The sequence below is a fragment of the Dendrobates tinctorius genome, unplaced genomic scaffold (genome assembly GCF_039654945.1).
Source record: "Dendrobates tinctorius isolate UK_male_01 unplaced genomic scaffold, ASM3965494v1 ptg000165l, whole genome shotgun sequence".
NCBI lineage: Eukaryota > Metazoa > Chordata > Amphibia > Anura > Dendrobatidae > Dendrobates > Dendrobates tinctorius.
Genome location: NW_027361832.1, coordinates 3,907,039 through 3,979,127, shown reverse-complemented (window position 1 = coordinate 3,979,127; position 72,089 = coordinate 3,907,039).

Sequence of the window (72,089 nt, the reverse complement as noted above, 5' to 3'; positions counted from 1 at the left end):
GTGGTTTGAAATGCTGCCCAGGCTGCCCCTTTAAGAGAGACTTGCCTGCTGCACCTGCAAGACTTTCAACTCAGGATCCGTTTTAACTGTGGGTGCCTCTCAGGGGCCACTTTGGCCTCAGGGTCCGATTTTGTGGGTGGGGCCCTCAGGGCCCGATTTTGTGGGTGGGGCACCTCAGGGTCAGATTTGGTGGGTGGGGCCCCCAGGGTCCGATTTGGTGGCCGGGTCTCCTCAGGGGCTGATTTGGTGGGTGGAGCCCCTAAGGGTCCGATTTTGTGGCTGCGGCCACTCAGGGTCTGATTTGGTGGTTGGGGCCCCTCAGGGTCCAATCTTGTGGCCGGGGCCCCTCAGGGTCCAATTTTGTGGGTGGGGCCCCTCAGGGTCCTTTTTTGTGGCCGGGGCCCCTCAGGGTCCGATTTGGTGGGTGGGGCCCCTCAGGGTCCGATTTGGTGAGCGGGGCCCCTCAGGGTCTGATTTGGTGGGTGGGATCTATCAGAGTCCGATTTGGTGGGCGGGGCCCCTCAGGGTCCAATTTGGTGGGCAGGGACCCTCGGGGTCCGATTTGGTGGGCGTGATCCCTCGGGGTCCGATTTGGTGGGCGGAGCCCCTCGGGGTCCGATTTTGTGAGCGGGGACCCTCGGGTCCGATTTGGTGGGTGGGGCCCCTCGGGGTCCGATTTGGTGAGCAGGGCCACTCTAGGTCTGATTTGGTAGGCGGGCCACTCTGGGTCTGATTTGGTGGGCGGGGCCCATCAGAGTTCAATTTGGTCAGCGGGGCCCCTCAGGGTCCGATTTTGTGGTTGGGGCCTTTCAGAATCCGATTTAGTGGGCGGGGCCCCTCAGAGTTCAATTTGGTCAGCGGGGCCCCTCAGGGTCCGATTTTGTGGTTGGGGCCTTTCAGAATCCGATTTAGTGGGCGGGGCCCCTCAGGGTCCGATTTGGTGGGCAGGGCCCCTCAGGGTCCGATTTTGTGGCCGTGTCCCCTCAGGGTCTGGATTTGTGGGTGGGGCCCCTCAGGGTCCGATTTTGTGGGTGGGGCCCCTCAGGGTCTGATTTTGTGGCTGGGGCCCCTCAGGGTCCGATTTTGAGGGTGGGGCCCCTCAGGGTCTAATTTGGTGGGCGGGGCCCCTCAGGGTCTGATTTTGTGGGTTGGGCCCCTCAGGGTCTGATTTTGTGGCCGGGGCCCCTCAGGGTACGATTTTGTGTCTGGGGCCCCTCAGGGTCCGATTTTGTGGCCGGTGCCTCTCAGGGTCCGATTTTGTGGTTGGGGCCCCTCAGGGTCCGATTTTGCGGCCGGAGCCTCTCAGGGTCCGATTTTGTGGTTGGGGCACCTCAGGATCTGATTTTGTGGCCGGGGTCCCTCAGGGTCCGATTTTGTGGCCGGGGCCCCTCAGGGTTCAATTTTGTAGGTGGGGTCCCTCAGGGTCCGATTTTGTGGCCGGGGCCCCTCAGGGTCCGATTTTGTGGCCGGGGCCCGTCAGGGTCCGATTTTGTGGTTGGGGCCCCTCAGGGTCCGATTTTGTGGGAAAGGCCCCTCAGGGTCCGATTTTGTGAGTGGGGCCACTCAGGGTCCGATGTTGTGGCCGGATCCCCTCAGGGTCCGATTTTGTGGGTGGGGCCCCTCAGGGTCCAATTTTGTGGCCGGGGCCCCTCAGGGTCCAATTTTGTGGGTGGGGCCCCTTAGGGTCCGATTTTGTGGGTGGGGCCCCTCAGGGTACAATTTGGTGGGCGGGGCCACTCTTGGTCTGATTTGGTGGGCAGGGCGACTCTGGGTCCGATTTGGTGGGCGGGGCCACTCTGGGTCCGATTTGGTGAGCTGGGCCCCTCAGGGTCTGATTTGGTGGGCGGGATCTATCAGAGTCCGATTTGGTGGGCGGGGCCCATCAGGGTCCAGTTTGGTTGGCGGGGCCCCTCGGGCTCCGATTTGGTGGGCGGGATCCCTCGGGGTCCGATTTGGTGGGCGGGGCCCCTCGGGGTCCGATTTGGTGGGCGGGGCCCCTCGGGGTCCGATTTGGTGGGTGGGGCCCCTCGGGGTCTGATTTGGTGGGCGGGCCACTCTGGGTCCGATTTGGTGGGCGGGGCCCCTCAGAGTTCAATTTGGTCAGCGGGGACCCTCAGGGTCCGATTTTGTGGGTGGGGTCCCTCAGGGTCTGATTTTGTGGTTGGGGCCTTTCAGAATCCGATTTAGTGGGTGGGGCCCCTCAGGGTCAGATTTGGTGGGCGGGGCCCCTCAGGGTCAGATTTGGTGGGCGGGGCCCCTCAGGGTCCAATTTGGTGGGCGTGGACCCTCAGGGTCCAATTTGGTGGGCGGGGCCCTTCAGGGTCCCATTTGGTGGGCGGGGACCCTCAGGGTCCGATTTGGTGGGCGGGGCCACTCTGGGTCTGATTTGGTGGGCGGGGCCACTTTGGGTCCGATTTGGTGGACGGGGCCCTTCAGGGTCCAATTTGGTGGGCGGGGACACTGAGTCTGATTTTGTGGGTTGGGCCCCTCAGGGTCCGATTTTGTGGGTTGGGCCCCTCAGGGTCTGATTTTGTGGCTGGGGCCCCTCAGGGTCTGATTTTGTGGCTGGGGTCCCTCAGGGTTTGATTTTGTGGGTGGGGCCCCTCAGGGTCCGATTTTGTGATCGGGGCCCCTCAGGGTCTGATTTTGTGGTTGAGGCCCCTCAGGGTCCGATTTTGTGGCCGGGGTCTCTCAGGGTCCGATTTTGTGGCTGGGACCCCTCAGGGTCTGGATTTGTGGGTGGGGCCCATCAGGGTTCGATTTTGTGGGTGGGGTCCCTCAGGGTCCGATTTTGTGGCTGGGGCCCCTCAAGGTCTGATTTTGTGGCTGTGTCCCCTCAGGGTCTGATTTTGAGGGTGGGGCCCCTCAGGGTCTAATTTGGTGGGCGGGGCCCCTCAGTGTCCGATTTTGTGGGTGGGGCCCCTCAGGGTCCGATTTTGTGGGTGGTGCCCCTCTGGGTCCGATTTTGTGGCTGGGGCCCCTCAGGGTCAGATTTTGTGGGTGGGGCCCATCAGGGTCCGATTCTGTTGGTGGGGCCCCTCAGGGTCCGATTTTGTGACCGGGGACCCTCAGGGTCTGATTTTGTGGGTGGGGCCCCTCAGGGTCCGATTTTGTAGCTGGGGTCCCTCAGGGTCTGATTTTGTGGGTGGGGCCCCTCAGGGTCTGATTTTGTGGCCGGGGCCCCTTAGGGTCTGATTTTGTGACTGAGGCCCCTCTGGGTTCGATTTTGTGGCCGGGGTCTCTCAGGGTCCGATTTGTGGGTGGGGCCCCTCAGCGACCGATTTTGTGGGTGGGGCCCCTCAGGGTCTAATTTGGTGGGCGGGGCCCCTCAGGGTCCGATTTTGTGGGTGGGGTCCCTCATGGTCTGATTTTGTGGGTGGGGCCCCTCAGGTTCTGATTTTGTGGTTGGGGCCCCTCAGGTTCTGATTTTGTGGCTGGGGTCCCTCAGGGTCTGATTTTGTGGGTGGGGCCCCTCAGGGTCCGATTTTGTGACTGGGGCCCATCAGGGTCTGATTTTGTGGTTGGGGCCCATCAGGGTCCGATTTTGTGGCCGGGTCTCTCAGGGTCCGATTTTGTGGCCGGGTCCCTTCAGGGTCTGGATTTGTGGGTGGGGCCCCTCAGGGTCCGATTTTGTGGGTGGGGCCCCTCAGAGTCCGATTTTGTGGCTGGGGCCCCTCAGGGTCTGATTTTGTGGCTGGGGCCCCTCAGGGTCTGATTTTGAGGGTGGGGCCCCTCAGGGTCTGATTTTGTGGGTGGGGCCCCTCAGGGTCCGATTTCGTGACCTGGGCCCCTTAGGGTCTGATTTTGTGACTGGGGCCCCTTAGGGTCTGATTTTGCGGCTGGGTCCCCTCAGGGTCTGGTTTTGTGGGTGGGGCCCCTCAGGGTCTGATTTTGTGGGTGGGGCCCCTCAGGGTCCTATTTTGTGACCGGGGCACCTCATGGTCTGATTTTGTGGTTGGGGCCCCTCAGGGTCTGATTTTGTGGCCGGGCCCACTCAGGGTCCGATTTTGTGGGTGGGGCCCCTTAGGGTCTGATTTTGTGGGTGGAGCCCCCTGGGTCCATTTTGGTGGGCGGGGCCACTCTGGGTCCGATTTAGTGGGCGGTGCCCCTCATGGTCTGATTTGGTGGGCGGGGCCCTCATGGTCCAATTTGGTGGGCGGGGCCCCCTGGGTCCGATTTGGTGGGCAGGGCCCCTCTGGGTCCGATTTGGTAGGCGGGGCCCTTCAGGGTCCGATTTGGTGGGCGGGGCACCTCTGGGTCCGATTTGGTGGCGGGGCCCTTCAGGGTCCGATTTGGTGGGTGGGGTCAATTTGGGTCCGATTTGGTGGGCGGGCTCCTCGGGGTCCGATTTGGTGGGCGGGGTCAATCTGGGTCCGATTTGGTGGGCGGGGCTCCTCAGGTTCCGATTTGGTGGGCGGGGCCCCTCAGGGTCCGATTTGATGGGCGGGGCCCCTCTGGGTCTGATTTGGTGGGCGGGGCCACTTTGGGTCCGATTTGGTGGGTGGGGCCCTTCAGGGTCCGATTTGGTGGGCGGGGTCACTCTGGGTCCAATTTGGTGGGCGGGGCTTCTCAGGGTCTGATTTGGTGGGCGGGGCTCCTCAGGGTCCGATTTGGTGGACGGGGCCCTTCAGGGTCCGATTTGGTGGGCGGGGCCACTCAGAGTCTGATTTGGTGGGCGGGGCCCCTCAGGATCCGATTTGGTGGGCTGTGCTACTCTGGGTCTGATTTTTTGAGCGGGGCCACACTGGGTCCGATTTGGAGGCCAGGGTGGCTCAGCCTCCGATTTGGAGGCCGGGGTGGTTCAGCCTACGATTTGGAGGCCGGGGTGGTTCAACCTCCGATTTGGACGCCGGGGTCACTCAGCTTTCGATTTGGCGCGCCGGCCCTTTAAGAGTCATTTCGGTGCGCTGGCCCTTTAAGAATCACTGTGGCACGTCGGCCCTTTAAGAGCCAGGGTGGCTCACTGGGCTTCTAAATCCACTTTGTCGCACATTCTATCTCAGGGGCATGTGTTATGTGATGAAGCTAGATTTGCATTTGTGCTGTGGGTTTCACTTTAAGAGCTGATATTATGTGGCAGAAGCTCTGTCCTTGGGATGTCATGTGACGTTCGTAGGCGTTGGCATAGCAACTGGGTCTGCCTGCGCATATCAATGAGCTCAACTGCCATTTCAATCGCCTCAGGGCACGTTTTGCCATTACCCATGGAAAAGCATTGGAGACAGTGTATTCCAATGACGGGAAAAAACAATTTCAAACGCAAATTGCGCAAAAACTACAAATCCGATCGACACGAAAAATACTTAGCACACCTCTCATGGACGCTGGCTTCGAAACGACACCTCAACGGCGCCTGTGCGTGTAGCGGTTCGGGCCGCATTAATTGCGGAAATCAACTGGAAAATAATAATAAGAAGAAGAATAAGTTAGCAGCGTTCGGATTACAATATAGTGGTTTTTCAAATCACTATAACTAGATGTGTATTTCCTGAAGGAAGTACAGATAGTGGTTTGAAATGGTGCCCAGGCTGCCCCTTTAAGAGAGACTTGCCTGATGCCCCTGCAAGACTTTCAACTCAGGATCCGTTTTAACTGTGGGTGCCTCTCAGGGGCCACTTTGGCCCCAGGGTCCGATTTTGTGGGTGGGGCCCCTCAAGGCCCGATTTTGTGGGTGGGGCCACTCAGGGTCCGATTTTGTGTCCGGGGCCCCTCAGGGTCCGATTTGGTGGGTGGGGCCCCTCAGGGTCCGACTTGGAGGCCGGGGCCCCTCAGGGTCCGATTTGGTGGGTGGGGCCCCTCAGGGTCCGATTTTGTGGCCGGGGCCCCTCAGGGTCCGATTTGGTGGGTGGGGCCCCTCAAGGTCCGATTTTGTGGCCTGGGCCCCTCAGGGTCCGATTTTGTGGCCGGAACCCCTCAGAGTCTGATTTTGTGGGTGGGCCCCTCAGGGTCCAATTTTGTGGCCAGGGCCCCTCAGGGTCCGATTTGGTGGGTGGGGCCCCTTAGGGTCTGATTTTGTGGATGGGGCCCCTCAGGGTCTGATTTTGTGGCCGTGGCCCCTCAGGGTCTGATTTGGTGGGTGGGGTCTCTTAGGATCCGATGTGGTGGGCGGGGCCCCTCAGGGTCCGATTTTGTGGCCGGGGCCCCTCAGGGTCCAATTTTGTGGTCGGGGCCCCTCAGGGTCCGATTTTGTGGCCGGAACCACTCAGGGTCCGATTTGGTGGGTGGGGCCCCTCAGGGTCCGATTTGGTGGGTGGAGCTCCTCAGGGTCCGATTTGGTGGGCGGGGCCACTCTTAGTCCGATTTAGTGGGTGGGGCCCCTCAGGGTCCGATTTTGTGACTGGTGCCCCTCTGGGTTCTATTTTGTGGCCGGGGTCTCTCAGGGTCCGATTTTGTGGATGGGGCCCCTCAGGGTCCGATTTTGAGGTTGGGGCCCCTCAGGGTCCGATTTTGTGGTTGGGGCCCCTCAGGGTCCGGTTTTGTGGTTGGGGGCCCTCAGGGTCCGATTTTGTGGCCGGGGCCCTTGAGGGTCTGATTTTGTGGTTGGGGCCCCTCAGGGTCTGATTTTGTGGCCGTCGCCCCTCTGGGTTCAATTTTGTGGCCGGGGTCTCTCAGGGTCCAATTTTGTGGTTGGAGCCCCTCAAGGTCCGATTTTGTGGCCGGGGCCCCTCAGGGTCCGGTTTGGTGGGCGGGGCCCTTCAGGGTCCGATTTTGTGGGTGGGGCCCCTCAGAGTCTGATTTTGTGGGCGAGGCCCCTCCGGGTCCGATTTCGTGGGCGGGGCCCCTCAGGGTCGGATTTCGTGGGCTGGGCCCCTCATGTTTCGATTTTGTGGCCGGGGCCCCTCAGGGTCCGATTTTGTGGGTTGGGGCTCAGGGTCCGATTTTGTGACTGGGGTCCCTCTGGGTTCGATTTTGTGGCCGGGGTCTCTCAGGGTCCGATTTTGTGGTCGGGGCCCCTCAGGGTCCGAGTTAGTGTTTGGGGCCCCTCAGGGTCCGATTTTGTGGTTGGGGCCCCTCAGGGTCCGATTTTGTGGCCGGGGCCCCTCAGGGTCTGATTTAGTGGTTGGGGCCCCTCAGGGTCCGATTTGGTGGGTGGGGCCCCACATGGTCCGATTTGGTGGGCGGGACCCCTCAGGGTCCGATTTCTTGGGGCGGGGCCCCTCAGGGTCCGATTTGGTGAGCGGGGCCCCTCAGGGTCCGATTTGGTGGGCGGGGCCCCTCAGGGTCTGATTTGGTGAGCACAGCCCCTCAAAGGTCGATTTGGTGGGTGGGGCCCCTCAGTGTCCAATTTGGTGGGTGGGGCCCCTCAGGGTCCAATTTGGTGGGCGGGGCCCCTCAGAAACCGATTTGCTGGGCGGGGCCCCTCAGAACCCGATTTGGTGAGTGGGGCCTCTCAGGGTCTGATTTGGTGAGCGGGGCCCCTCAGGATCCGATTTGGTGGGTGGGGCCCCTCAGAGTCCGATTTTGTGGCTGGGGCCCCTCAGGGTCTCATTTTGTGGGTGGGGACCCTCAGGGTCCGATTTTGTGTCCGGGGCCCCTCAGGGTCCGATTTTGTGGTTGAGGCCCTTCAGAATCCGATTTGGTGGGCGGGGCCCCTCAGCGTCCGATTTGGTGAGCGGGGCCCCTCTGAGTTCGATTTTGTGAGCACGGCCCCGCAGGGTCCGATTTGGTGGGCTGGGCCCCTCAGGGTCCGATTTGGTGGGCGGGGCCCCTCAGGGTCCGATTTGGTGGGCGGGGCCCCTCATGGTTTGATTTGGTGGGCGGGGGCCACTCTGGGTCTGATTTGGCGAGCGGGGCCCCTCAGCTTCCGATTTGGTGAGCGGGGCCCCTCTGAGTTCGATTTTGTGAGCACGGCCCCTCAGGGTCCGATTTGGTGGGCTGGGCCCCTCAGGGTCCTATTTGGTGGGCGGGGCCCCTCATGGTTTGATTTGGTGGGCGGGGGCCACTCTGGGTCTGATTTGGTGAGCGGGGCCCCTCAGCGTCCGATTTGGTGAGCGGGGCCCCTCTGAGTTCGATTTTGTGAGCACAGCCCCTCAGGGTCCAATTTGGTGGGCTGGGCCCCTCAGGGTCCGATTTGGTGGGCGGGGCCCCTCATGGTTTGATTTGGTGGGCGGGGGCCACTCTGGGTCTGATTTGGTGAGCGGGGCCCCTCAGGGTCCGATTTTGTGGTTGGGGTCCCTCAGAGTCTGATTTTGTGGGTCGGGACCATCAGGGTCTGATTTTGTGTCCGGGGCCCCTTAGGGTCCGATTTTGTTGTTGGGGCCCCCTCAGAATCCCATTTGGTGGGCGGGGCCCCTCAGGGTCCGATTTGGTGAGCGGAGTCCCTCAGAGTTCGATTTGGTGAGCGGGGCCTCTCAGGGTCCAATTTGGTGGGTGGAGCCCCTCAGGGTCCGATTTGGTGGGCGGGGCCCCTCAGGGTCCGATTTTGTGGGTGGGGGCCCTCCGATTTTGTGGCCGGGTCTACTCAGGGTCCGATTTTGAGGGCGGGGCCCCTTAGGGTCCTATTTTGTGGTTGGGGGCCCTCAGGGTCCGATTTTGTGGGTGGGGCCCCTCAGAGTCCGATTTGGTTGGCAGGGCCCCTCAGGGTCCGATTTGGTGGGCGGGGCCTCTCAGGGTCCGATTTTGAGGGCGGGGCCCCTCAGGGTCCGATTTTGTGGGCGGGGCCCCTCAGAGTCCGATTTGGTGGGCGGGGCCCCTCTGGGTTCGATTTTGTGGCCGTGGTCTCTCAGGGTCTGATTTTGTGGCCGGGGCCCCTTAGGGTCCGATTTTGTGGTTGGGGGCCCTCAGGGTCCGATTTTGTGGGTGGGGCCCCTCAGGGTCCGATTTGGTGGGCGGGGCCTCTCAGGGTCCGATTTTGTGGGTGGGGCCCCTCAGGGTCCGATTTTGTGGGCGGGGCCCCTCAGGGTCCAATTTTGTGGGTGGGGCCCCTCTGGGTTCGATTTTGTGCCCGGGGTCTCTCAGGGTCCGATTTTGTGGCCGGGGCCCCTCAGGGTCCGATATTGTGGTTGGGGCCCCTCAGGGTTCGATTTTGTGGTTGAGGCCCTTCAGAATCCGATTTGGTGGGCGGGGCCCCTCAGCGTCCGATTTTGTGGTCGGGGCCCCTCAGGGTCCGATTTTGTGGCCGGAACCACTCAGGGTCCGATTTGGTGGGTGGGGCCCCTCAGGGTCCAATTTGGTGGGTGGAGCTCCTCAGGGGTCCGATTTGGTGGGCGGGGCCACTCTTAGTCCGATTTAGTGGGTGGGGCCCCTCAGGGTCCGATTTTGTGACTGGTGCCCCTCTGGGTTCAATTTTGTGGCCGGGGTCTCTCAGGGTCCGATTTTGTGGCCGGGGCCCTTCAGGGTCCGATTTTGTGGTTGGGGCCCCTCAGGGTCCGATTTTGTGGTTGGGGCCCCTCAGGGTCCGGTTTTGTGGTTGGGGGCCCTCAGGGTCCGATTTTGTGGCCGGGGCCCTTGAGGGTCTGATTTTGTGGTTGGGGCCCCTCAGGGTCTGGTTTTGTGGCCGTCGCCCCTCTGGGTTCAATTTTGTGGCCGGGGTCTCTCAGGGTCCAATTTTGTGGTTGGAGCCCCTCAGGGTCCGATTTTGTGGCCGGGACCCCTCAGGGTCCGGTTTGGTGGGCGGGGCCCTTCAGGGTCCGATTTTGTAGGTGGGGCCCCTCAGAGTCTGATTTTGTGGGCGAGGCCCCTCAGGGTCCGATTTCGTGGGCGGGGCCCCTCAGGGTCCGATTTCGTGGGTGGGGCCCCTCATGGTTCGATTTTGTGGCCGGGGCCCCTCAGGGTCCGATTTTGTGGGTGGAGCCCCTCAGGGTCCGATTTTGTGGGTTGGGGCTCAGGGTCCGATTTTGTGACTGGGGTCCCTCTGGGTTCGATTTTGTGGCCGGGGTCTCTCAGGGTCCGATTTTGTGGTCGGGGCCCCTCAGGGTCCGAGTTAGTGTTTGGGGCCCCTCCCACCAAATCGGACCATGTGGGGCCCCGCCCACCAAATCAGAATCCGATTTGGTGGGTGGGGCCCCTCAGGGTCCGATTTGGTGAGCGGAGTCCCTCAGAGTTCGATTTGGTGAGCGGGGCCTCTCAGGGTCCAATTTGGTGGGTGGAGCCCCTCAGGGTCCGATTTGGTGGGTGGGGCCCCTCATGGTCCGATTTTGTGGGTGGGGGCCCTCAGGGTCCAATTTTGTGGCCGGGGCCCCTCACGGTCTGATTTAGTGGTTGGGGCCCCCCAGGGTCCGATTTGGTGGGCGGGGCCCCACATTGTCCGATTTGGTGGGAGGGGCCCCTCAGGGTCCGATTTCTTGGGGCGGGGCCCCTCAGGGTCCGATTTGGTGAGCGGGGCCCCTCAGGGTCCGATTTGGTGGGCGGGGCCCCTCAGGGTCTGATTTGGTGAGCACAGCTCCTCACAGGTCGATTTGGTGGGCGGGGCCCCTCAGGGTCCAATTTGGTGGGTGGGGCCCCTCAGGGTCCAATTTGGTGGGCGGGGCCCCTCAGGGTCCAATTTGCTGGGCGGGGCCCCTCAGAACCCGATTTGGTGAGCGGGGCCCCTCAGGGTCTGATTTGGTGAGCGGGGCCCCTCAGGATCCGATTTGGTGGGTGGGGCCCCTCAGAGTCCGATTTTGTGGCTGGGGCCCCTCAGGGTCTCATTTTGTGGGTGGGGCCCCTCAGGGTCCAATTTTGTGGGTGGGGCCCCTCAGGGTTCGATTTTGTGGCCGGGGTCTCTCAGGGTCCGATTTTGTGGCCGGGGCCCCTCAGGGTCCGATGTTGTGGTTGGGGCCCCTCAGGGTCCGATTTTGTGGTTGGGGCCCCTCAGGGTCCGGTTTTGTGGCCGGCGCCCCTCAGTGTCCGATTTCGTGACCGGGGCCCCTCAGGGTCCAATTTTGTGGCTGGGGCCCCTCAGGGTCCGATTTTGTGGTTGGGCCGCTCAGGGTCCGATTTTGTGGCCGGGGCCCCTCAGGGTCCGATTTTGTGGGTGGGGCCCCTCAGGGTCCGATTTTGTGGCTGGGGCCCCTCAGGGTCCGATTTTGTTGGTTGGGCCCCTCAGGATCCGATTTTGAGTGTGGGGCCCCTCAGGGTCGGATTTGGTGGCCGGGGCCCCTCAGGGTCCGATTTTGTGGGTGGGGCCCCTCAGGGTCCGATTTTGTGGCTGGGGCCCCTCAGGGTCCGATTTTGTTGGTTGGGCCCCTCAGGATCCGATTTTGAGTGTGGGGCCCCTCAGGGTCGGATTTGGTGGCCGGGGCCCCTCAGGGTCCGATTTTGTAGTTGGGGCCCCTCAGGGTCTGATTTTGTGGCCGGGGCCCCTCAGGGTCCGATTTTGTAGTTGGGGCCCCTCAGGGTGCGATTTTGTGGGTGGAACCCCTCAGGGTCCGATTTTGTGGCCGGGGCCCCTCAGGGTCCGAATTTGGTGGGTGGGGCCCCTCAGGGTCCAATTTCGTGGGTGGGGCCACGCTGGGTCTGATTTGGTGGGCGGGGCCACTCTGGGTCTGATTTGATGGGCGTGGCCACTCTGGGTCCAATTTGGATGCCAGGGTTGCTCAGCCTCCTTTTTGTAGGCCAGGGTCTATCAGCCTCCGATTTGGAGCCTTGGGTCACTCAGCTTTCGATTTGGCACGTCGGCCCTTTAAGAGCCAGGGTGGCTCACTGGGCTTCTAAATCCACTTTGGCGCACAATCTCTCTCAGGGGCATACGTCATGTGATGAAGCTAGATTTGCATTTGTGCTGTGGGTTTTGCTTTAAGAGCTGATATTATGTGGCAGAAGCTCTGTCTTGGAGAGGTCATGTGACGTTCGTAGGCGTTGGCATAGTAACTGGGTCTGCCTGCGCATATCAATGAGCTCAACTGCCATTTCAATCGCCTCAGGGCATGTTTTGTCTATAGCAAAACTTTCCCATTCAAATGCATTGAGACAGTGCACTCCAATGACGGGAAAAAAAAATTTCAAACGCAAATTGCGCAAAAACTACAAATCCGATCATGGACGCTGGCTTCGAAACGACACCTCAACGGAGTCTGTGCTTGTAGCGGTTCGGGCCGCATTAATTGCGGAAATCAACTGGAAAATAATAATAAGAAGAATAAGTTAGCAGCGTTCGGATTACAATATAGTGTTTTTTTCAAACCACTATAACTAGATGTGTATTTCCAACTCAGGATCCGTTTTAACTGTGGGTGCCTCTCAGGGGCCACTTTGGCCTCAGGGTCCGATTTTGTGGGTGGGACCCCTCAGGGCCCGATTTTGTGGGTGGGGCCCCTCTGGGTCCGATTTTGTGGCCGGGGCACCTCAGGGTCCGATTTTGTGGGTGGGGCCCCTTAGGGTCCGATTTGGTGGACGGGGCCACTCAGGGTCCGATTCGGTGGGCGGGGGCACTCAGGGTCCGATTTGGTGAGTGGGGCCCCTCAAAGTTCAATTTGGTCAGCAGGGCCCCTCAGGGTCCGATTTTGTGGTTGGGGCCTTTCAGAATCCGATTTAGTGGGCGGGGCCCCTCAGGGTCCGAATTGGTGGGCGGGGCCCCTCAGGGTCCGATTTGGTGGGCGGGCCCCCTCAGGGTCCGATTTGGTGGGCGGGGCCACTCTGGGTCTGATTTGGTGGGCGGGGCCACTCTGGGTCCGATTTGGTGGGCGGGGCACTTCAGGGTCCAATTTGGTGGGCGGGGACACTGAGTGATTTTGTGGGTTGGGCCCCTCAGGGTCCAATTTTGTGGCCGGGGCCCCTCAGGGTCCGATTTTGTGGCCGGTGCCCCTCAGGGTCCAATTTTGTGGGTGGGGCCCCTCAGGGTCCAGTTTTTTGGCCGGGGCCCCTCAGGGTCCAATTTTGTGGGTGGGGCCCCTCAGGGTCCAATTTTGTGGGTGGGGCCCCTCAGGGTCCGATTTTGTGGTTGGGGCCCCTCATGGTTCAATTTTGTGGTTGGGGCCCCTCAGGATCCAATTTTGTGACCGGGGCCCTCTGATTTTGTGGGTGGGGCCCCTCAGGGTCCGATTGTGGTTGGGGCCCCTCAGGATCCGATTTTGTGGGTGGGGCCCCTCAGGATCAGATTTTGTGGTTGGGGCCCCTCAGGGTTCAATTTTGTAGGCGGGGCCCCTCAGGGTCCGATTTTGTGGCCGGGGCCCCTCAGGGTCCGATTTTGTGGCCGGGGCCCCTCAGGGTCCGATTTTGTGGTTGGGGCCCCTCAGGGTCCGATTTTGTGGGTGGGGCCCCTCAGGGTCCGATTTTGTGAGTGGGGCCCCTCAGGGTCCGATGTTGTGGCCGGGTCCCCTCAGGGTCTGATTTTGTGGCCGGATCCCCTCAGGGTCCGATTTTGTGGGTGGGGACCCTCAGGGTCCGATTTTGTGGCCGGGGCCCCTCAGGGTACGATTTTGTGGGTGGGGCCCCTTAGGGTCCGATTTTGTGGGTGGGGCCCCTCAGGGTCCAATTTGGTGGGTGGGGCCACTCTAGGTCTGATTTGGCGGGCGGGGCCACTCTAGGTCCAATTTGGATGCCAGGGTGGCTCAGCCTCCTTTTTGTAGGCCGGGTCTATCAGCCTCCGATTTGGAGCCTGGGGTCACTCAGCTTTCGATTTGGCACGCCGGCCCTTTAAGACTCATTTTGGTGCGCCAGCTCTTTAAGAATCACTTTGGCGCGTCGCCCCTTTAAGAGCCAGGGTGGCTCAATGGGCTTCTAAATCCACTTTGGCGCACATTCTCTCTCAGGGGCATACATCATGTGATGAAGCTAGATTTGCATTTGTGCTGTGGGTTTTGCTTTAAGAGCTGATATTATGTGGCAGAAGCTCTGTCTTGGAGAGGTCATGTGACGTTCGTAGGCGTTGGCATAGTAACTGGGTCTGCCTGCGCATATCCATTTCAATCGCCTCAGGGCATGTTTTGTCTATAGCAAAATTTCCCCATTCAAATGCATTGAGACAGTGCATTCCAATGACGGGAAAAAAAATTTTCAAACGCAAATTGTGCAAAAACTACAAATCCGATCGACACGAAAAATACTTAGCACACCTCTCATGGACGCTGGCTTCGAAACGACACCTCAACGGAGTCTGTGCGTGTAGCGGTTCGGGCCGCATTAATTGCGGAAATCAACTGGAAAATAAGAAGAAGAAGAAGAAGTTAGCAGCGTTCGGATTACAATATAGTGGTTTTTTCAAACCACTATAATAATAAATTTTATTTCTATAGCGCCGACATATTCCGCAGCACTTTACATTTCGGAGGGGATTTGTACAGACAATAGACATTACAGCATAACAATAATCACATAGATCATAACAAATACCAAGAGGAGTGAGGGCCCTGCTCACAAGCTTACAGTCTATGAGGAAAGAGGTAGACACAAAAGGTGGGAAAACACGAAAGTCAGTTGCCCTGACTGTATGGACCAGCCACAATGTTAAGTGTGTAACAGTACAGACACAGAGGGTGTCAGAGACACCGCACTGAACTTGCTCACTGAGCCAGTGCGCGTGTCCTGAGTAAAGCTTGGTGTTCCAAAGTATGCTTCTGCAGTGACTGAGTCAAGCTTTTCACCTGCTCAGATAAAGCACACATTGGGTCCATGCTGCAGAAGTGAGGAGAGAAAAAAAACATGGTAGGCCAGTTATAATGTCAGAGACACCGCACTGAACTTGCTCACTGAGCCAGTGCGCATGTCCTTAGTAAAGCGAACAGTGCTCAAAGCTACCTGTGGAGCGGGCAGCAACCGAATAGATGTGTACTTCAGAGCCGCAGGACCTGAAGCACGTGACTGCTAGAGGCGTGGCTTAAACTCCACAGAGCTAGGAGCTGCAAGACAATTGCTAGCAGAGTAACTGCGAGACAAAGTTACCAAGGGGCATAGACAGTGAGAATAGTCAGGACGTAGCCAATGAGTCACACACAGAGATAGCTGCAAGGTACCAGAGGGGCGAGCAGAGAGTAGTCAGGTCACAGGCAATGAGTCATACACAGATAGTTGCAAGGTACAAGAGGGGCGAGCAGAGAGTAGTCAGGTCACAGGCAATGAGTCATACACAGATAATAACGCAGTACAAAATCAACAGGCAAACTCACAACGGGAAACAGAGGCTTATCAGAACCATATAAACAAGCTATAGCAACAAACAGGCACACGGGGGTCAGCACACTAGGCCAAAGGCAAAAGTATAACTGGCAGGGATTGAAGCTACCCAGGGGTTTATGAAGCTCTCCCAGAACCAGAAAGAGGCCACAATCATTAACCCCAAGTGTGCAGGTCAAAACCTGCACAGAGCTCCAGACATTAACCCCCGGTGTGCAGCTCAAAAACCTGCACTGGGATCATGACAGTACCCCCCTCTCAACGGGGGCCTCTGGACCCCCAGGCTTCCCCGGGTACTTGGCATGGAAAGCCCGAACCAGGCGATCTGCATGTACCGAGCGAGCAGGGACCCATGAGCGCTCTTCTGGTCCATATCCCTTCCAGTGGACCAGGTACTGCAAAGAGCGGCGCACCCGCCGAGAGTCCACAATATGTCCGACCTCATACTCCAATTGACACTCCACCAGCACAGGAGGAACAACAGTCTCAGAGTTCTCTTTGACAGATCCTGCTGGATTCAACAGAGACTTATGGAACACATTAGATATTTTTAAGGAGGCGGGGAGACGCAACCTATATGCCACAGGGTTGACTATCTCCATAATCTCGTACAGACCAATGAACTTTGGTCCCAACTTAACTGATGGTACCTTTAAGTTGATGTTACGCGTGGAGAGCCAAACCTTCTCTCCCACCTGAAACATGTCTCCCGAGGCTCTCTTTGTGTCCGCAAAATATTTGTATCTCCCCTGGGCTCGAGAGATATTACGCCGGACTTCAGCCCAGAGGTTTTTTAACCGTTGAACGGACCCCTCTGCTCCTGGACAACCAGAATCCACCTGAGAAAACTCCCCAAAATGCGGATTAAAGCCATAGTTAATCAGGAATGGGGACATGTTGGTGGACTGACTCACCCGGTTGTTAAAAGCGAATTCAGCCAACGGTAACGCATCACACCAATCCTCCTGTCTGGCGGAGGTCAAACACCTGAGAATTTGTTCCAGGGATTGATTGGTGCGTTCTGTCTGACCATTACTCTCCGGGTGATATGCCGACGAGAAGGAGAGTGAGATGCCCAATTTCATACAGAACGCCCTCCAAAATTTGGCCACAAACTGCACACCTCTGTCAGACACCACATTCAGGGGTACCCCATGCAATCGGACCACATGCTGCACAAACAATCTTGACAACGTTTCTGCTGAAGGTAATGCTGCCAAGGGAATGAAATGGGCCTGTTTAGAAAATATATCCACCACCACCCAGATCACAGTATTGCCCCTGGAAGGTGGAAGGCCGGTAATAAAATCCATGGAAAGATGAGTCCATGGCCTATCAGGAACCGGTAAAGGTATGAGTTCCTAAGCCGGTCGGTTATGCGAGCTTTTGGAACGGGCACATATGTCACAAGCAGAAACAAATTCCTTGACATCGGACCTTAATGAAGGCCACCAAAAACCCCTGGCTACTGCCTCTCTAGTGGCCGTGATACCTGGATGAGCACTCAGCCTAGAATCATGAAACTCCTGCAGAAGTCTAGGCCGCAATGAATCTGGAACAAACAGTTTATCGCTTGGCCTGGTTGCCGGAGCTAGGGCCGGAGCCCTTAGGATTTCTTGTTCCAACTCAGTTGAGACCCCCGCCACTACCACCCCTGGGGGAAGAATGGAGGACAGCGGCTCAGGGGGAGACACTGGATAAAAACTTCTGGAAAGGGCATCCGCTTTAACATTTTTGGACCCCGGTCGAAAAGTAATTGAGAACTGAAATCGTGAAAAAAAAAGTGACCAACGGGCCTGTCTAGGAGTAAGCCTCTTAGCAGATTCAAGGTATGCCAAATTTTTGTGATCCGTGACAACCGTGCCTCCATTCCTCAAACGCCAGCTTGACCGCAAGAAGTTCTCTATTGCCTACATCATAGTTTTTCTCAGCTGAAGAGAACTTCTTGGAGAAGAAGGCACAGGGTTTGAGATTGGTAAGGGTGGCCGGACCCTGGGACAGCACAGCCCCCACCCCCACTTCAGAAGCATCCACCTCCACAATGAATGGTTTGGACGGGTCAGGTTGCACCAACACCGGGGCAGACATAAAACATTTCTTAATCACAGAGAAGGATTCCTTAGCGAGTACAGACCAATTTTTTACATCAGCTCCCTTCTGGGTAAGATCCGTGAGTGGTTTCACCACTTGTGAGAAACCTTTAATGAATCTCCGGTAATAGTTCGCAAATCCTAAGAAACGCTGGAGCCCCTTGAGATCTCAAGGCTGAACCCAGTCAGCGATCGCCAGCACCTTCTTAGGATCCATACGAAACCCCTCACAGGACACAATCAACCCCAAAAAAGACAGCTCCTGTACAAAAAACGAACATTTTTCCAATTTGGCGAACAATTGGTTCTCCCTGAGTCTCTGGAGAACAGTCTTTAGATGTTGGAAGTGAGATTGACTGTCCGGGGAATACACCAAAATATCATCCAAATAAATAATAACAAAACGGCCTATCAGATCAGAAAACACAACATTGATGAAATTTTGAAAAATAGCGGGTGCATTAGTTAACCCAAATGGCATTACCAGGTTCTCAAAGAGTCCTTCTGATGTGGGGAATGCCGTTTTCCACTCGTCCCCTTCCCGAACCCTTACCAGATTGTAGGCCCCCCACAGATCTAACTTGGAGAACCATTGGGCCCCAGCTAACTGGTTGCATAAGTCTGGGATGAGGGGAAGCGGGTAAGAGTTCCTAACCGTTATCTTGTTCAGTTCCCGAAAGTCGAGGCACGGCCGCAAACCACCATCTTTTTTCTTCACAAAGAAGAACCCTGCTGCCACAGGTGACACAGAAGGCCTGATATGCCCTTTGCGGAGACTCTCAGCTATGTACTCCTTCATGGCTTGGCGCTCAAGCCCAGACAAATTGAACAATCGAGCCTTAGGTAACTTGGCTCCGGGTACTAACTCAATGGCACAATCATAGGGTCTATGTGGTGGCAGCGCCTCAGCCTCACTTTCGGAAAAAACGTCTTCGAAATCTTTCAGGTACTCCGGAATACCTTCCAGATCGACAGACGACACAGACACGGATTTAACAGCGTTAACAAGATGTCCCTGGTTACCACATTTATTATTGCATCCCCATTGAGTGATTTCCCCTGTAACCCAATCAATAGTAGGATTATGGCGTTGAAGCCAAGGCATCCCCAGTACCAGTCCTGCAGGCAAGTTATCTAGCACCAGACAACTTAGTTTCTCCACATGAGTTGAACCCACTTTTAGAGAAAAAAGTTCAGACCTGCAACAGATACCATCTTGGGTAAGAGGAGATGAGTCAATTGCCACAAGTTTAACAGGATCATGAAGCCTGACTGTCCCTATCTTATTAAGAGTCATAACCTTGGTATCAATCAGGTTCACAGCCGAACCGCAGTCAATAAAAGCAGTAGTCTGAACAGGACCATAACCAAGTTCCACCTGCAGCACCATTTTTGCACATGAGGAAAATTGTACCTGAAGATCTGGGTAGCCTCCTCGATTACTACCCAGACCTAGTCGTTTCCCGCCATCTTGGAGGATGACGGACAGGAGGGGCAGTCCTTCTTCCAATGTCCAGATTTCCCACAATAGAAGCACAACTGCTTTTCCCGGCGGCGTCTTCTTTCCTTTCCCTCACAGGTGACAGCGTTCACCTCCATAGCCATAGGAAGAGTCTGGGTCTCATCTCCACTGAAGGATAAGGGCGATTCCCGTTGCATAATGCCTCTAGCCCGCAGCCTGCGATCCATGCGAACCGCTTGGAACATGGCATCCTCCAGGGAGTCAGGCGGAGGATGGAGTGCCAAAGCATCCTTCAGACGTTCACACAGGCCTCTGTGGAACAGCCCCCGAAGGGCGGCATCACTCCAGGAAATCTCCGCTGCCCAACATCTGAATTCAGTACAGAACCATTCGGCCGAGTGCTCCCCCTGACAGACACTCATTACTTTGTCCTCAGCCAACCGCACTCTATCAGGCTCATCATAAATAAGCCCTACGGCTTCAAAAAATGCATCCACAGACATTCTCTCAGGGGCAGAAGAGGAAAGCGAGAATGCCCAGGCTTGTGGGGACCCCCTAAGCAGGGACATCACCACCCCCACCCTCTGTTTCTCATCCCCAGAGGAGCGGGGTCTCAAAGAAAAAAAAAGCTTACAGCCCTCCTTAAATGCCCTGAACTCATCCTTGTTACCAGAAAATATATCTGGCAATTTAACCGGGGATTCAGGTGGGACTAAAATGACATCTCTATTCCCCACCTGCTGGAAGCCTGCGGAAAGTACCCCCTGAACTGAGTCCTCAACCCGCCATTGGGACTGGGCCAGAGCTTGGTGTTCCAAACAAAGCTTCTGCAGTGACTGAGTCAAGCTTTTCACCTGCTCAGATAAAGCACACATTGGGTCCATGCTGCAGAAGTGAGGAGAGAAAAAAAAAATGGTAGGCCAGTTATAATGTCAGAGACACCGCACTGAACTTGCTCACTGAGCCAGTGCGCGTGTCCTGAGTAAAGCGAACAGTGCTCAAAGCTACCTGTGGAGCGGGCAGCAACCGAATAGATGTGTACTTCAGAGCCGCAGGACCTGAAGCACGTGACTGCTAGAGGCGTGGCTTAAACTCCACAGAGCTAGGAGCTGCAAGACAATTGCTAGCAGAGTAACTGCGAGACAAAGTTACCAAGGGGCATAGACAGTGAGAATAGTCAGGACGTAGCCAATGAGTCACACACAGAGATAGCTGCAAGGTACCAGAGGGGCAAGCAGAGAGTAGTCAGGTCACAGGCAATGAGTCATACACAGATAATAACGCAGTACAAAATCAACAGGCAAACTCACAACGGGAAACAGAGGCTTATCAGAACCATATAAACAAGCTATAGCAACAAACAGGCACACGGGGGTCAGCACACTAGGCCAAAGGCAAAAGTATAACTGGCAGGGATTGAAGCTACCCAGGGGTTTATGAAGCTCTCCCAGAACCAGAAAGAGGCCACAATCATTAACCCCAAGTGTGCAGGTCAAAACCTGCACAGAGCTCCAGACATTAACCCCCGGTGTGCAGCTCAAAAACCTGCACTGGGATCATGACAGAGGGCTAATGGATGCATAAAGCATGTGGGAACATGATGCGGGGAACCTGGTTATGGTAAAACTTTTGGCTGTGCCACACAGGGATAGATTAGGTAAATCATAATGACAACCCAAAACATCCAAATGACCCTGACCAAAAGTTCACATACCCCATTTCTTAATACTATGTATTGCCCCCTATAAAATCAATGACAGCTTGAAGTCTTTTGTGGAGGTTGTGCATGAAATTCTCTATTTTCTCAAATGGTAAAGCTGACCACTCTTCTTGGCAAAAAGCCTCCAGTTCCTGTAAATTCTTGGGCTATCTAGCATGAACTGCGCACTTGAGATCTCCCCAGAGTGGCTCAATGATATTGAGGTCAGAAGACTGAGATGGCCACTCCAGAACCTTCATTTTGTTCTGCTGTAGCCAATGACAGGTTGACTTGGCCTTGTGTTTTGGATCATGGTCATGTTGGAATATCCAAGTACGTCTCATGTGCAGCTTCCAGGCTGATGAGTGCAAATTTGCCTCCAGTATTTGCTGATAACGAGCTGCATTCATCTTTCCTTCAACTTTGACCAAGTTTCCTGTGCCTTTGTAGCTCACACATCCCTAAAACATCAGCGATCCACCTCCGTGCTTTACAATAGGAATGGTGTTCCTTTCATCATAGGCCTTGTTGACCTCTCTCCAAATGTAACATTTATGGTTGTGACCAAAAAGTTCATCACTCCAAATTACCTTGTTCCAGAAGTTTTGAGGCTTGTCTCTGTGCTGTTTTGTGTATTATAGGTGAGATATTTTGTTGCTTTTGTGCAGTAATGGCTTTCTTCTGGCGACTCGACCATGCAGCCCATTTTTCTTCAAGTGCCTCTTTATTGTGCATCTTGAAACAGCCACACCGCTAGTTTTCAGAGAGTCCAGTATTTCAGCTGATGTTATTTGTGGATTTTCTTGGCATCCTAAACAATTTTCCTGGCAGTTGGGGACAACATTTTTGTTGGTCGCCCTGACCGTGGTTTTGTTTTTACAGAGCCCCTGATTTTCCATTTGCTAATCACAGTTTGAACGCTGTTGACTGGCATTATCAATTCCTTGGATATCTTTTTGTATACCTTTCCTGTTTTATGCAGTTCAACTATCTTTTCCTATAAACAATTCTTTTGCTTTCCCCATGACTCACAATCCAGAAACGTCAGTGGCTGGATGAAAGATGGAAGAGTCTGTCTGGATCCCAGAAACTCACTCAGCTTTTATGCACACAAACTGATTACAAGCAAACCGGTCACAAGTGAGGATGATACCTTTAGTAGCCATTTAAACCCATTTGTGTCAAGTTCTGTGCATGTTATGAGGCCAAAATCAAGCCTTTTTTCAGAGAATATGAATGATAACACCAAAACTTTTTTGCCACTCATGGTTAGTGGTAGGGTGAAGCCATTTATTGTCAAACTACTGTGTTTTCCCTTTTCAAATCACAATGACAATCCAAAACATCCAAATGACCCTGATCAAAAGTTTAAAAAATCCGAGAAAGCAAAAATTCTGCCTGGGTATGTAAATTTTGAGCACAACTGTACCAAATGGTGGTTAAGAAACCCCCAGAGCACTAAGTAGAGGGGGACATGACTTTGGGAGGAATGAACTTTTAGGTCCTGCAGCTTTGTTTGTATAGCGGTGTAGACTTTAAAGGGGTTGTCTGGTCAAAACCAATAAGTCTGCAGTCAACCTGAGTGACTTCAGACTTATGAATTCCCTCAGCACACGCATCGGATTCACCAGTTTCAGACCTGGGACCGGAGGGGATGTTTAAGTTATATATACTCCTGGCCAGTGGGCATGACCTCGCCCTGTCTAGTGACACGGCCGGCAGTGGGCATGTCTGACTAGAGGTCTTGGCTTTGGTGGCCAGCATGAAGTCTGTTGTAATGGTAATGTCAATCAAGGGCGGGCATGGTGGATAAGCACAGGAGTGAGGATAATGGGGTCATTGGTCCCCTGAAAGTTTATTAGCTCTGCTTGATTGACCCCCAGTGCGTGAATCCAAATGTACTAGCACTTCACCTGACTCCTACTGTGATTGTTTTAATCCTGTGATTTAAATAAAGATGTGACAATTTTGACAACCAAAATAATGTGTTTTGTGTATTTATTCCAGTGTCTAGGTTTACTTTAGTTATGGTTGTTTTAAAGTGGAGTGGGGGTGCATCACATAATCAAAAGCAATGTATTATTCCAGTGAATTGTATCTCTATGATCAGACACTACTGACTTTCAATAGATAAACCTCAATATTATAATGAAGTAGTTGCGTTGTTATCTTCTTAATACGATCAATTTTTCAATCCCTGGAAATAAGAATTGTATATAATGGGTAGAATGAAAATATAAGAAAAGGATTTACAGTAGATCTGAAATTAAATGCAGGATTCACGTTACAAAGCATTCAGTGAAAGCTAGTGAGTCATATAGCACTGTGCATATTATTATACTAAATTACACAAAACTATATGAAGAGCTAATCAAACACCGAGTAACAGAACTATTATGCAATAGTGTGTGTACTCAAGAAATCAGCCCCAGAGTTAATATTTGGATACTTATTTGTTTATTTATTCACTTGTTCCTGAACCAAATTTTTGACATTTCTCATAATTTTTAACCAAACCAGTTTCTCGCAATGCTTCTGCCTAGAGAACCACAATAAAAATACTTACTAAACATTCAAGTGTAATAGATGTGCCATCAAATGTGACCTTATACAGTAGATGTCTTAATTTGGATTTTAAGGAGCCACTTCCCTTATGAATGATACTTACAGTGGGGAAAAAAAGTATTTAGTCAGCCACCAATTGTACAAGTAGTGTGTTACCATCAGTAACACGCCGCCACTGCCAGGGACTCAGATCCTGCAGTGCAAAATGTGTCCCCCTGCTAAGCCAGTACATGTCCGGGTCCATCTGAAGTTTGCTAGAGAGCATTTGGATTATCCAGAAGATTATTGGGAGAATGTCATATGGTCTGATGAAACTAAAGTAGAACTGTTTGGTAGAAACAAAACTCATCATGTATAGAGGAGACAGAATGTTGAGTTGCATCCAAAGAACACCATACCTACTGTGAAGCATGGGGGTGGCAACATCATGCTTTGGGGCTGTTTCTCAGCAAAGGGACCAGGATGACTTATCCGAGTACATGAAAGAATGAATAGGGTCATGTATTGTGAGATTTTGTGTGCAAACCTCCTTCCATCAGCAAGGGCATTGACGATGAATTGTGGATGAGTCTTTCAGCATGATAATGATCCCAAGCACACCACCAGGGCAACTAAGGAATGGCTTCGTAAGAAGTATATGAAGGTCTTGGAGTGGCCTAGCCAGTCTCCAGATCTCAACCCCATAGAAAACCTTTGGAGGGATTTGAAAGTCCGTGTTGCCCAGCGACAGGCCCAAAACATCACTGCTCTAGAGGAGATCTGCATGGAGGAATGGGCCAACATACCACCAACAGTGTGTGCCAACCTTGAGAAGACTTACAGAAAACGTTTGACCACTGTCATTGCCAACAAAGGATATATAACAAAATATTGAGATGAACTTTTGCTATTGACCAAATACTTATTTTCCACCATAGTTTTCAAAATAAATGTTGCCAAATCAGACAAGGTGATTTTCTGTTTTTGTTTTCTCATTTTGACTCTCATAGTTGTGGTCTACCTACAATGTCAATTGAAGGCCTCTCTCATCTTTTTAAGTGGGAGAACTTGCACAATTGGTGGCTGACTAAATACTTTTTTTTCCCACTGTATTCTGTATTCTCAGACAATGTTGATGCAGAGGAAGGCAAAAAAAATTTTACAGACTCCAAATTAGAAAAAAATCCCTGGATTAACAACCCATCTCTAGTAATCAAAGGAGTATTCAGGATATGATGAGATATTACCAATTTTCACAACAACCCTGTTTAGAGAGGGTTGGAGAGAGTTAGAGAGTGGAAGAGTTCAAGGTACAATGGCATGTTATCAGAAGCAAGTACATATTGTTCTCGTCAGTAGGAGACCTTACAAAACTCCCTGCGGACATTCCTGAAACATCTGGAGCTCAAGGCTCGAGTTGTGGGCTATGGAGAGCACCGACAACCCTTCCGTACAGAGGAAGATGAACGTGGAACCATGTGAGGGAAAGTTAATGGATCTCGCTGATACAGCAGAGCTGGACGGGAAATCCCTGGGGCTGAAGGAGCCAGTAAGCATAGGGATAGTTCAGGCTGAACAAAAGGGAAACATGAAAGTGTGCTGTGCTATGGACCTGAGCAATGGAAGAGGATGTTCCCAATGCTGCATGTTTCATTATTATGAAAATGGACAGTTAAATAAACTTATTTATTGCAAAACGAACTGTGTGTCTCCTGATGTGTGCACAGCCGTTCCTTAGGATGGAGGTCAGAAGGCAATGGAGGCCTGTGGCTTGCAAGTGAGTGTAACGCCCCCTACACGAGATAGCACTCTGGGCTGTGCCACAATTTTCCTGTATGGTGTCAGGGCAACATAAGGCAGCCCCTTGATCATAACTACTGTACTCTTGCACCTTAAAGGGGCTCAACCACTGAGACATTCAATGTTCATCTAAGGGGGTCCCGTATCCCTCCATACAGAGTTTGAGTATCTCAAGCAATCAAATAGATGGTGAAAGGAACAGCAGAACATAAGTTTGGCTACCACTCCATTTATGAAGGGGATGTGGAACATCCTATTCTTGCAATCTGGCAATTGATGGGAGTCAAATCGACATAACCTCACCAATTGACTAGTTACCCAACTCAAAGGATCGGTCAGAATTGGTAATAACTGCACAACTGGAGTACCTCATCATTCACTAAATAACATTGAAATATCGCCATTCAACTTATAAGGGTTGGACACTTTATATTAATTCTAACAAATGTATTGGGGACAGACATAATTTTGTAACATTTAATAATATGTAAGTATTACAGGTTTTCCTCCTTCATCACAGACTGCACAACTTATTTTCCACCATAATTTAAAAAAATAAATCTTGCCAAATCAGAGGAGGTGATTTTCTGTATTTATTTTCTCATTTTGACTCTCATAGTTGTGATCTACCTATGATGTCAATTACAGGCCTCTCTCATCCTTTTAAGTGGGAAAAATATTCAGAATTGAGAGTCCTCAGTAGTTGATACCTTTTAATGTCTAACTGTAAAGATGGTAACACATTGCAAGCTTTCGAGACTACTCAGGTCTCTTCATCAGGCATAGACTAATACAAAATCTGAAGAGTCACATATTTATGCACAAATTTGCACAAACTTTTTAAGTGGGAGAACTTGCTCAATTGGTGGCTGACTAAATACTATTTTTCCCCACTGTATCACGAACTGAATGAACTTACGTCTTTTTTTCAACCATGGGGGACAACCTGGAAAAAGAGACCTACTGTTTCTACATATAACTTAGAAGACAGGTAGTGTATTTATAATCACATGATGTCATAGACCTAATGGAAAAGAGAAGAATTAGCTGGGTAGAAAGGCAAAATGAAAAATTGTAAGTACACAGTGCTATATAATATGATGACTGCAATATATTAAGAGGATACAAGTTTTTATAGGAGTGCTTCGTTAATAATAATCATGGTAAAAGTCCAGCTGATATAATTATGGCCTCTCTGACTTCATGAGGTTATTTTCATCCAGTAGACTTGGCACTCACAGATTCAATAGAGCAGGACCTAGGTAATGACAGATCACATTAGATAAAAATTGCCATGCTGACTTAGTGCTTCACTGTGTGATACCATCATGTCATGATAGATATCTTCTGTGACTTTTTATCTGTCCAGGAATCTCAGCTGCTGATGGAGAGACAGTGCAGCTGCCACTTTTTCTCTTCTCTTGTGACCATTTAGAAAAGCAGAAGCGAAAGTGTTTGGCTTGAGATCAGAAGAATGCAAATCACTTGTGAGTGGTCAGGTGACGGCCATCATTAATGTGTGTACTTTACACACTGTTAGGATTCAGCATAAGGGTTGGTTTGGAAAACCCCTTCAGAGAGGTTTCACATTCTGGATACAGCCCTATTAGAATGTAGCCACAGTCTGGTCTATGGAATGAGATGAATATTGTGTTACATGGTGCCTGTTCAAGTAAATTAAACTTTGCACTTACATGATATACAAACCAAACAGCTGGGCATTACAGTTTGAGACCACCAGCACTAGATAGACAATCTTAGAGTATGTGGGGACACATTGACCACTTGTTAATATCCAGTTGTTCGTTATGTATATATTTCTAAGAGAAATAATAGAGAGGCAACACAAAGCAAATTCTAAAAAAGAGATATTCCATGTCACGATAATGTGAATATGACCTATGATTTCCAGTATTAATACACTTTCCAGAACTTTCTGCGGCAGTCATAGCTGCACAGAGACAAGCGACCCCCCTCCTTATCCCACCTGTCAGCAGCTGCAAATTCCTCTCACTCACAGTCTGTAACATGAAAATACAGCTCACTCACTCCTTCCTGTTCTCCCCCCATCCACCCTAAGGAATGTTAATTAGCAGAGAGAATTCCCTTTTGTCTGCCAACATGTGCTCTGAGACTAAAATGGATGGGGTTTAGGATCTAACTATTCGACATAACTCGACACCAGTTTATGATAGAAATATGATGGATACATATTTGGGATGTGCTTCGAGAGAGCTTCACTTCAACGCCTTTTGCTAAATTCTACCACCAAAAGAACCCAAGAAATGGATTTCTCCTGAACAGAGTGGAATAGCTTGTCCAAGTCTGGAGTCCTTGGGAAGATAATTTCAATATAAGATGAATGCTGTGTCTGCCGTTATTCTGCTAGGTTCTCAAGCCAAGTTATGATTATTATAAGTTTTCTTACCAAAATGTGCACCCTGGCAGCTAGGGGAAGGTGCAGGTAAACCAGCCCCTTTAGTGATGTCAAAAGCCCAGAAGTATAAGTTACTGCAACTCAGCCCAGCCTAGAGTTGCTGCCTGAAAGCCATTACATCAAGACCCTCCATGCATTTTGATGTGTCGCCCCTCCCCCCAGCATAGTTAGCCTGGAATGATCTAAGCAACATGTGAGTGTTTTTCTTCTTTAACCCTGTTTTATTTGTAATTGCTTTGTACATACTTTTAATTGTCTCATCTTGTAAAATCTTTTTATACCTTCTGTAAACACAGCCTTCCTTTTTTGAAGTAAAATATAAAATTACTAGTTCGTCTCTATGCTCTATACCGAATCTCCACATGCCTAAAGTTAATTACGCTACTAATTTGGGTTGGCTTCAGACCTTCTTTATTAATTTAAATATTAATAGAGTAATCGGAGCTGGTGGCGGCTAAGTGTGTTCTGGGCTAGGTGGGTACCGCTGGCATTTATAATTCTCTGATACCCAGTAAACAGTAAGCGGCCCATCCGTGACCAAATATCCTAGGTACAGTTCAATGACTGACCTGAGGGTAATGGGGCTGCCGGAGAGCTTCAAGTTCAAAAGCGGAACTAGAAAGTGGGATATACATAAATCCCGGCAGTTTGTAACACATTGTTGGCAGCGGTGGGATAACTAAAATAAGCCCCCCTGCGGTAAATTGATAGATCAAGACTAGCTTGCTGTTTTCATCACATTGTGGCAGTGGTGGGATAACTAAGATATGCCCCCCTGCACATGTAATAGCCGTGTGGTGGCCAAAGGTGACCCCACTTTTCATGACATTCCACTATTGTGATTTCGTGGGAAATGCAAAGATTTACTAACATAAACATGTAAGGATACGTCTCCAAGGTCCGTAATGGCAGCGCTATGGACGCAGTTCCGCCCAAAGCGCTGCCCTCTTTTGTACGTGTGGTGATTTCATATGTGTTCATTGAACACATGCGGAATCACCGCATCCTATACATAGACTGTGTAATTTATCTTGCGGAGATGGAGCATCTCCGCAAGATAAATAGACATGCTGCAATCTATAAAGACGCGCCGCATGTGTGTATACGCAGGTCTGCCACCTGCGTCTTTGAATGCATAGTGGAAATGTGATTTCATAAAATCCCCACCACTATGCTGTAATATCTGGGCGTTGCTTATTGGACGCTAAATATTGAATTTTCACTGTTGTTTCATTCATATCTGTTATTTCAATAAAAAACAGAGTAAGAGTAAGGTTTTGACATTCTCATCCCCACTGCAAGTTAAATCTACTTTTTGTAAAATTAGCCATCTAATATGTTCAGAAACTGTCACATTTCTCATTCTCTGTCACTTGTAATCCACTCAGGAAGGAGCAGGTGGTACCATTGTATCACTATTCGGGCAGCACTATAGGTGTTGGCATTTCCTTCCTCTCACTTCTCAACATGCATTGCACCTGTCATTGTCAAAAGTTTTGCCTGTCCTCATCTGAAAGTCCATTTCTCTGTTGTGATTGTATGCGGTTCAATAGACAAGTGATCAGGAGCAGTGAAAATAAAGACCTGTCCACACTTCCTCTAATCCATCTCGGCATCTCTGCTGCTAAAGATGAATAACATTAAAAGAGATATCCACTATTCTTATATTGATGATGTATCCCCAGTATAGTTCATCAATATCAGATCAGAGGGAGTGCGACAAGCAACATCTCCACCGATCCTCTGTTCCCTGCATGTTGTCTGTTGCGAAGCTGCACAGCTCCATCAACTGTTTAGTGGTATTGCATATATGTCCCCACTACTTTTCCACTCTACAACATATAACATCTGCTCACCACCGGTACCTGAAACAGCTGATCTGTGGGGGTGTTAGATGTTGCCCCCACCACCGATTTGATATAGAAGACCTATCTTAGCAATAGGTAAACCACATAAAAATAGTGGCATCCAGTGGACAGCAAGGTGAACAGAAGGGGAACACCCAGAAGACAGCAATTTAATGTGATCTTTTGGGGGGGCTGTAAAAAAACTCATTTTGGCTAAACAAAGTATTTTGTTGGCCATTTCACATTAGTCTAAAATTAGTGACCACTTAACTCTTGGGGATGATTCCATGTAAACTCACTAATCCGTCTGAATTATTGACATTTGGAGGTACAGATCACCTCTGATCTGTAAATATGGAAATAGTAGCAGGAATCCAAATGAATGGACTCACATTTGGGTTCTACCGGTTCCTTTTTGGAGTCAATAGCTAATATGATGCTGACCAGAGCCTACAAAGATCTCCTACAATTTCAGCACATTGGGAATATCGGTGACTCTGATGACTAAGGCCATATCATATCCAGAAGCTTTTGAAGTGACATTGTTCTCATATCTTCCCTTATTAACATGGATTTTATTGTACATTTCCTGTTCTGAGCCTCGGCATAAGATGTAGTTGGATATGAAGTTTGTATTCTAATGACTACACATCTGAGAATGTAGGTGCAGCGGTGATAAAAACATTTCCTGCGCAAGCTTGAAAGTGTCTGCTCTTCCGCAAATGAATATGTCTGTAGCGATTAATCAAACCAGAAGCCAGAACATTTCCCAGGTTATATTGATTTAGGCTGATAGTAGTAGAGGACATGTAATCTTATATTCTGTAATTAACCTCGTCACTACTGGTGACTGCTGTGATTCTTAGGTTGAGGTTTAAAATAATGAAAACTTTTTATTTAAGCCTTTTTATTTAAGAAGGTTTATCTCAAGCTTTCATAACTTTTTTTCCTTGTTTTTCTAATTTTATTACTATAAATGTGCTAAAAATAAATACCTTACAATACAGCTCTGGGGAAGAATTATATTAAATGGGATATCTCATTAAGATAAATGCATTCAACCCGCTCCATTAGAGGATAGGCAAATTAATAATTGGATATTTATCGATTTGTGACAGTGGATATGACACCTTTGGACGGATTTTTATTTTTTTAGTCATTTGATGCAAAGTTAAACAAATTTGTAAACAGTCATCATAATTACAAAAAAAAAACTAAAAAACCCTACAATTTGGATAGGTAAAAATGTTACAAATCCATCAGAGCTCTTGCTCAGTTCTAGCTTCTCTCAGTGTTAGAGATAGCAGCAGGGAGGAGATTGTACACAGATCTCAACAGTGGAGAAGGGGGACATTTTATACAGTCTCAAGGAGGGCAGAAAAAAACATACTGTATATAAGGAGGAAAACACATGAAGAGGAAGTAAGTGCGGGATACAGAGACAAATCTAGGTGTCTCTACACCAGGGTAAAAATTCTGTTTGCCAGCTTAAGCTTAAAAGTCATCATATGATATGACCACTCTTGTGTGATTTGCAAACGCAACTGTAATGCTAATGCTGGCACTCCTGCATGGTTCCCCTTCAATCTCCATGCATTGAAGCCAACATACTCAGCGTCCCGGCGGCGTGGCGTGTTTGCTGGCCTGCTCCCTGTTTCCTGTGTCTGTGTGGTGGTGCACCTAGTGCGCGAGCTCCCCTGCTCTTAAAGGCGTCGCACACACGCGGTAAAATGCCCCCAGCTAATAGCTGGGAGGCATCTGAGTATAAAAGGTATTCTTCCCATTAAGGAGGTGCCTGAGCAACACCTATAGTTTCCTAGTAGTTGGTAGTGTGTGCAACTGTATCTTGCCAGGTTGGCCCATGTCCTGAAGTTAGTACCTGAACCCTGGTCCTTATGCGGCCAGGTCAGCGCCTGAAGCCAAACTCCTGGTCCTTGTGCAACCAGTTTCTGAACCTGCTCCCCTGGTCCTTGTTTGACTTATCCATGAACCTGCACCCCTAGTCCATGTGTTGCCAGTGCCTGAATCAGTTCCTGAGGCCCGTGTGCCTGAACATGTACTTCGTGTATCTGGACTATTATAGAAGTCTCCGAATCCAGCCCTGCCTGTGACTCCATGTTAGTACCCATTTTGCCCAATGGTAGTCTGAACGGAGCCAAAGTCCAGTTCGTAGCTGTGTACCTGACTCCTGGGATCAGCAGCTGCAGTGCGGGGACTGCCTAGAAGTGGTACCTGGCGACTACCAGGAGCTCATGCCTGACTCCACCATCAGGAGCTGTAGTGAACACCAGGTAGATGCTTAGTTACACCTCTCCTAGGTATGTCTGGCCCCGTGGCACAGTGGGTCCACGAACCACATGTGCCACCTGTGTGCACGACAGCAATGTTACATGCCTACTAGCTGCGCTTCCTAATTCTCGCATTATTCAATGAAAAATTACAGCCCCTGATGTAACATGCTAGGGGTGTTGTAGGCGGCCCGGCCCTGACATGGATGGAAACAGTCCATATAAAGGAAAAGTGGGGCTTTTACTTTCAGCCAAAATGCAGCAAACAATAAAGCAGCCGAAAAACAACAAAGACTTGCAAGGCTAGGTGCTAACTAATACACCATACCTCTGACTCACACTACAGTGGATGTGTGCTGGGCTTGGCTCTCCAGCAAATCAGTGTTTTAACACATTTAACCGCTGTGCATATCCTCCTCAGAAGCACACCAAATCAGTCTGGAGGCTATGTCCAGCTGATGCTTTCCTTCAGTCGTTTCTGTGTCTGTAATGAGATGACCTCTCTCAGCTGAGCTGGATAAGCCTCCAGTACCACCCGTACTGGAGCAGGAGTGGGAGTGATGAGTCCCACTACTAAATCTCACTCATCACTCCAATATAAACCGGCCTGGAACTACCATGAATAAAACGGCTCAGCACCTAAGTGTCACGCTGTGCCTATTTGTAATTATGGAAAGGGGCCCTGAACCGTTTCTAGGACTGGGACCCTAATTATTCCTGGTCCTAAAGGTACCTCTAAAGGTACGGAGGTTTGGGCCACTAGCCTTACTGTTCTCCTGTTATTCCCAAAGCTGTCCCCTCCCCGGGCTCCCCCTCCCCCAGGAGGCCTGGGACAGAAATGCTAGTGTATCAACACGTAAGACAGATATGGATAACAGAAAGCAACAAACATACAAACACTCATTAAAGGTATAGAGGTAAAAATCCTTCTGCCACTTGATACTTGCTTACTTCAAAAAGAGCTACCTGAGTATGGTCTCCATTCTTAACACACCACACCTTAATCCATACTGATCTGCTGGACCATAGGTCCTTCCCTTTTCAGTACTTTCCTCTAGCTCCCCAACAAACAGGAAGCTACATTTCCAATGCCCACTTAACTCCTCCCACCATGGTCTTACCACAATAGTTAACCATGTCCAATGGTTAGCTAAGTGCTGCAGGCTACAAATCAGCCAACACAATCATATAAAACATGGTAATGCATTATTACCGTGGGATCTTCAGGAGAGGTGTCAACAGCTTTTCCACTCCTTTAAAATTGGATCACAACAGACTCTTTCTGTGAAGTCAAACATTTTACAGCATGTTTTAAACCTGTTTTACCTCACAGGAAGCAGCAGCTGTGATGCCGAGCTGTCCTGTCTGTATACCCTCTTTTGCTTGGTCCCCTTACCAGGATCTGTGGTATGATCAGACCATGTTCCTGCACGGTCAGTCATTTCACAATACACAGCAGGGACACATTTATAAAATTATCTCAGCACAGGAATATTTTTTTTAACACATCCAATTGTGAAGTTTATTTTTATTCCAATATCTATTGATTACTATTTACTTCATTAGTGTGACAACCCTTAAACATCACAAGATATAAGATAGCCATGGGGGTAATTATTATTATAATGCTTCTTTCTTTAGTGTGGCATGTAGTTAGGCACCTTTGAATACACATATACAGCTCATATACCCCCATGAAAACATTTTAGTTGTCTTTGATGTTCCTTAAACATGTTCTTTACATACATGTCTCTCTCCTACCATGCAGGATGGCCAGACCAAGCATAAAACATTTCATCACCATCCACATCTCGTTAGTCATGCCAATAAGACTTTGATATTTATCTTCTATTTCCATAGCTCTAGGCTCCTATTTTTCCTGACTTACAAATGCTTAAACTCACAAATCTGAGTCTAAAAAAGGTTGGTGGCGAATGTGTCATAAATCAATTACTATAATTATTCCAACTGACAAATGGCAGTATGGAAAACTTAAATTGCGTCCATTGATATTATGGAGCTGGCAATGCCTCAGAAGTAGGAGATGATTAATACCTTGGCTTTCACAGAAGAATGCTCGGCTTTGTTAATCTTGTTCTCTGACACTATAGAATAAAACTATTCTGTATCCGTCACACATCGGGTGTATTTCTTGTCTCTTTTTTTTATGCTGATAGCCATTTACCCTGCCATAAGACACTGTAATATATGCAGAAAGTTGATTATTATGGAGCTGTCACCAGGAAACTAAATACTAAAGTTTATAATTTCAGTATAAAATTCATCACTCATTTAATAGCGCTGCAGAACAGTAAACCAAGGGTAAGAAATAGGGTTCAGATGCAATAAACTGATTCCTACACGCAAGTGCATTGTCCCTTTCTTCTTGTATAATAGCATACCTATGCATAGTACAGTTACTAAATAATTAGAGATGAGCGACTTTGCCTTTTTTAGGATCGAGTCAGGTTTCATGAAACCCGACTTTCTCAAAAGTCGAGTCGAACAAAATCGGCCGACTATCGGGAAAAGTCGAAGGTCCGACTGAAACACGAAACCCAATGCAAGTCAATGGGGAAGCAAAGTCGGGAGGGAGTGGAGGACAGTAAACACACCTACATGACGGACCGCTTTTTTAAAGTGCGCAAAATCTCTCTCTCTCTCCCCGGACGCTGCACATGTCATCTCGTTGCCCACAGTGTACGTCCTTGCTCAGTGGCTGAAAAAAGTCACGTGCAAGCATTCTGGGAAATCCGACTTTGGCGCTCATTTTGCCGACTGCATTGCCGACTTCATGATGTGGACGGGTTTCGGTCGGCGAAACCCGACTTTGCCATAAGTCGGCGACTTATGAATCTTGCCGAACTGTTTCGCTCAACTCTAGTAACTTAAAGATCTGTCATCATCTCAAAAGTAGTCACTCTACGTTCTTGCTTCAATTGTGCTACTTCCATGAATTTTCTCATTTTTTTAAATATGCCATATGGTTACGGAAATATGGGCCTTGTTAGTTAGTTTGAATTTTTTCGAGGGGGTGTGGCTCACAAGATTCTGTGGGGGCATGTATGTAAGTAATTACCCTATGAACAATACCCCTTTGGTACAGACTAGAGTTGAGCGAAAGAGGTCGGTCAGATTCAAAAGTCGCCGACTTTCGCCAAATCGGGTTTCATGAAACGAAACCCGACCACAGTGTGAAGTTGGCCATGCGGTCGGCGACCCAAGTGTCAAAGTCAGGTTTCGCCGAATGCTTGCACGTGACTTTTTTCAGCCAATGAGAGAAGCGGAGCGTAGCGTAGCTGGAGTGGGAGTGGGAGAGGGAGGGAGAGAGAGAGAGGGAGAGGGAGAGAGAGAAGAGAGAGAGATTTTGCCGCCTCTGGGGTTAAAATTCATGCCAGGTGTGTTTACAGTCCTCCACTCACTGCCGACTTTTCTCCCTATTGACTTGCATTGGGTTTCGTGTTTCATGACTTTTCCCAACTTTTCCCTATAGTCAGTCGATTTCGTTCGACTCGACTTTTGAGAAAGTCGGGTTTCATGAAACCCGACTCGACCCTAAAAAAGGCAAAGTCGCTCATCTCTAGTACAGACCATAAAAGGTAGCACTAAACTAAAAGGTCCATATCTTTAGAAACATATGTCAGATTTTAAGCAAAAAACAATGGAGAGCAGAAGGATTAAAACAATAGCAAAATCTGGTGACGTTTGACCCGGTTCTCTTTAACAAAACCCACAATACAACGTTGAATACTACATAATATTACCAAAATATAATGATAATACATCTACTATAAAGTTACTAAACAATATACACTAAACATAGATCAATATTAGGGATGAGCGAGCACTAAAATATTCAGATGCTTGTTACTCAAACCGAGCAATTCCCTAATGCTCGGGTGCTTGTTTCGAGTAATGAGTATAATGGGAGTCAATGGGAAATTAGAGCATTTTTCCGGTAGACCCTATAAGGAGGTCTGCAGGGGCAGTGAAAATGTTGAAATGAATGGAAAAGTGCTGAATGGAAGGAGAAGAGCATGGGGAAGATCCTTGGCAGCATCTCTGATCCCCAGATTGCTGCTGAGAACAATGGTGTCACACTGTTACTCCACTTTAAGGACTGACAATAAAACATTCAACATCAATAAGAAATTGGAGTTTAAAGGAAAAACTTTTCTTAAAGAAACTTTCTTTCTTATATAATGATGACTTGTACATAAGGCAACATATTAAAAGGATTTTAAAAAATAATTAATTTATGTAAAACAAAATTGATTTTTTATTAATTTTTATTACATTTTTCTTAATTTTTTATAAAAAAAAAAATCGAAATTTCAGTGTAATTTATAAAGGAAGCAAGAACTGCCAAAAATTAAATGGAAAAAGGACTCAGATGCACCCTGTGCCCTGTATTAGACATGAAGGAGGGCTTCATACACAATATGCTCAAAATATCATGTAATGGTACTCCTACACTCATAAGGGCTTTGCAAAAAGTGCAAAGCCAGGAAAAAATAGACAACTTGCAGGCCTCTTTAAAATATTTTGAAAGTGTAGTTGATGCACTCCTACACTCATAAAGGCTTTGCACAAAGTGCAAAGCCAGGAAAAAATTATTAGTAGGGTCATCCAGTCATCCATAGACCCTTGATGGCAACAATTGGTGGGTCTCAATCAAATATTGAACAGGCTCAGGGCTTTGACAGTGTACACCTGCCTCTGCAGTACCTGGTGTGTGTCTCCCTCGCCTCTCCTCCTTGGTTGGGAAAGAAAGCTTGCCCCCTGCCTCTAGCACTGTCTAATGAGAATTTTTTCAACATATTTTTCACAATAGCCTTCTGGTAAAGCAGACCTTTCTGCCACAATAAGGAGAGATGCATGGTTCTCCTTGTAGCATGAGTCTAGCAGGGGGAACAACCAGTACTCTTTTTTGGCCAAGATGAATGTAAAGTGAGGGTCATGGGGAAAGTAAGCGATACATAAAGTCTACCATATGTGCCATGGTCCCTACAGCCAACACTTCCCTGTCTCAACCATGATGACTACTCTCCATCTCCTCCTTCTCCATCTCTTCCTCCTCATTCCCCTCCTGATTCCATCCCTTTAGTTGAGACGGGACGAAGCTTGTGTGAGTACTAGCCTCTGTTGCCAACTCCTGTTCCTCTGCCTCTTCCCTGCCTCATTGTTACCCAATTCGCACTGAGTAAATAAGATGAGGCTGGGCTAGGTGGTATCGCCTTGTCTCATGTCTTCCTTCATTTCCACCTGGTCCGCATGCAAAGCTTCATTTTTAATTCTCAGCATTGACTGTTTAAGTAGGTACAGAAGTGGGATCATTGCACTAATGATGGTATAATTGACGCTCACCATCTTTGTTGATTCCTCAACGTCTTGGAGAACCGCAAAAATGTCCAACACCCATGCCCACTCTTCAGTTATTATGTGCGGAGGCTGACCAGAATGCCGACGGGCGTGATGAAGCTGGTTTTCCACAACTGGTCTCTGCTGCTCACAAAGCCTTGCCTGCATGTGCAGAGTGGAGTTCCAACGTTGGTCACGTCACACACCAATTGGTGAGCTGGCACTTGCATGCACTGCTGCAGCACTGCCGCAACACTGACAGAGCATTGGCTGCAGTAGCTGACTTGAGAAAATGGGCACTGATGCGGTGTACCTTGACTAGAACCTCTGACAAATCTGGGTAGGTTTTCAAAAACCACTGAACTGCCAAGTTTAGCAGGTGCGCAAGGATGGTACGTTGTTGTGAGTTCATTTTCCCCTTCACTACTGAGGCCCGAGGAACTCCCTCTTCTGGTGAAGAAAGGTAGTGAGCCTGATTATCAAACACCTGAGCCTGATTTTGATGACTGGCTGAGTGGAGTTACTGACTGGATATAAGGCTGCCGACGCCTTTCTGCCCTGCGGGTGATTTCTCTGTGGACTTCTAGGATACCAATCTGATTCCTGCTCCTCTAAAGCTAAGTTTTCTGCTTTGCCTTTTAGCATTTGTGTTTTGTTTTTGTTTGCCCTGCTTTTCTGGATTCTGCCATTCCCTGCTGGGGTGAGCTGAATCTCCTTTTGCCTTTTGCTCTGTCTTCAGAATATTCCTGAGTACTGACATAGCCTGTTTGAAGCCTAGCGTCTTCAGGGCCTTTTTCACTGTCAGTCTGTTGGCTCTTATTTTCATAGGGTTTTTCACGGATTGCAGACAGCAGCCTTCCTGTCCTTTCCTATCTAGTTTAGCTTGGGCCCCGTCTTTGCTCAGTCTATCTTTCTGTCTGTGTTGTGTTCTTTCTTCTTGCTTCACCGTCATTATATGTGGGGGGCTGCCTTTTGCTTTGGGGTCTGCTCTGGGGCAGTTTAGATTTCCCTTTCTGTCTTTAGGCTATTTAGTCCTCCGGCTGTGATCGAGGGGCCTAGGGCATCGTAGGAGCCCCCCACGGCTACTGCTAGTTGTGCTGATAGGTTCAGGGGTCTGCAATCCGATAGCTGCCAACCTCTCTGGTTTTCTGGACTTAGCTAGCATTTCTATTTTTGCCTCCTACGGTGACTCAATCATAACAGAATCACCAGCCATACCGCAGATCCTTGGGTACTCAATAGCAGGAAAGAATTTAAAAAAAAAAAAAAAAAAAGTGTATATTTTTTCCTCTATATCTCTGAGGCCGTAGGGGGAATTTTTTTTTCTCTCAATGGAGATAAAGCAATTGTCTGATCGTGTGGAGCAGCTCGCTGCGGAAGTGCGGGGAATTTCCGCCTACCTTGCTCATTCACATGCTGCTGAACCAAAGATTCCTACACCTGATGTATTTTTTGGGGATCGGTCTAAGTTTTTGAATTTCAAAAATAATTGTAAATTATTTTTTGCCTTGAAGCCTAACTCGTCAGGGAGCTCCGCGCAGCAGGTTAAAATTGTCATCTCTTTGCTGCGTGGCGATCCCCAGGATTGGGCGTTTTCTTTGAAACCAGATGATCCTATTCTGACTAATGTGAATGCATTTTTTCAGGCCTTGGGGTTGTTGTATGACGAACCTAATGCCATTGATCAGGCTGAAAAGACCCTGCTGGCATTGAACCAGGGTCGTGATTCTGCAGAATTGTACTGTCAAAAATTCCGAAAGTGGGCAGTACTTACTACCTGGAATGATAATGCCTTGGCTGCTCTCTTTCGGAAGGGGTTGTCAGAAGCCGTAAAAGATACTATGGTGGGATTTCCTGTTCCCTCTGGTCTTGACGATTCTATGTCATTAGCCATTCAGGTTGATCGGCGTTTGCGCGAACGCAAAGCTGCACGAGAGGTATTGCCACCTGTTGAACAAATGTCTGAACCTATGCAATGTGATAGAGTTTTTTCCAGAGAGCAGCGACAGGAGTTCAGAAGGCGTAATAAGTTGTGTTTTTTCTGTGGAGATGCCTCGCATATTATTTCTGTCTGTCCTAAACGAGAGAAACTCTTTGCACACACGTTTTCTGTTGGTGGTGTTCAACCTAAGTTTCTTCTGGCTATTACTCTGATCTGCTCCCTGTCCACATTTTCCGCCAAGGCTTTTGTGGATTCAGGAGCAGCCCTAAACCTAATGGACTTGGATTTTGCTAAACGTTGTGGATTTCTGATGACACCTCTGCAGACGCCTATCCCTTTGAGGGGGATTGATGCTACTCCTTTGGCTAAAAATAAACCTCAGTTTTGGACCCAGGTGGTAATGCGGGTCGCCCCAGACCATCAAGAAAATTGCAGATTTTTGGTGTTGCATAATCTGCATGATACTATTGTTCTGGGGTTTCCCTGGTTACAAATTCATAATCCAGTTTTGGATTGGAAATCTGTGTCTGTGGTGAGTTGGGGTTGTCGGTGTGCCTTTAGTGAGGCTCCGGTGTTTTCCACCTCTCCTCAGTCGCATGATGTTCCTGATTATTTGGCGGACTTTTATGATGTATTTAGTGAGAATGAGTCTGCGTCTCTGCCTCCTCATAGGAGTTATGACTGTGCAATTGAACTGAGCCCGGGGTGTAAATTTCCCAAGGGTCGGCTCTTCAATTTATCTGTACCCGAGCACGAGGCTATGCGATCCTATATTAAGGAGGCATTGGAGAAGGGTCATATTAGACCATCCTCGTCACCCTTAGGTGCCGTTTTTTTTTTTTGTAGCCAAAAAGGATGGATCATTAAGACCTTGTATTGATTATCGTGCCCTCAACAAAATTACTGTTAAATATCAGTATCCGTTACCCCTGATTTCTGATCTATTCTCCAGAGTTAAAGGTGCTTGCTGGTTTACCAAGCTTGACCTCAGGGGGGCGTATAATCTTATTCGCATTAAGCATGGGGATGAATGGAAGACGGCGTTTAATACTCCGGAGGGACATTTTGAGTACCTGGTGATGCCTTTTGGGCTCACTAATGCCCCTTCTGTCTTCCAGTGCTTCATGAACGATATTTTCCGAGATTTTGTCGATAAATTTTTGATTATCTATCTGGATGATATTTTGATCTTCTCCAAGGATTGGGATTCTCATGTGGAACATGTTCTTACTGTGTTCCGGATCTTGAGGGAGAATTCCCTGTATGTCAAAGGATCTAAATGCCTTTTTGGAGTACAGAGGATTTCTTTTTTGGGATTTATTTTGTCCCCGTCAACTATTGAAATGGACCCGGCCAAGGTACAGGCCATTTACAATTGGGTTCAGCCCACTTCTTTGAAGGCCCTCCAGAAGTTTTTGGGTTTTGCTAATTTTTATCGGAAACTTATAGCAAAATTTTCTAGTATTGCCAAGCCATTGACTGATTTGACTAAGAAGGGTGCTGATGTGTTAAATTGGTCTCCGGAGGCTATTGCTTCCTTTCAGGAGCTGAAGCGAAGATTCACCTCCGCCCCGGTTTTGCGGCAACCTGATGTCTCACTTCCGTTCCAGGTAGAGGTGGATGCTTCTGAGATTGGTGCAGGAGCTGGTTTGTCCCAAAAGGATCCTGTAACATCTAAAATGAATCCCTGTGCTTTCTTTTCCCGAAAGTTCTCTCCATCTGAACGTAACTATGATGTGGGGAATCGGGAACTGTTGGCCATGAAATGGGCATTTGAGGAGTGGAGACATTGGTTGGAGGGAGCTAAGCATCAAGTCGTGGTCCTCACTGACCACAAGAATTTGATTTACCTAGAATCGGCTAAACGCTTGAACCCTAGACAGGCTAGGTGGGCCTTGTTTTTTACACGTTTTGATTTTGTGGTTTCTTTTCTTCCTGGAACTAAGAATGTCAAGGCAGACGCCCTCTCTAGGAGCTTCTTTGCTGATTCTCCTGTGGTGACCAAGCCGGCTACCATCTTAGGCGAAGGGGTAGTTCTTTCTGCCATCTCGCCCGATTTGAGACGTGCTCTGGAAGAGTTCCAGGAGGACAAACCTGAGCGTTGTCCCAGTGGAAAGTTGTATGTTCCTGACCAGTGGAAGAAGAGAGTGATGTCTGAAGTTCATTGCTCTGCTTTTGCTGGTCATCCAGGTATTTTTGGTACTAGAGATCTGGTGAGTCGGTCTTTTTGGTGGCCCTCCTTGTCTCGTGATGTCAGGAATTTTGTGCAGTCCTGTGGGACGTGCTCCCGGTCTAAATCGTGTTCTCGCTCTAGTGGGTTGTTGATGCCTTTGCCTGTCCCCAAGAGGCCATGGACCCATATTTCAATGGATTTCATCTCTGATATGCCTGTCTCTCAAAGGATGACTGTTATTTGGGTGATTTGTGATAGGTTCATCTTGTACCACTCCCTAAGTTGCCGTCTTCCTCTGAGTTGGTGCCCCTGTTTTTACAACAGGTGGTTCGCTTGCACGGGATTCCTGAGAACATTGTATCTGACAGAGGAGTCCAGTTTGTGTCTAGATTTTGGAGAACTTTCTGTTCCAAGTTGGGAATTCAGTTGTCCTTCTCCTCTGCTTTTCACCCTCAGACCAATGGGCAGACAGAGAGAACAAACCAGACCTTGGAGTCATATTTGAGATGTTTTATTTCTGCTGATCAGGATGATTGGGTTTCGTTTTTGCCCTTGGCCGAATTTGCTTTAAATAATAGAGCTAGTTCTGCCACTTTGATGTCACCTTTTTTTTGTAACTTTGGGTTTCATCCTCGATTTTCTTCAGGGCAGGTGGAGCCCTCTGCCTGCCTAGGTGTTGACACTGTGGTGGAGAGAATGCACCAGATCTGGGACCAAGTGGTGGATAAGTTATCTCTCTCCCAGGAAAAGGCCCAGCGGTTTTCCAACCGACATAGGACCATTGGTCCCCAGTTTAAGGTTGGTGATATGGTGTGGTTATCATCAAAAAATATTGCTATGAAGGTGGCTTCTCCTAAGTTTAAGCCTAGATTTATTGGACCTTACAAGATTTTGGAGATTATTAATCCGGTCTCTTTTCATTTGGCTCTTCCTGTCACATTTAAAATCCATAATGTGTTCCATAAATCTTTGTTGAAGAGGTTTGTTGAACCTGTTGTTCCGGGGGTGGCACCTCCAGACCCTGTATTGGTTGAAGGTAACATGGAATATGAGGTAGAGAAAGTACTGGATTCCCGTCTGGCTAGACGGAGACTCCAGTATTTGGTTAAGTGGAAGGGTTATGGTCAGGAGGATAATTCCTTGGTCTCTGCCTCTGATATTCACGCCAAAAGATTGGTGCGTGCCTTTCATCGGGCTCACCCTGATCGCCCTGGTGGCGTGGTTGAGGGTTCGGTGACCCCTCCTCAAGGGGGAGGTAATGTTGTGAGTTCATTTTCCCCTTCACTACTGAGGCCCGAGGAACTCCCTCTTCTGGTGAAGAAAGGTAGTGAGCCTGATTATCAAACACCTGAGCTTGATTTTGATGACTGGCTGAGTGGAGTTACTGACTGGATATAAGGCTGCCGACGCCCTTCTGCCCTGCGGGTGATTTCTCTGTGGACTTCTAGGATACCAGTCTGATTCCTGCTCCTCTAAAGCTAAGTTTTCTGCTTTGCCTTTTAGCATTTGTGTTTTGTTTTTGTTTGCCCTGCTTTTCTGGATTCTGCCATTCCCTGCTGGGGTGAGCTGAATCTCCTTTTGCCTTTTGCTCTGTCTTCAGAATATTCCTGAGTACTGACATAGCCTTTTTGAAGCCTAGCGTCTTCAGGGCCTTTTTCACTGTCATTTTGTTGGCTCTTATTTTCATAGGGTTTTTCACGGATTTCAGACAGCAGCCTTCCTGTCCTTTCCTATCTAGTTTAGCTTGGGCCCCGTCTTTGCTCAGTCTATCTTTCTGTCTGTGTTGTGTTCTTTCTTCTTGCTTCACCGTCATTATATGTGGGGGACTGCCTTTTGCTTTGGGGTCTGCTCTGGGGCAGTTTAGATTTCCCTTTCTGTCTTTAGGCTATTTAGTCCTCCGGCTGTGATCGAGGGGCCTAGGGCATCGCAGGAGCCCCCCACGGCTACTGCTAGTTGTGCTGATAGGTTCAGGGGTCTGCAATCCGATAGCTGCCAACCTCTCTGGTTTTCTGGACTTAGCTAGCATTTCTATTTTTGCCTCCTATGGTGACTCAATCATAACAGTACATGTTATGAATGAGTCACCGAGGAGGAAAAAACAAAAAGCAAGCTAAGCCCAGAAAACCAGAGAGGTTGGTAACTAGCGGACTGCAAACCCCTGATCCTATCCACAACAACTAGCAGTAGCCGTGGAGCGTGCCTATGGTGGTCCTAGACGTCTCGTCACGGCCGGAGAACTAAATAAGCCTAAAGAAAGAAAGGGAAAATCTAAACTGCCCCAGAGCAGACCCCAAAGCAATAGACAGCCCCCAACATGTATTGTCGGTGAAACAAGATCTGTTATTCCTTTCAATAACTGCCGCAGTGTGCAGTTTGTCTCCTAGACAAATTAGCTTCAGTAGAACCTGTTGCCACTTCACTGAGGCAGTGCAACAGAGCTGTGGACGACATGCTTTGAGATAGCACATCAGAGATGTAGGATGAGGAGAAGCAGGAGGGGGTGCACGATCTGGTGTACGAGGTATAGGATACCCTGATAGAAGTAGGGCCAGAAATCCTCAACTTGGAAGCACATGTGCTGTGCCAGGGTGGAATTCATCCCAGCCCTCCTGTCACGGTCACGCGTGGCTGGACACAGTGCCCCCAGCAGGGAGGATTTAGATGACACGCGTGACCCTGGATACACCGCCTCCAGTTGGGTGAATTTAAATAATAACACGTGCAGCTGGATACGCTGCCTCCAACAGGCGAATATAGGTAATACACGTAACACATAAATCTGGAAACCCTGCCTCCAGTAAGGCGAATTTAAATAATAAGGGAAAACCTGGGTAACTATAACAATGGTGGCCCAGCGATAGGGAATGGGGACGTGGAGACCTCCTGCACTCCCCTGAGTCAGTGTCTCTACACTCCTAGCGTTCCCTAGGCCGGCTCCGCACCGGGCACCGCTCAGGATACCTTTAAACCCTAGCTCGCCCTCCACCTAAACCCTCACTAGTGAAATGGACGGTGTGGAAACTAATCCCACCACTGCACTATACACACATAAGGAAAAGAGACAAAACAGGGGAACACCACTTAGCTTTGCTCTGTTGCTTACGCTCCCAGCAACAGAGCCCACCACCTGCGTGCATCTTTTCCTCCGACCGGGTCCAACACCATAGTGCAGTCTTGGAGCCAACAGAGTCCACCACCTGCATGCAGCTGTCCAGAAAACAGAGTCCAGCATAAGAGTCCAGCTTTCCATAAAAGAGTCCAGCATGTTGAGTCCAGCTTTCCAGCAACCGAATCCAGCATCATGAGTGCAGCTCTACACCATAGCTGCCACTCCACCAAGCCATGCAAGAACTACTTGCTGACACCATAGCTGCAACTCCACCAAACCATGCCAGCCCTCCTCACAGACACCATAGCTGCCACTCCAGGACTCTCACTGGGCTGCCCAGGACTCTCTTTAAGCTCCATCCTTCACCAAGGCTTGCATGTAACTGAGGACTACTCACCAACAGTGATTGGCACACTTGACACTCTCTTATAGAGCAATCACACCTGTAACATAATTGCGTGCACAAACTAAAGTAACCAAGTGCAATGATGCTCACCACCACCGGGGGGCAAATTTAGAACAAAAGACACCACAGTGCAATAATCCTAATGGCCACCGGGGGCAAAAACCAAACCTTGGCACACAGCCAAAGGAAAAAAGGTTACTTTGTGCATTTAATCTGTCAGATCCAACCTGGATCATGACACCTCCATAATGTTCATCCAATGTGCCATCAGGGAAGAGTAGCATCCCTTGCCACAAGCGTTTGTGCACATCGGTTGTTAAGTGGACAATCGCATTATCCATGTTGGTGAGGGCACAGGTGATGTTTCTGGACTCGTGCTGGTGCAAGGCGGAGATGCCACATCAGGTGAAATAGTGGCGCGGCGGGGGACCGAGTACCGAGGGAGCAGATTTGTGTACACCTGTAGCAGGCCAAATTTTGTTTTTATTTCAAACTAACTAAATATCACACAAACCATATTCTACAGTATATATGACAATATTCAATTTTTGAACAATGTAGCAGGCCAATTTTTAATTTTTATTTCAAACCAACGAAATTTCACACAAAGTAGGTTTTAAAGTTTAAATGACAATAGTCAATTTTTGAAAAGTCACATTTGTACACTTGTAGCAGGCCAATTTTGGATTTTATTTCAAACCAAGGAAATTTCACCCAAACCAAGTTCTACAGTATATATGGCAATAGTCCATTTTTGAACTACCAAATTTGTGCACCTGTAGCAGGTCAATTTTTTTTGTTTCAAACCAACAAAATTTCACACAACGCAGGTTATACAGTATGTATGACAATAGTCAATTTTTGAAACAAAAATACACTGTGAACTGTACCAGACCAAGCGGATCTTAATCATTTTAAACTGTATAGATGACTAATTGAATCCAAGAAAAATTTGGGAAGCTTTTCTTTAGTTTTATATACCATATACCACCATAATGTAACAATAACTGCGTTAAACTATATGGATGACTCATTGAATCCAGAAACAAAAATTATGCTTTTTTTAGTTTTAGATATCACTGTAATATAACACAAAGCACATAATACTCCATGGCTGACTAATTTAATCCAGAAAAGTTTTTGAATGCTTTTTTTGAGTGTTATATACCACCAAAATGTAATACAAAGCACATAATACTCTATGGATGAGAAATTCAATCCAGAAAAAAATTTCAATACATTTTTGTATGTTATATTCCACCAAAATTTAACAGAAAGCACATAATACTCTATGGATGACTAATTGAATCCAGAAAAATATTTGACTTTTTTTGGGAGTGTTACAGTTGTGCTCAAATGTTTACATACCCCGGCAAAATTTCCGCTTTCTTGGCCTTTTTTCAGAGAATATGAATGATAACATCAAAACTTTTTCTCCACTCATGGTTAGTGGCGGGATGAAGTCACTTATTGTCAAACTACTGTGTTTTCTCAATTTAAATCATAAAAACAACCCAAAACATCCAAATGACCCTGATCAAAAGTTTGCATACCCCATTTCTTAATACCGTGTGTTGCCCCCTCTAACATCAATGACAGCTTGAAGTCTTTTGTGGTTGTTGTTGATGAGGTTATTCATTTGCTCAGATGGTAAAGCTGCTCACTCTTCTTGGCAAAAAGCCTCTAGTTCCTGTAAATTCCTTGGCTGTCTAGCATGAACTGCGCACCTGAGATCTTCCCAGAGTAGCTCAATGATATTGAGGTCAGGAGACTGAGATGGCCACTCCAGAACCTTCACTTTGTTCTGCTGTAGCCAATAACAGGTTGACTTGGCCATCGTTGTCATGTTGGAACGTCCAAGTACATCCCAAGCGCAGCAGTATTTGCTCATGATGGGCTGCATTCATCTTTCTTTCTACTTTGACCAAGTTTCCTGTGCCTTTGTAGCTCAAACATCCCCAAAACATCAGTGATCCACCTCCATGCTTTACAGTAGGAATGGTGTTCCTTTCACCATAGGCCTTGTTGGCCTCTCTCCAAATGTAGCATTTATGGTTGTGGCCAAAAAGTTCAATTTTGGTCTCATCACTCCAAATTACCTTGTTCCAGAAGATTTGATACTTTGTGGCATTTGCACAATAATGGCTTTCTTCTGGCGACTCGACCATGCAACCCCTTTTTCTTCAAGTGCCTCCTTATTGTGCATCTTGAAACAGCCACATCACTAGTTTTCAGAGAGTCCAGTATTTCAGCTGATGTTATTTGTGGGTTTTTCTTTGCATCCCGAACAATTTTCCTGGCAATTGTGGACAAAATGTTTCTTGGTCTACCTGACCGTGGGTTTTGTTTTTACAGAGCCCCTGATTTTACATTGGTTAATCACAGTTTGAATGCTGCTGACTGGCATTATCAATTCCTCGGATATCTTTTTGTGTTCCTTTCCTGTTTTATACAGTTCAACTACCTTTTCCCGTAGATCCGCTGACAATTCTTTTGCTTCCCTCATTACTCCCAATCCAGAAATGTCAGTGGCTGGATGAAGGATGCAAGAGTCTGTCACAAGTGAGGATGCTACCTTTAGTAGCCAGTCAAACCCATTTGTGTCAACTTCTGTGCATTTTATCAAGCCAAAACTACCAGGGTATGTAAACTTTTGATCAGGGTCATTTGGATGTTTTGGGTTGTCATTATGACTTAAAAAGAGACAACACAGTAGTTTGACAATAAATGGCTTCACCCAAGCACTAACCATGAGTGGAGAAAAAGTTTTCGTGTTATCATTCATATTCTCTTAAAAAAGGCCAAGAAAGCAAAAATTCTGCCGGGGCATGTAAACATTTGAGCACAACTGTGTATGCCACCAAAATATAAAACAAAGTGCGTAATACTCTATGGATGATTAACAGAATCCAGAAATGCTTAATGTATTGCATAGAAACAGAAAAAGAACAAGATGAGCCCTTAGAAATACTGTTCATATGATGGTTCAGCTTCAACACCAGTATCAACACTACAGGACTCTGATTCTTTGTGCGCACACACAACTGGACACGCACTCTCTCCCTCTAATAAAAACTGTCCCTGAGCAGTGCAATGGCATCAATGTGACGAGCATTGGAGCGCCTGTCGTTTTATAACCTCTGATGAGGTAATGCAGCCAGCCGATCACAGTAATGCCACTGACATGATGACTTTGGCATTACAGTGACTGGCCGGCAATCCTCTCATGTTTATTGGCTGTGTAACAGGTGCCAGACATGTGGGGTACGAGCTTCAAATTCGAGAACCAGTTAATGCTCACAGAGTACCGAACACATCTGAGCACCCAGATGCTCGAGTGTTATCCAAGTTTCACCAAGCACATTTCCTCTTCCGTAATCAATACCTGTAATACCGTCATATCAAGGTCTTATATTACCGCCACATTTACTTTTTCTTAGATACTCTGCTTCTCATTGTTTCTGTCCTCTCCTACATTTGCTCAAAAAATCACATCCAGTAGGAAATCTTATCTCACTATAAGACTAATCAAGTCAGACTTCAGGTCAATTATGCATGTATTCACATAGACACTCCCACTGTGCCACCCTTACAACTTTCTACCCTATTTAGTCCTCTTTAATATAGAACTGTTTTATTAAGTGAAACACAAGGCCTACAGGGTATTAATTCTTCACTAAGGTTTCTATCATCTCACAGTTTTCTATCTTTTCTTTCCCTCTTCTTCTCTTTTCAACCCAGACCGTCATGAAGACCTCTCCCAGCTATTTCATGATCACTGTGACGATTACATGATCTTCTTTATATTTGATTTGATATTTCTGTGTCAGTTACTGCCAATGCTATCAAGACGTTCAGGCCCGATGAGATACCATTCCCAGATATGGACTAAGAAAGGTAACCTAGATGGCTGAGAAAGAATCAAGGATGACGTCGATACAGAACAAAGATTAATTTTAAGCTGATGAATTTCAATATGACTCATTTCTAGTTTTATGAGGATGAACTACTTGTCAGATGATTCAGGAAGACTTTTCTTTAAGTAAGAAAATACAACAAAGCCAGACTGAATTTTTGGAGAAGACATGTTGAAACCTTACTTTCTATTGTAAAGGAGTCGGATATTCTATGGAGGAAGAAAACAAAATAGGAGATTTTTGGTAACTAAAGATAAATATATGTTAACAAACACAAAACTTTCACCCCAAAAAAAGTTATGCAGTTATTGCTTTGTGGCTTGGGTCACTGGGAATCTATATAGGAAGTGTGGAAACTGAAAAAAATTAAAGTAAAATAGTCAATATGAATATACTGCCCAGTGCCATAAAGCTATTTCTCAGGTATTGGCAGTTCAGCAGGATAATTCTCTTAGGAATATCTCACAATTGACCCCAGAGCAGATGAAAAAAGAGCGTTGACTCAAGCCTTAATGAAATCTGATACAATGAGAACAATTTACTAGCAATTAAATGATAGAAATCTCACTTAAATATACAGAAAGGTTTTTTTTAAAGAATTTATTAAGGCCTATGTGACAAGGTTATGGTGTAAAACAAAGTCTTTGTTAAGCAAAAATGTTTGACTTGTTCAGATTTTACTTTGTTCCTTGTACTTTTGTAAAGTGAGTGGAAATGTGGAAATGGTTAGCTGGCCAAATAGGTCTAAGCAAACTATATGGATTGTGACTGGCTGCTTAAAAAGTTGAACAAAAGTTGTAGTTTTCATGTAACCCTTACATGACTTTATCAACTACATTGTTTTGGAGACTTAAGTAACAGGAAGTTTCCAAAACAAAGTAGTTTTACTTAAAACATGACATACCAAATATAGACAAAAACTGCAGCTGAAAAAATGCAAATTAAGCTTTTTGATGAGTTTTTGATGCTGCGGATTTTCCGCACAAAATACTCATTGCAGGAACTTAGCATGAGGGAACAGTCAAACATCAGTATAACACGGACACCAATCGCATCGCAATGCTTGGACTGGCTGACGGCTCTCCTGACCCGATTGTGACAGCATGTATTTTTATGCAGATGTCACGCTTGGGTCAGGAGAGCCACAGGCCAGTCTGTGTAGTGCGATGCCTTCGTTGACTGTGTTATACGGCCGTCTGACTGCACCCTTAGGCTAATTTACAACTGAGCGCTGTCCAAACATGGGTCTTTATGTTAAAGTATCAACAGGTTACGACCAGAAACATCAGTATTAAGTCGCCTCAAGTGTCATCTTTCTTCTGGGCCGAATTTACCAGTGTCAATGTTTAAAAATTTGTCACATCTTCAAACACATCACTTAAGGGGGTTTTACACATAGCGATATCGCTAGCAATATCGCCCAAAGCGTCAACGATTTTGTGACGCAGCAGCGATATTGCTAGCGATATCGCTATGTGTGATACTTACCTCCAACCGGCTCCCCCGCTGTATGTCGCTATCGCGCGAGATCGCGCAGTTCCATTTCTCATCAGGCACTTCCTGCTGGGATTCCTGCTGGCGCCGACGAGCGACACGTGGACACGGACGGGAGGATGTCAGGATCGCCGCATCTGACAGGTAAGTAATGACCGCTGTATCGCTGCTGCATCGCTGTGAGATCTGTCTGTGTGGCTGCTCACTAGCGACCATTTAGCGATGCACCAGCGATCCTGACCAGGTCGTATCGTGGTCGGGATCGCTGGTGCATCGCTAAATGTAAAGGGGCCTTTACAATGGCATGTAAAAGTTTGGTCACCCCTTATCAAAATTACTGTTAGGCCTCTTTCACACGTCCATGTCTCAGGTACGTGCGGTGACAGTTTTCACATGTACCGGAGACACTTTCACACCTAGAATGGGTCTGTGCGCATATCAGTGTGTTTTCACAGACACGTGGTCTGTGGGCAAAATACGCAGACATGTCCATTTTTTAAGAGCAGCACGGGCCACAAAACATCCCACACACGTGCACACTGATGACACGGATGTCATCAGTGTGATATGTACTGGTGTCTGGGAATCAGCGGTACTGTTCGCGCTGTTCCCCGGCATCCAGTGCTGAAGATGGCTCTCAACATTCTCCTCTGCTCTGCTGGCAATCGGCGCGAGCAGGGGAGAATATTGAGAGTTATATTCAACTGATAACAGTGAGAGCAGGCAGCGGCTGATGCGACTACTACTCCCATCTACTACACCTGCTGCCGCTAATAACAGTGAAAGAGGGCGGCTGATGGGAGTATTCATCACTCACCACCTGCGCTAATAAATAAATAAATAAAAACGGTGTGGATTCCCTTGTATTTTTGCTAACCAACCAGGCAAAATTGACAGGTGTGGGCTGCAACCCTCAGCTGTTAGCATTAGCAAGGCTGGTTATCAAGAATAGAGGGGTCCTCACTCTGTTTTTTTAAATTATTTAAAAAAATAAATTAAAAAAATGGCATGAGGTCCTCCCCATTTCCGACATCCAGCCTTGCTAAAGCAGACAGCTTGTTGCTGGTATTCTCAGGCTGGTAGGAGACCATGGATATTGTCCCCTCCCCAGCCTAAAAATAGCAGAACACAGCCACCCTGAAAAGGAACATCTATTAGATGCGTCAATTCTGGTGATTTGTCCGGCTCTTCCCATTTGCCCTGTGGCAGTGGCAAGTGGGATTCATATTTGCAGGTTTGATGTTACCTTTGTAATGAGCTGTGACATCCGCTCACTAAACAGATTTACCCTAAAATGGTTGTTGTGCTGCATTCCCTGCCTCAGCTTTTATATAGGCTATGATAGTCTGAGCTATGTTATATGATATGCTATACTAATGTGATGGCTGTGCCATACTATGTGATGTGATAGCTGCAAGGCATTATTGGGAAGCCTTCCCGGTTGTGCCTAAGGTCATATGTGTCTTGCCTACCCAATGCAGTCTTCAAAGCATTTTATATAATAGCATTTTTGGCAAATTTGTGCATATCAGATGGCATATTTTTTTAATTCTCCACTTCAAGCGGATTTCCTTGAATTCAACATGGATCTTATTTGCTCAGCTCTACAAATGGTGCATGATAGTTGAGATCTTGCTGTCATCTGCTAAACATAGGCTGAAATTGAATATCAAAAACTAGACAAAGGAATTGCTAAAATGGTGGTGAGGTTATTGGTAGTATTTTGTGCTATATGAATATATACAGTCATATGAAAAAGTTTGGGCACCCCTATTAATGTTAACCTTTTTTCTTCATAACAATTTTGGTTTTTGCAACAGCTATTTCAGTTTTATATATCTAATAACTGATGAACTCAGTTATATTTCTGGATTCAAATGAAGTTTATTGCACTAACAGAAAATGTGCAATCTGCATTTAAACAAAATTTGACCGGTGCAAAAGTATTGGCACCCTTACCATTTTCTTGATTTGAACACTCCTAACTACTTTTTACTGACTTCCTGAAGCACTAAATTGGTTTTGTAACCTCATTGAGCTTTGAACTTCATAGCCAGGTGTATCAAATCATGAGAAAAGGTATTTAAAGTGGCCACTTGCAAGTAGTTCTCCTATTTGATTCTCCTATGAAGAGTGGTATCATGGGCTCCTCAAAACAACTCTCAAATGATCTGAAAACAAAGATTATTCAACATAGCTTTTCAGGGGAAGGATACAAAAAGTTGTCTCAGAGATTTAACCTGTCAGTTTCCACTGTGAGGAACATAGTAAGGAAATGGAAGAACACAGGTACAGTTCTTGTTAAGCCCAGAAGTGGCAGGCCAAGAAAAGTATCAGAAAGGCAGAGAAGAAGAATGGTGAGAACAGTCAAGGACAATCCACAGACCACCTCCAAAGACCTGCAGCATCATCTTGCTGCAGATGGTGTCACTGTGCATCGGTCAACAATACAGCGCATGCATAACGCCTTTTTGTATGACCAAACAACTCAATCTTTGTTTCATAAGTCCACAGGACCTTCTTCCAAAATGTAACTGGCTTGTCCAAATGTGCTTCTGCATACCTCAGGCGACTCTGCTTGTGGCGTGCTTGCAGAAACAGCTTCTTTCGCATCACTCTCCCATACAGCTTCTCCTTGTGCAAAGTGCACTGTATTGTTGACCGATGCACAGTGACACCATCTGCAGCAAGATGATGCTGCAGGTCTTTGGAGGTGGTCTGTGGATTGTCCTTGACTGTTCTCACCATTCTTCTTCTCTGCCTTTCTGATATTTTTCTTGGCCTGCCACTTCTGGGCTTAACAAGAACTGTACCTGTGTTCTTCCATTTCCTTACTATGTTCTTCACAGTGGAAACTGACAGGTTAAATCTCTGAGACAACTTTTTGTATCCTTCCCCTGAAAAGCTATGTTGCATAATCTTTGTTTTCCTATCATTTGAGAGTTGTTTTGAGGAGCCCATCATGCCACTCTTCATAGGAGAATCAAATAGGAGAACTACTTGCAAATGGCCACTTTAAATACCTTTTCTCATGATTTGATACACCTGGCTATGAAGTTCAAAGCTCAATGAGGTTACAAAACCAATTTAGTGCTTCAGGAAGTCAGTAAAAAGTAGTTAGGAGTGTTCAAATCAAGAAAATGATAAGGGTGCCCATACTTTTGCACCGGTCAAATTTTGTTTAAATGCAGATTGCACATTTTCTGTTAGTACAATAAACCTCATTTGAATCCAGAAATATAACTGAGTCCATCAGTTATTAGATATATAAAACTGAAATAGCTGTTGCAAAAACCAAAATTGTTATAAAGAAAAAAGGTTAACATTAATAGGGGTGCCCAAACTTTTACATATGACTGTAGTTATAGTGTACAATATCAGACCCTCCACCAAGAAACAGGACCAAGGAGATGCCACACGGACAGTCGGAGAAACTACAGGATGAGTCAAATAAAATCAAAAATCAAAAAGAAGCGCCCAGTAGTGAAAGTGAATCGTAATACAAAGTCTTTTAACAAGGCAGATAAAGATCCAATGTAAAAAAAACTCAGAAAAGCAGCTATGAATACTCATATGGAACAAAATGCAGAAAAAACATTAAACAAAGTAGAAAATAATATGACAAAAATATCAATATACTCACAAAATAGTAAAGCACGTTTTTCTCCTGGTTGGCGCCCGCCCCAATGCGCGTTTCTTCACGCTGCCTTTTTGATTTTTTTATTTTATTTGACTCATGCAATTGTTACACTCTGGTATATATTTTTGGTAATTTTAAGACTGTTTTCAGCACTTGTTTTTTACCTTTCTGACCTTTTTATGAACATTTGTTCCATATGTTACTATGCACTTTCCAGTATTGAGTTTATATTTTGCACTTTGCAGTATTGACTATATAGATTTTAACTATTATCCGATACCATAGGTGCATTGATCTATTTATATCCCTGGCTGTGCTCCCCTTCTTTTGTATCTAGCACTATGCTATTTTATCACTGTTAATTGTTCCGTTGTTTTATTACCTGATGTGTTAAAATAAATTATTTATTAATTTGCGGACTTTATGGTCGGTTCCTTTCTTTCTTTTGGTTGTTGCATCCTATAAGCTGAAGTTGGCACAGGGAGTATATGCAGCAGGCACAGTATCTGAACACATGCCATATGCAATAGGTGTCAGCTGTATATTACAGCTAGCATTCTGTTGCAATAGCTAGGATAGTAGGAAACTCAAATCCCCTTAACTTTCATGATCAATAGCATCATATCTGTGAAGTACCAAGAAAGGACCCGCTTGTCACACACAAAAAAACGAAACCTTGGACAACTCCAATGGGTCAATGACATAAAAAAGATTTATATGTCTTAAAGCATTATTTTTCATTTTTGCCCTGTGTGCTTGATAATCTTTCTCTGGGAGAGACCTTGCTGATATAGTATAACTACCTTGAATTTTGTTGTTGTGCTCAGTCTTTCCATGGCATTTGATGTGACATGAAATGGTCTTCCAACACCTCACCTTTGTAAGAGAGTTTCACTGTTGATCACCTCATTTTAAATCTCATATACAGCTGATTCTGTTTCAGTTAATTACTACGTTTCAGCCTACATATGAAAATGATGATTATTATCACCTATTCCATTTCTCGTAACGGATTACTCATACACCTGACTATAACTCTACCAAATAACAAAAAGCTTGGGCACTCAAATGAAAATGTATTGTCCAATGTAGAACAGCTTATTTTGGCTCTCCACATGCAGTTCTCTTAACCGCCTTAACAGCTTCAACAGACACTTCGCTGGTGGCGGCTTTTTTTTTTCCCCATTGTTATGGGTGTTGCAGACATTCAGGACATGTCTCATTATTTTGGACATGTAATGAGTATAGGTCATTGATCACCACACTTTATTGGCCTTGGTTTTTTGCACTTTATTATCTGATGTGGTGTGCCCTGTCAGTGGATGTACCTTAAGTTCATCTGTGGGTTTCTATTTAGGATTATTCACTTTCCCACAGCATTTCTTGACAGGCCCTCATTCCTGCAGTGGTTTTTGACATTTACCTATAGGGGGACTGTTATGGTCGTTGGTTACATCTGGGCTCAGGGGTGTGATATTGTTATATCTGCTGTCTCTTATGAGCTGTTTTTAAATTGTGTGTTGTATGTTTATGTTCTCAATAAAAGCATCATTTATATGTCCTTACTTTCAATGTATTGATTTGGTGTGCATACCAGCTATTGTCATGGTCTTTTTTCTTTCTTTTGTTCTCATACATTATCCCATGCAAGGTTTTTGCACCCGTATATTTAGACATTGTTATCTGATGCGCCCTATATTTTTCTTTACAATGTAGAACAACGAGGCAAATACCACCACCATACAAAAAGGCAAAAATAAGGATAACTCAATAGAAAGACAGATTATCTTCCGCAACGTTTCGGCACAAGCATGCCTTTTTCAAGCAGAATCTGCTGTAGGAGAGGATTACAGGTAACGGGACCAAGTCTCCGTTCATGACTGCATGGTGTGAGAGCGATGATAATGAGAGGTATTTGCCTCGTTGCTCTACATTGGACAATAAATTTTCATTTGCGTGACCAAGCATTTTGTTATTTGATTGCTACTTACATACCTTGGAGCACCACCTCTGGAGTTCAGTGAGCACCCCTTATATTCTCCAAAAATATAATTCTACCAAATCACTGATTTTGTGCAATGGTACCTTGAAGAATTGATGCGGTTTTGAAGGCAAAGGGTGATCACACCAAATAATAATTTGAATTAGATTTGTCCTGTGATCGTTCACTTTGCATTTTGATTTTTTAATAAAGATAAACTATTACTTCATTTTTTCAAAGGAATCTTACTTTACATCATGTTTTCAACACCTGCCTTTTTGCTTTTGCACAGTACTGTAGAGATGGGTGGATCAATTAGCGGGACTCTGTTCCATTGGCCTGGTTAGTAGTCTTTGACCACTGTATGGGAGGCTCACAAATCTCTTATCTTCTTTGATTAGCTATCAATGGTCCAAAAGGGGATGTTCTCCAGCACCAAAGGAAAGTAATTAAAGTGTAGCCTTTAATCATATATAAGAAAAAAAATTGGGAGCATGTGCACATATTAAAAAATAAAACCCATAATGCTTACACGTTTCAGATAGAAAAATCCTTAATCAAAGATGGACATCATAATGGTTTTTGTACCCGAAACGTGTGAGAATTATGGGTTTTATTTTTTAATATGTGCATATTCTCCCAAGTTTTTTTCTATCTTATATGATTAAATGCTAAGTTTTATCTATTTTCTTTTGGTGTTGGAGAAGTTTCCTTTTTGGACCACAGAGAACTATTTGACTTGGAAGTCAGACAAGTGCATACTTCGTGCACCACACCCAGATAACAGACTGTCTACCCTGGAAGTCTCCTGGGATACTAATCTCTAAGGCTAGTTTCACACTAGTGTTACCGGGCGCAGCGCAGGGCCGCCGCTAAGCTCCGCCCCGGCCATGCTCCCTCCAGTCAGCTCCTCCTCTGATCGCATGACGCTGCACGCCATCAGCGTACCCTATACTTAGCGTTGGGTACGCTGGTCATGCGCTGGTACACTTTTGCCCTCGCATCCGCCCTTTTTGTGCTGCGCCGACGTGCGCCAAACGCTGTTGCATTTTTGTGCGCTCGGAGCTTAGCAGCGACCCTGCGCTGCGCCCGGTAATGCTAGTGTGAAACTAGCCTAAGACATTCATGGTGAGCTAAATTGACACTTTTTCTACTTCTTTTTATTAGCTTGGCTGGCGCAATGTCATCTGTATGTTTCGGCACAATGATGACATCACAGCTAATTTGGCCAATCAAGAGCCGCACTGGGGACCCCAGAAGGTAAGAGATTTGCGAGCGTTCTGGCCAGTGGACAAAGGCTACTGACCTGGCCAATGGATTGGATTACTGCAAATTGATCTGCTGCTCATCTCTATTACTATATACAGTATTTCCCATCTTATTGTGTTTTGGGTATGATTCTACATTTTTGTTTATGCAGTCTTCATCATGGAGAGAAGTTTCATATATCTCTTATATTTCTTCAAACGGTCAAACATGAAACCTAGGAAATAATTTATGAAAACTAATAATATTACCTACAGTTGATTGTATAAAGAGAAAACTACATGTACTGTACGTTCAGCATGACACTTGTACTCTGACACCTAAGTACTCTCTTTATATGTCTTTTTATACCACTTCTTTTTAGCCACGGTTCAAAGTGTCCTTTCATCAACTGAATGTATTGTGGACAACGGCAGGGAACCTTGCACAGGCTATTTCCCAAATTGAACTATTTGTCTTGAGGTCTGAGCAATATACTTTTCTCAAACCGTTTAGAACCTATTGAGGTCACAGAATTGGAATGTAAGATTCTTTTCCGCTCCCTAGGTGTGCGTCCATATACCTGTTGCAATTTGGAACAATGCAAGTAAAAAAAGTTTTGTACATGACAATTTGCAAAATATTCCTCAAAATAGTCTTCATACAGTCTTCAGTTACATTCTTGTCATAGTTTTGCTTTACATATAGAAAAAATCATGAAAAAAAAAATTAATTAAGCCACAACTACAGCTCATTGTTGTGTTGTAGAACTGGGTTTCTTGGTTTGGATCTGACCAATGGTAACACCAGAATGAAATTTTGTATGTTCTCCTGGTGTTTGTGTGGACCAACTATATCAGGCCTCCTATGTTCAACCTTTCTACCTGCAAAGAAAACTTCATATTAAGAGAAGATTTCTAACATGTGTCCATTTGATTCCTGGTTTCTGAAGCCAACCACTGAAGATGTTGGTTGTTTCACGTGAAAAGAGATCCCTTAGATGTGACTCTGGATGGACATTATTAATTCCGAGAAACACAGGAAGTGGAAGTATGTCCATCTTAAGAACAGTCTGTAACTAATGAGAACAGAAAGCACAATACAGAGACCAGAGCAGCGGCAGATTGGAGCTGATCTTGTCCGTGAACAGAACCTGTCTAGATGTGAGATTTCTGCCAGGAATGCTGCTAAAAGACAGAAAAGGCTGTGAGAGGTGTTAGATGCCGCTGTGGAGTTAAGCCCAAACATCAACGCTACTGCTCACCTGTTGGAGGGACCCCGCATCTGTACGTATACACTGATTGTTTTTCTAGAGAAGACCCAGGTCGGCAAGAACATTGAGACCCACTGCACCACTGCAGTAGGTAACCGTGCACGCACCACACTACATTCTGGGGACAAAAGTCTGAGATAGAACTTGTAGTTAGAAAGTTAGGCATACTGCCTGTTCAGGCCATGTTTATTTCCAAAATCATGGTCCAGAACTTTCAAATGTGTTGCCACGTTTTCTGTTTGTTTCATAACTAAGAATCCTAATCTACATTTAGGTGCCAACACGGCACGCAACGGACTCCAGACCAAACTTGAACTTCCTTTTGTTTCAGGAGAGAGAGTTTTTGTGTAACATTATAGTATGGGACAGTTGTTCAGTGTCGATAGACTTAGTTCACAGCTAATTAGCCGAAACAGATGGTTAACTTTTGAGGTATTTTCAATATAATCGAGGACGGACTATTCCTGTGAGTTCATGGACGTCACATCGGGAAGAGAGAGGGATATTTGTTTGGGGAATAGGAGTAATTGTAAGATTGTAAACTGCTGTGCCGAACTGCAGCCTGGCCCATACGTAACACTCATATAATCGATGTAGCCTCCTGGGTGTAAACAGGTAATGGGAGGCCGGTTTAGATGGGCACACCAATAGATAGATTTATTTAAAGCACAGTAGGTACAGATTGTTTGGGTGCCACGCTGTACAGCACAAGAGTTTAAGCTTTCTGGCTAAATGTCTGTATGATGTTTTGAATGTTTTCTATTGTCTAGTTTAATTACCCACATAACTACCGTATATATTCGCGTATAAGCTGAGATTTTCAGCCCATTTATACGTGAGTCACATACGCCAGGGGGTCGGCGGGGAGGAGGAGTAGGGGTGTCAGATCATACTTACCCCCCCTGGCACGTCTCTGCAGCCCCCCGCTTCTCCCACTGTCTCAGGCACCTTCTTCAGCGGTCACATGGTACCGCTCATTAAAGTCATGATTATGTGCATATTCATGACTTAAATGAGTGGTACCACGTGACTGCTGAAGGAATGAAGAGCTGCCGGAGAAGCGGGGCTGCAGAGACTGTGCCAGGAGGGGGTAAGTATATGCGCTATTCACCTGTCCCCGGTCCACCACTGCACGCTGCTCTGTCCTCCGCATCCTATGTCACTGACCCTGAGGCAGTGGTGACACTGGCACCTGTTCCCCATAGCGCACCAGCGTCCCCGCCTGCTCAGGACACTGGCACCTGGCCCCCAGCGACAAGAGGTAAGTATGTCATTTTTTTATTTGCAGCAGCAGCATATGGGGCCTCTTCTATGCAGCATTTTATGGGGCAGCATATGGGGGCATAATCTATGGAGCAGCATATGGGGGATATTCTATGGAGCATCTTATGGGGCAGCATATGGGGGCATAATCTATGGAGCAGCATATGGGGGCATAATCTATGGAGCATCTTATGGGGTAGCATACGGGGGCATAATCTATGGAGCAGCATATGGGGGCATAATCTATGGAGCATTTTAAGGGGGCATAATCTATGGAGAATCTTATGGGGCAGCATATGGGGCATAATCTATGGAGCATCTTATGGGGGCATAATCTATGGAGCAGCATATGGGGTATAAACTATGGAGCATCTTATGGGGCATAATCTATGGAGCAGCATATGGGGCATAATCTATGGAGCATCTTATGGGGCATAATCTATGGAACATCTTATGGGGCCATAACCTTTATGGAGCAGCATATGGGGCATATTATTCTATGGAGCATCTTATGGGGCCATTATTATCCTTTGTGCAACATTATATGGGGTGTATTTTGTATGGATCATTTTATGGGGCCATCATGAATGGTATGGAGCATTATATGGGGCTACGGATTCAATATGGATATTCAAAAGCATTTAACCTACTGATGTCTCAATTAACCCCTTTCTGACATCAGACGTACTATCCCGTCCATGGGACCTGGGCCCCTATGCCCATGGACGGGATAGTACGTCTAGCATGATCAGCGGCGCCCACGTGGTGAGCGCCGCTGATCGCGGCCGGGTGTCAGCTGATTATCACAGCTGACACCCGGCACTATGTGTCAGGGGTGGTCACGGACTGCCCTCGATACGTTAACCCCTTGCACACCGTGATCAAACACGATCGCGGTGTACCGGGGGTTAAAGGGAAGCCTCGACAGGGAGGGGGCTCCCTCCATGCTTCCCTGAGCCCCCCACAGCAGTGCAATGTGCAGCGCTGCAGCGGGGGGCTCTTTCCCTGCAGGCCCCCAGATCCAAGATGGTGACGGAGACCTTCAGGGGAGCCTGCAGGGAGCTGACTTCCTCAGTGCCTGCAAAGCGCAGGCATGAGGAAGCCTTCTGCACTGCCTGTGACAGATTGCTGATCTGTCACAGTGATCTGTGATGTGACAGATCAGTGATCTGTGATGTGACAGATTAGCAATCTGTCACAGGACAGTGATGTCCCCCCTGGGACAACCTAATAAAGTTAAAAAAAAAAAAGGTGTAAAAATAATTTTAAAAAAAATTCCCTAATAAATTCATTTTTTTTAAATAAAAAAAACAATAAAAGTACACATATTTGGTATCGCCGTGTCCATAATGACCTGCCCTATAAAACTGTCTCATTAGTTAACCCCTTTAGCGAACCCCTTAAAAAATAAAAATAAAAAATGAAGCAAAAAATAATGATTTATTATCATACCGCCGAACAAAAAGTGCAATAACGTACGATCAAAAAGATGCATATAAATATCCATAGTACCGCTGAAAATGTTATCTTGTCCCGCAAAAAATGAGCTGCCACACAGCATCATCAGAGAAAAAATAAAAAAGTTATAGCTCGCAGAATAAAGCGATGCAAAAATAATTATTTTTTATATAAAATTGTTTTTATTGCATAAAACCGTCAAAACATAAAAAAAGACCTAAATGAGGTATCGCTGTAACCATACTGACCCGAAGAATAAAACCGCTTTATCAATTTTACCGCACATGGAACGGTGTAAATGCACCCCCCAAAAGAAATTCATGAAACGCTGGTTTTTGTTCATTCTGCGTCCCAAAAATCGGAATAAAAATCGATCAAAAATTGTCACGTGCCCGAACATGATACCAATAAAAATGTCAACTCGTCTTGCAAAAAATAAGACCTCACATGACTCAGTGGGTCAAAATACGGAAAAATTATAGCTCTCAATATGTGGTGATGCAAAAACTATTTTTACAATAAAAAGCGTCTTTTAGCGTGTGACAGCTGCCAAAAATAAAAACCGCCATAAATAGTAAATCAAACCCCCCGTTATCACCCCCTTAGTTAGGGAAAAATAATAAATTTAAAAAAATGTATTTATTTCCATTTTCCCATTAGGGTTAGGGCTAGGGCTAGGGTTAGGGCTAGGGTTAGGGCTAGGGCTAGGGTTGGGGCTAGGGTTAGGGCTAGGGTTAGGGCTGAGATTAGGGTTAGGGGTGTGTTGAGGTTAGGGTTGGAGTTGGAATTGGTGGGTTTCCAATGTTTGGGCACATCAGGTGCTCTCCAAACGCAACATGGCGTCTGATCGCAATTCCAGCCAATTCTGCATCAGGACAAATTGCAAAACAACTTTTGGGGTCCTATTTCTCCTGTTGCCCTTAGGAAAATTAAAAATTGGGGGCAAAAATATCATTTTTGTGGGAAAAAAATGATTTTTTTATTTTCACGCCCGGGCGTTATAAACTTCGGTGAAGCCCTTGGGGGTTCAAAGTGCTCACCACACATCCTGAAAAGTTCCGTGGGGGGTCTAGTTTGCAAAATGGGGTCACTTGTGGGGAGTTTCCACTGTTTAGGTACATTAGGGGCTCTCCAAAGGCAACATGACACCCGCAGAGCATTCCATCAAAGTCTGCATTCCAAAACGTCACTACTTCCCTTCCGAGCCCCGACGTGGGCCCATACAGTAGTTTTCTCCCACATGTGGGGTATCAGGGTACTCAGAACAAATTGGACAACAACTTTTCGGGTCCATTTTCTCCTGGTACCCTTGGGAAAATAAAAAAATTGGGGACTAAACGATCATGTTTGTGGAAAAAATATGATTTTTTTATTTTCACGCCCGGGCGTTATAAACTTCTGTGAAGCACTGGGGGAGTTCAAACTGCTCACCACATACCTAGATAAGTTCCTTAGGGGGTCTAGTTTCCAAAATGGGGTCACTTGTGGGGGGATTCCACTGTTTAGGTACATCAGGGGCTTTCCAAACGCGACATGGTGTCCGATCTCAATTCCAGCCAAAAAAGTCAAATAGCGCTGTTTCCCTTCCGAGCTCTGCCATGCACCCAAATAGTGGTTTACCCCCACATATGGGGTATCAGCGTACTCAGGGCAAATTGCACAATAACTTTTAGGGTCCTGTTACTCTTGGGAAAGTAAGAATTGAGGGTGAAAAGATCATTTTTGTGGAAAAAATATGATTTTATAATTATACGGCTGTACGTTATAAACTTCTGTGAAGCCCTTGGGGGTTCAAAGTTCTCACCAAACATCTAAATAAGTTCCTTGGGGGGTCTAGTTTCCAAAATGGTGTCATTTGTGGGTGATTTCCACTGTTTTGGTACATCAGGGGCTTTCCAAACGCGACATGGTGTCCGATCTCAATTCCAGCCAAAAAAGTCAAATGGCGCTGCTTCCCTTTTGAGCTCTGCCATGCGCCCAAATAGTCGTTTACACCCACATATGGGGTATCAGCGTACTCAGGACAAATTGCACAATAACTTTTAGGGTCCTGTTACCCTTGGGAAAATAAAAATTGGGGGTGAAAAGATCATTTTTGTGGAAAAAATATGATTTTTTAATTGTACCGCTGTACGTTATAAACGTCTGTGAAGCCTTTGTGGGTTCAAAGTTCTCACCACATATCTAGATAAGTTTATAAGTTCTTTGGGGGGTCTAGTTTCCAAAATGGGGTCACTTGTGGGGGTTTTCACTGTTTAGGTACATCAGGGGCTCTCCAAACGTGACATGGCGTCCAATCAGAATTCCAGCCAATTTTGCATTGAAAAAGTCAAATGGCACTCCTTCCCTTCTGAGCTCTGCCATGCGCCGAAACAGTGGTTCGCCCCCACATATCAGGTATCAGCGCACTCAGGACAAATTGCACAATAACTTTTCCAGTCCAATTTCTCCTGTTACCCTTGGTAAAATAAAAAAAATTGAACCTGAATTATTTTTTTTGTGAAAAAAAGTTAAATGTTCATTTTTTTTAAATATTCAAAAAATTCCTGTGAAGCACCTGAAGGGTTAATAAACTTCTTGAATGTGGTTTTAAGCACCTTGAGAGGTGCAGTTTTTAGAATGGTGTCACTTTTGGGTATTTTCTATCACATAGACCCCTCAAAGTGGCTTCAAATGTGATGTGGTCCGTAAAAATAAAATGGTGTTGTAAAAATGAGAAATCACTGGTCAACTTTTAACCCTTATAACTTCCTAACAAAAAAAAATTTTGGTTCCAAAATTGTGCTGATGTAAAGTAAACATGTGGGAAATGTTACTTATTAAGTTTTTTGTGTGCCGTATCTCTGTGATTTAAGGGCATAAAAATTCAAAGTTGGAAAATTGTGAAATTTTCTAAATTTTCGCCAAATTTCCATTTTTTTCACAAATAAACGTAAGCTATATGAATGAAATTTTACCACTAACATGAAGTACAATATGTCACGAGAAAACAATGTCAGAATCACCAGGATCCATGGAAGCGTTTCAGAGTTATTACCTCATAAAGGAACAGTGGTCAGAATTGTAAAAATTGGCCCAGTCATAAACGTGCAAATCACCCTTGGGGGTGAAGGGATTAATTTTACTTTTATTGGTATCTATTTTTATTTTTAAAATTTTACCAGTAGCTGCTGCATTTTCCACCCTAGGCTTATACTTGAGTCAATAAGTTTTCCCAGTTTCTTGTGGCAAAATTAGGCAGGTCGGCTTATACTCGGGTCGGCTTATACACGAGTATATACAGTAAGTAAAATAGTTATGGTGAGTGAACTGCGTATGTTTGTTTTTTCCCGCCAGTGTCTCCTCTGTATCCTGAAGAACACTCTCCGGCACATGACTTACATGTCAACCCTGTCAAAATGTCTGGAAGACTCCAAATAAAAGGACAGATTTCCAGGACTCCCTACAGGAGTTGATAAAATTACTGAGTTTTATCAAAGCCTTACAGAAAGCAATGTTTCTGGAGGGCTCATCATCAGGAGCCTGATCATTTAAATGAACATTCAGGCCGTGAGTATCAAGGTATAGATAATGAATGCATTAAAAATGGTGTGATAAAAAAATTGACTTAGCAGTCAGTCACATACCAGAGGCCCATCATTCAAAAATAATTGAACTGTCTAAAGCTTATAAGCGGAGGTGAATAAAACTGAAATAACAATAAGTGCAATAGGGTTACATCCAATATATAAGTTTTTCTCTTATAACTCTTATAAATTATAGGTTTGTGTGAAATGCTACTAATCAATTACATCTTTGTATATCAAATATTACAGGAGATTATCATTTCCCCATTTTTATCTCATAGTTAATGTCCCAACACCGGCAGTGGAAGGAGCAAGGCCATAAGACATTTCATGCAAGATGTTTTCTAACACATCTCCGCAAACACCAATTACATTTCCTTAAAGATTCTGAAATATGTTGAAAAACATCTTAACAGCATTTCCCATGGAATTCTCAAGGGTAGGAATCCACCACAAACTATCAGAAGAAAGGAAATATTCTGGATATTGTGGTTGCAAAAACTCATTAGTATAATGCTTCTATAACTGTTTACTTCTTCTGTCAAAGCATTTCTTTAATGAAGAGATGACGTGACGATTGACATCAGTAGTGCATAGCATGCTTATAGATAAATGTGGAAAGAGTGTTTTCTAGAAATGTCAGATTCCTCATGCATTAATGATTGTGTTGGAGGAATGGAAAGGGAATGCAGTGATGAGAAATAGTAAATGTTTGCTCTCCTTCTGTTTCATCAGTCTGTATCAGAGCAGGTGCACACAATCGTTTTTCTCTCCATCCAAGAAAAATGGTCTGATTATCCTGATGAAACCATGATCAGAGTTTGTTCAGTGGGATCAGTTTTTCTTAGAGGAGAAGAGAGAAAAAACAAGCTTCTCCACCTTCTCCATGAAGTCTGTTACTGAAAATACACGAAAAATGTATATCTTTGTACCGTGTTAGCCAGTAGATAGAAAAATATTCAGAATTGAGAGTCCTCAGTGGTTGAAACCTTTTAATGGCTAACTGAAAAGATGGTAACACATTGCAGCTTTTGAGACTACTCAGGTCTCTTCATCAGGCATAGTTAGGGGCGTAACTACTGAGGTCGCAGGGGTCGCAGCTGCGATGGGGCCACAGAGTGATTAGGGGCCTGCCCAGTCCAGCAAAGAAGCAGCCGGCTTCATGTGGGACCTGGGCTTCCATCATGTCCTGCGCCCCCTCCTCCAGCATGGACTTGGTTATTCCTCCCCTCCCCCTGAGCTCTGCACAGTGCACTCCACCCCCTAGTGTCTCAGGTGATGGAGGATGAGACCTGCTGCCGACACCTCTTAGTGACCAGTCACATAGAGCTCCGTGACTACAGAGTGCAGGGGGAAGGCGGCAGGACCTGTGATGAGGTCACAGGAGGGGAGGAGTCAGGGGTCACATGATCAGGGGCCTCAGTATATGCAGGACTCTGCTGTGCTGGTTGTCATGGTGCTGGATGAGGTAAGTATATGTGTGGGGTCAGGAGGGGTTTACAGGGTGGATGAGTGTGTATGAGGTGCGCAGAGCAGAGCCATGTGTGTGCGAAGTGTGTAGAGCCGTGTGTGTACAATGTGAACAGAGTGGAGCCATGTGTGTGCAATGTGTACGGAGCAGAGCCGTGTGTATGAGGTGTACGGAGCACAGCCATGTGTGTACGAGGTGTACGGAGCGGAGCCGTGTGTCTACAAGGTGTGCGGAGCAGAGCCATGTGTACAATGTGTACGGAGTGGAGCCACGTGTGTATGAGGTGTACGTAGCGGATCCGTGTGTGTACAATGTGTACGGAGCAGAGCCATGTGTACAATGTGTACGGAGTGGAGCCACGTGTGTATGAGGTGTACGGAGTGCAGCCGTGTGTGTACGAGGTGTACGGAGCGGAGCCGTGTGTCTACAAGGTGTGCGGAGCGGAGCCATGTGTGTACGAGGTGTACGGAAAGGAGCCGTGTGTACGTGGTGTGCGGAGCCGTGTGTACAAGGTGTGCGGAGCAGAGCTGCACGTGTACAGCGGATATGTGCATGTATTTTGTCATGGGGGCCCCATTTGAAAGTTCGCACCGGGGCCCACAACTTTGTAGTTACGCCACTGGGCATAGTATAACAGAAAATCTGAAGAATCACATATTTATGCACAAGAGGACACTGGAATAATGCAATAGATAAGACATTTTTTCTGTGCTGTGTTGTGTATAAATATGTGATTCTTCAGATTTTGTATTAGTCTAGCCTGATGAAGAGACCTGAGTAGTCTCAAAAACTTGCAATTTGTTACCATCTTTTCAGTTAGCCATTAAAAGGCATCAACCACTGAGGACTCTCAATTATTGAAAATAGTCATTCGAGTGCTTTCCAATGTTTTCCATGCATTGCCAATTTTGATCCGACACTCAGATCAAAGTCAGACATGTCGTGGACTTTTTTGATGGACTGTATATACGGTCCTAAGAAAATATCGGACATGTGCACAGCCTCATAGAATAACATAGGTTCAAGTGCTGTCCGTCTAAAACATGGATATAAATGGTCGTATGCACGAACCCATAGGGTGAGTGAGAGTTTATGCGCACTTAACATTTTAAGAGTCATGACATTGGTGTGTGGCTACTGAACAGAAGATGGAGTACCATCTACCTAAAAGAAGATCTGCGAATACTGACTGCAGTTAAGAGGTGGAACTTCCTCACCATCCAACAGCGAAAAGCCTCTATCATGGCAGATGGAATGGGACTTGCAAATCTTTCACACCATTCCTGTATCCTTTATCCAGACATGTCATATTGATATAGGAAATGGCACCTTTAAACAACACATTATTTTCTTGGGTAGTTTGGCTTTTATTTATTGCTCCATTCCTTTTTTCTGTTTTTGTACTACTACCATTTTTCGAATTTTGTTTATGTTGTAACTTTCTTACTTCTTTGCTCTTTTGTACTACTATTGCTACCTTATGTTTGGCTTATCCATAAGTTCATATCAACTTTGGATAAATAGGGAAGGGGAAATGGGATAAGGTTATTTGAATAAAATATAACTTTTATTACATTTGCTAAAATAAATAATAAGTAAAAACTTCCATTCAGCCAATATCTTGTTTTATATTGGGTCACGGCTTTATAAACATTAAGTTATATATTTGAAAGCTGTGACCCACTAGAGTCCCAAGTTGCAAAATCTAAAATATGAGTGATTGTATTATATTGTAGATAGTTCTCTGGCCATTGTTCCTTGTATAATAAGGGCCAGGAATAATTAATAAAAATAAATTATTTATTGGGTCACTAAATACTCTTTATCATAAGGTAGTAATTTGAAAATTATAATTATAGTTAATATAAGAGACACATAATATGCACCCCAAGTTGTATTCTGTTATATAGCCTGAGCTTCCCGGTGTATTAGTTAAGTATAACACTCAGCCTCCATGATCACCATATTCATATTGTGTTACTCAGTGTTCCCCAATATGTGGTCTGTTATTAAAGCCGCGTCCGTGTTATACACAGCACTGACACGTGGTATCACACATTGAATCTATAAGCTGAGAGGTGTAGTGTCTCTTTGCAGGGAATAGCGTTGTCGTTTAGGTATGCTTAGTATACAAATGCAGGAATCCTGCTGTGGACTTCGCAGAGGGTCATGCCGTGATGGTGGAACAATGCGCACAGATATCCAAGCCTGAATGGACCCTGTCTTAGAATTTAGTGAGCTGTCTGAGTCTTATGACATAAAGTATGCAAGCGGGACTTGATACCGGCTTTTTCTCAGGGCAGGGACGGCTGCACTCTCATTTATGCATCTTCTCATGATTGACATGATTAATAGGCCACCTTAAAATCCCTAAGCAGCCATATAATGGTATGTGCATGCAACGTAGTTTGAGGTGGGGTCTGCATAAAAATTCCCGAAAAAGCACTTAATAAACATGCAAATTAACAAACAAATCCTAGCCATCTAAAAACGAGTTGCTGCGTACATGCTCCATTTTGTGTAACTTTTTTTAATGTCTTCAGACTTCGAAAACAATGAAACAGCTAAAATAAGTGACCTGAGCGTTGTTCAAGTGACTTTCACTAGGAAGACGCCATTATCTTAGATGAAGCTACTTCTGATCCTGATCTGCACTCAACTCCAATCCTGATCTATACGCTGCACTGGTAATGTCATGCATCATTTTGTCTACGTAGCAGGGCATCCCGGTATCTTTAATAAGAGAAAACAAGAAGTAGTATTTTGGAATTACAGTTAAAGGGAATCTGTCACCCCTTTTTTGAGATATCATATAATGATATCATTCAATTGTGTGTCACATAAGGATTCTCTTAGTACTTTTGCTTCCCCCTGACCTCACACCTTTCATGCATAAATACCTTTTTTATATCGGTTCAGATGTATGTAAACTGCCACGGTCTGGTCCACTGGGCGGGGCTTATTCAACTGCTCCCCCTCCCTGTCTTGCTCTACACAAGAAGAAATGCGTAGAGCAAGACACGGAGGGGGGGAGCAGGTGAATAAGCCCCGCCCAGCGGAACGGACAGCGGCAGTTTACATACATCTGAACCGATATAAAAATGGTATTTATGCATGAAAGGTGCGGGGTCAGGGGGAAGCAAAAGTACTAAGAGAATCCTTATGTGACACACAATTGAATGATATCATTATATGATATCTCAAAAAAGGGGTGACAGATTCCCTTTAAAGGTAACCAACTTGTGTTGCTTTCTTCTGGAGCACATTGCTCCCATGCCTCTCAGCTTCTTGCTGGCTGATGGATGGTGAGCGCTTGAAAACTGACAGTTTGAGCTGGCGGCATACCTTAGCAGCTGTCCCAAACTGAGTGCTCTCCGATGCTGCTGGCAGAGGCAGCTTTATCTCTGCAGCATGGGATAAGTGCTGGAGGACTGAGGGTGGACAGATCCAGTGGTCAAGTCACCTCCATAGCAGCGCTTTCAAGCTGTATAGCAAATAGCTTGGAAGCGCACGCTCTTCAACTCTGAGATGGATGGCAGCATTGTCAAACTACAGAATTAAAAATCCACTCATTCTTGAGATTTTAATAGGAGATAAATTGAAAACTTGCTTGTCTTTACAAGCACTTGGAAAATTCACTGACATAATTACACGAGACACCCACTTTAAATCGCTGTATATTGTTTTTCCTCCAGCGTCAGGCAGGACATTAATTTTAATTAGGTTCCCCATCTAGGGATGTGGGTGGCAGGGGTAGCAACTAGAGTTGAGCGATACCGTCCGATACTTCAAAGTATCGGATCGGAATGGATCGGCCGATCTTTAAAAAAAGTATCGGTATCGCCGATTCCGATACCGGAAGTCCCATTCAAGTCTATGGGACTTCCGGTATCGGAATAAGAAAAACCCTGTTTTTGCCTTGTACAGCCTCTCTGGGGTCTGTACGGGCCTTTCGGGGGGCTGTGCCGGCCTGCCAGGGGGTCTGTGCAGGCTCCGGTGGGCTGTGCCGGCCTGCCGGGGGGGCTGTGCCGGCCTGCCGGGGGGCTGTGCAGGCTCCGGGGGGCTGTGCCGGCCTGCCGGTGGTCTGTGCAGGCTCCGGGGGGCTGTGCCGGCCTGCCGGGGGGCTGTGCCGGCCTGCCGGTGGTCTGTGCAGGCTTCGGGGGTCTGTGCAGGCATCGTCCGATGGGACTACAAGTCCCATTGGGCGATGCCTGCTACCATGACAGTGATTGACACATTAGCCAATGATGGGACAGTAGTAGTCCCATCATCCGGCTAATGTGTTGAATGTAAAAAAAAAAAAAAAAAAAATTACATGCTACATACATGCTACATACATACAACATGCATACTACATACATGCTACATTCATACTACATACTACATACATGCTACATTCATACTACATAAATACTACATGCAACATACATACTACATATATACTACATACATACTACATGCATGCTACATACATACTGCATGCTACATACATACTACATGCTACATACATACCACATATATACTACATACATACTACATGCATGCTACATACATACCACATACATACTACATACATACTACATACATACTACATACATGCTACATGCATGCTACATGCTACATACATAACACATATATACTACATGCATGCTACATACATACTACATGCTACATACATACCACATACATACTACATGCATGCTACATACATACTACATGCTACATACTACATATATACTACATGCATGCTACATACATACTACATGCTACATACATACTACATATATACTACATGCATGCTACATACATACTACATGCTACATACATACTACATATATACTACATGCATGCTACATACATACTACATGCTACATACATACTACATATATACTACATGCATGCTACATACATACTACATGCTACATACATACTACATATATACTACATGCATGCTACATACATACTACATACATACTACATGCATGCTACATACATGCTACATGCTACATACATACCACATACATACTACATACATACTACATGCATGCTACATACATACTACATGCTACATACATACCACATACATACTACATATATACTACATGCATGCTACATACATACTGCATGCTACATGCATGCTACATACATACTACATACATACTACATGCTACATACATACCACATATATACTACATACATACAATACATTCATACAATACATACATAGACATACAGTACATATAACATAGAGTAACATACTTACCAATACTTGTCACATTGTTCCCCGAAGCCATTGTCTTTTCCGGAATAAATATTAACATAACAAACCACAAAAATACTCACCCACGATCCGAAGCAGTCCACGAGTGTGTCACACGACGATCTTGGGTAGAGAACTGCAGCATCAGCTGATGCTGCCGTTCTCTACGGGCTGTAGGAATCCAATGACGGAAGGTAGGTATCCTTCCGCACTGTATTCCTCCGCCACTTAAAAAAAAAAAAAGTCCCTAGTCTCACTTTATGCCATTGCAATATTTGCAATATGCAATGGCATAAAGTGAGACTAGGGACTTTTTTTTTTTTTAAGTGGCGGAGGAATACAGTGCGGAAGGATACCTACCTTCCGTCATTGGATTCCTGCAGCCCGTAGAGAACGGCAGCATCATCTGATGCTGCAGTTCTCTACCCAAGATCGTCGTGGGACACACTCGTGGACTGCTTCGGATCGTGGGTGAGTATTTTTGTGGTTTGTTATGTTAATATTTATTCCGGAAAAGACAATGGCTTCGGGGAACAATGTGACAAGTATTGGTAAGTATGTTACTCTATGTTATATGTACTGTATGTCTATGTATGTATTGTATGAATGTATTGTATGTATGTAGTATATATGTGGTATGTATGTAGCATGTAGTATGTATGTAGTATGTATGTAGCATGCATGTAGCATGCAGTATGTATGTAGCATGCATGTAGTATATATGTAGTATGTATGTAGCATGTATGTAGTATGTATGTAGTATGTATGTAGCATGTAGCATGTATGTAGTATATATGTGGTATGTATGTAGCATGTAGTATGTATGTAGTATGTATGTAGTATGCATGTAGCATGCAGTATGTATGTAGCATGCATGTAGTATATATGTAGTATGTATGTAGCATGCATGTAGTATATATGTAGTATGTATGTAGCATGTAGCATGTATGTAGTATATATGTAGCATGTATGTAGTATGTATGTAGCATGCATGTAGCATGCATGTAGTATGTATGTAGTATGTATGTAGCATGTATGTAGTATGTATGTAGTATATATGTAGTATGTATGTAGCATGTAGTATGTATGTAGCATGTATGTATGTATCATGTAGTATGTATGTAGCATGCATGTAGTATATATGTAGTATGTATGTAGCATGTAGTATGTATGTAGCATGCATGTAGTATATAAGTAGTATGTATGTAGCATGTAGTATGTATGTAGCATGCATGTAGTATGTATGTAGTAATTTTTTTTTTTTTTTTTTTTAACATTTAACACATTAGCCGGATGATGGGACTACTACTGTCCCATAATTGGCTAATGTGTC